The sequence below is a fragment of the Moschus berezovskii genome, chromosome X (genome assembly GCF_049115385.1).
Source record: "Moschus berezovskii isolate FMDL1 chromosome X, NW_MosBer_1.0, whole genome shotgun sequence".
Lineage (NCBI taxonomy): Eukaryota > Metazoa > Chordata > Mammalia > Artiodactyla > Moschidae > Moschus > Moschus berezovskii.
The window spans coordinates 144,758,055-144,819,002 of NC_142488.1; the positions used below are offsets into that span (position 1 = coordinate 144,758,055).

General features: G+C 44.3%; 2 protein-coding genes and 1 pseudogene across 3 annotated transcripts; 1 reads left to right on the forward strand and 2 right to left on the reverse strand.

The window, feature by feature from the left end:
- Positions 1–23,602: 23,602 nt before the first annotated feature.
- On the reverse strand, positions 23,603–27,788 carry CETN2 (centrin 2). Of its 2 annotated transcripts, none has more exons than XM_055438425.2 (5): positions 27,690–27,788; positions 26,628–26,786; positions 26,240–26,368; positions 24,637–24,774; positions 23,603–24,218 (listed from the first exon to the last, which is right to left on the reverse strand). In XM_055438425.2, exons 1-5 carry the CDS (start codon positions 27,786–27,788, stop codon positions 24,129–24,131), a joined length of 615 nt encoding a protein of 204 aa, XP_055294400.1. In that variant the 3' UTR covers positions 23,603–24,128. The 2 variants fall into 2 exon arrangements, with proteins under 2 accessions (XP_055294400.1, XP_055294401.1); XM_055438426.2 differs by lacking the exon at positions 27,690–27,788 and adding an exon at positions 27,571–27,593.
- Positions 27,789–27,937: 149 nt separating this feature from the next.
- Positions 27,938–56,835, forward strand: NSDHL (NAD(P) dependent 3-beta-hydroxysteroid dehydrogenase NSDHL). Its single transcript, XM_055438424.2, has 8 exons — positions 27,938–28,091; positions 34,747–34,846; positions 38,783–38,941; positions 48,173–48,319; positions 52,603–52,731; positions 54,202–54,344; positions 55,548–55,650; positions 56,417–56,835. Exons 2-8 carry the CDS (start codon positions 34,790–34,792, stop codon positions 56,747–56,749), a joined length of 1,071 nt encoding a protein of 356 aa, XP_055294399.2. The 5' UTR covers positions 27,938–28,091; positions 34,747–34,789; the 3' UTR covers positions 56,750–56,835.
- Positions 50,265–52,162, reverse strand: LOC148773523 (small ribosomal subunit protein eS1-like; annotated as a pseudogene).
- Positions 56,836–60,948: the final 4,113 nt, after the last annotated feature.

Consider the following 60,948-nt stretch of genomic DNA (forward strand, 5'->3'; position numbering starts at 1 on the left):
TACCTTCTGCTTCCGTTAGGTCCGTACCATTTCTGTCCTTTATCGAGCCCATCTTCACATGAAATGTTCCCTTGGAAACTCTTAATTTTCTTGAAGAGATCTCTTGTCTTTCCTATTCTGTTGTTTTCCTCTATTTCTTTGCATTGATCACTGAGAAAGGCTTTCTTTTCTCAGCATCACTCATTATTAGAGAAATGCAAATTAAAACCACAATGAGGTATCATCTCACATCGGTCAGAATCAGTTCAGTTCAGTCACTCAACCGTGTCCAACTCTTTGCATCCCCATGAACCGCAGCACACCAGGCCTTCCTGTCTATCACCAACTCCCGGAGTCCACCCAAACCCATGTCCATTGAGTCAGTGATGCCATCCAACCATCTCATCCTCTGTCGTCCCCTTCTCCTCCTGCCCTCAATCTTGCCCAGCATCAGGGTCTTTTCCAATGAGTCAGTTCTTCTCATCAGGTGGCCCAAGTATTGGAGTTTCAGCTTCAACATCACTCCTTCCAATGAACACCCAGGACTGATCTCCTTTAGGATGGACTGGTTGGATCTCCTTGCAGTCCAAGGGACTCTCAAGAGTCTTCTCCAACACCACAGTTCAAAAGCATCAATTCTTCAGTGCTCAGCTTTCTTTATAGTCTAACTCTCACATCCATACATGACCACGGGAAAAACCATAGCCTTGACTAGATGGACCTATGTTGGCAAAGTAATATCTCTGCTTTTTAATATGCTGTCTAGGTTGCTCATAACTTTCCTTCCAAGGAGTAAGCATCTTTTAATTTCAAGGCTGCAGTCATCATTCACAGTGATTTTGGAGCCCCAAAAAAATAAAGTCTGCCACTGTTTCCCCATCTATTTCCCATGAAGTGATGGGACCAGATGCCATGATCTTTGTTTTCTGAATGTTGAGCTTTAAGCCAACTTTTTCACTCTCCTCTTTCACTTTCATCAAGAGGCTTTTGAATTCCTCTTCACTTTCTGCCATAAGGGTGGTGTAATATGCATATCTGAGGTTATTGATATTTCTCCCAGCAATCTTGATTCCAGCTTGTGCTTCATCCAGCCCAGTGTTTCTCATGATGTACTCTGCATATAAGTTAAATAAGCAGGGTGACAATATACAGCCTTGATGTACTCCTTTTCCTATTTGGAACCAGTCTGTTGTTCCATGTCCAGTTCTAACTGTTGCTTCCTGATCTGCATAAATATTTCTCAAGAAGCAGGTCAGGTGGTCTGGTATTCTTATCTCTTTAAGAATTTTCCACGGTTTATTGTGATTCACACAGTCAAAGGCCTTGGCATAATCAATAAAGTAGAAGTACATGTTTTTCTGGAACTCTCTTGCTTTTTCAATAATTCACCGGATGTTGGCAATTTGATCTCTGGTTCCTCTGCCTTTTCTAAAACTCATAATAAGCCTCACTTCATAATAAGCCTCAAAATCAGATAGTGTAATTTCATCCATATTTCTTCCCTCTTTTACAGTTTTTTTAGCTATGGAGGTTCTATCCATTTCCATATGAAAGTTAGAATCAAACTGCCAATTTATACTTATAAGTTTTTTGGGTTTTAGTTGGGAATTGCATTAAGGTAGCAACGAATTTGGAAAGAATTTATATATTAACAATATTGAGTATTCTAATCCTTGTACAAGACATCTACCTGGGCTTCCCTGGTGGCCCAGTTGTTAAGACTCCACACTTCTACTGCAGTGGGTGTTGGTGGGATTCCTGGTTCAGACCAAAAAAAAAAAAAAGAGGATATTTAGTTTATTAGTTTAAGTTGTATATTAGTTTAATTAACTTATGTCTGCAATGTCTGCAACTTTTTGTAGTATTCAGGGTATAGATTTACATATTTTTTTGGATTTATCTCTAAACATTTCATACTTTCTAATGCTATTTTAAATTACATTGTTACTTATTTCATTTTCCAAATATTTAGAATAAACCACTAAAAAAATAGAATGTCTAGCTTTCAAACTAGTAGGAGGGGGGAGGAATTAAAATTTTTTAGAAAAGAACTTAGAATAGATGACAGGAAAGAAGGACAAAGTTGCATAGAAAGAGCAAGCCCAAAATATATAGGATGGTAGAAATAAATCCAGATATACCAATAATTACAATAAATGGAAACAGAAGAAAGGCAGAGAGCAGCTTTTTCTCCTTCAGCAAAAGGTGTACCACCCCAGCCCCGGTCTGTCATTCTGTAGTGTGCTAAGTCTTAAATCTATGTCCCTGGACTCTGTTGCATACTTTGCAGGTGCCTGTGATAGATCTATGAAGGCCAGGCTGTGGGACCTGATCCCTGAAACTTGTTTCATACCTTATTCTGACTCCTACCAGCAGAAGGGGTAGAAGAAAATCTCTCTTCCCTGCTCTGGGGTCAGCCTAATTGAGCCCATGATCTCCCAGGGTCCTGCCACCTGGGCAAGCCTGCTCACGAGAAGGCAGGTGAACTGGGTTATATAGGCCTGCTGGTATGCCTCATGGCTATCAGGACACCTTTCAAGAATTTAGAGAGCAGAAGGGACACAGGTTTAGTCATGGACTTTATACATTATTTGAAGACTGGTTCCTTACCTGTTCTTATGATTCTTCCTGTGTCAAGTAGCAAATTTTCAATAAATTTTAGTTAAACAAATGGATGAATGAATGTAACTTCAGCCTTCACTGTCTCTATTTTGCTAAATAAAGTGGAGAGTTTGCAGTCCTTTCTTCATTGGATAATTCTTTAGAATATGACAGTGATGGCCAGAAATCAAAATCACAAAACTTGGCAGATGTTATCCCTAGAAATGCATGATTTGCATTGTAAACTGAGCCCACAGTGCTGAGGTAGGAAGCAAAGTTTCTGCAGGAGAGCCCGGGAAAACACGTGAGGCCACCGTCTCGATAAGAGGGAGCCTCTTCCTGAAGGTAAGGCCACCTTAGGGAGAGAATTGGGAACATTTATATCTCCCCAGCACCTCCTCACTTTTAGTCAACTGATTGCCTCTGCCACTAAGGCACTTGCCTGCCAGCACCCCTGCCCTACAGCAGTCTGTCCAAGGGTGGACTCCTCTGCTTTCCCAACTGGCCCTCTCAGCTTCCCCTACTTGTCCAAGCACACCGGGAGCCCCCTGCCCTCCCTATGGTTACTAGTTTGCAACTGATGCCTGAACCCTGACTCCCACTTACAAATCAGGAGCACAAGCCCACCTGGAAGAAGACGGCAGGCTAGGACCTCTGCCCACTGTGTTTCAGCTGTTGCCAAGTAAGCCCATGGGGCCGGGGCCTCAGTTCTCTGAGCTGCCTCTAGTGGGGAGGGCTGTGCAAGAGCCTTACACCCACAACCTGTATCTTTTTTGCTCTCTATACGGTCATTAGACAGATCTTAACTAAAAAAATAAATTAGATAAAATTTCTCTCCTGCTTAAACCTTCCAGTGGCTCCCTGCTTTCCTCGGAGTAAGTTCCAAATCCCTTTCCCTGGCTCACAGGGTCCTGTACACCGAGGATGCTGGCCCCATAGCCAGCCTTGCATCTCACCACTCTCCCCACTTGTTTACAATCTGGGGCCAAGGGTCCCCCCACCCCTCAAGTAAGACTCTTACCTGCCATGCTGGGGGCCTCTAGGGACACAACTTTTGTGCCCTTGAGATTCTGTGGCTTGTGAGAGCAACCTGGTACAGGCACTCCACCCTTCTGATGACTCAGTTGTGGAATTTGGGGGCAATGCCTCCTGTAGCTTCACTTCCCCAGGTGTTTGGCTAAGAAGCAATAAGCCTGCGTGGGTCTCAGCACAGTACGCAGGACTTGAGGAGCTGAGAGTGAGAAGTGTGGAAGACCCGAGAGCTGCAAGCTATTGACAGATCCCTCAGGGCCCTCCAAAGACTTCCTTGTAGCAGGCTTCCTTCTCTGATGTCCCATGAGGCAGTTGTGTTGTACAGGTCGTCTGTCCCAAATACTGGCTCATTCATTATCAGGTTGCAGGACAATGAAGAGAGGCTGTTGATTTCCTGTTGGTCCCCTGCCAGGCTTCATGGGCACCTTTTTCCCTGACAAGGCATTCTCAAATCAAGAGACTGCCTCCTCCTTTCCAACTCCAATGTTTCCAATTGTGATAAAATACATATAAAATTTGCTATCATGACTGTTGTTAAGTGTCCAGTTTAGTGGCATTAAGCACATTCACATTGTTGTTAAACAATTACCACCATCCACTTCTAGAACTCTTTTCATCTTGCAAAATTGAAATTCTGTTCCCACTAAACACTAATTCCCCACCCTCTCCCCCAGCCCCTGCAAACACCATTCTACTTTTCTGTCTCAATGAACTTGACTACTGTAGGGACCTCATAGAAGTAAAATTATACTGCATCTGTCCTTTTGGGCTTGGCTTCTTTCAATGAGTATAATGTCCTCAAAGTTCATCCATGTTGTAGCAGATGTTAGAATTTCCTTCCCTTTAACACTGAGTACTATTTCATTGTATTTATATATCACACTTTGTTTATCCAGTTATCCATTGATAAACACTTGAGTTACTTTCACCTCTTGGTTAATTATGAATAGTTCTGCTAAGAACATGAGTGTACAAATATCTCTTTAAGACCCTGCTTCCAATTCTTTGGGATATGTACCCAAAGAGAAATTGCTGGATCAGTATGAAAGTTCTCCACATTCTTGCCAACACTTGTTATTTTCTGTTTTTTTTTTTAATAGTTGCCATCCTAATGGATATGAGGTGGTATCTCATTGTGGTTTTGATTTGCATTTCTTAAAGGAGATCAATCCTGGATGTTCATTGGAAGGACTGATGCTAAAGCTGAAACTCCAATACTTTGGCCACCTCATGCAACGAGTTGACTCACTGGAAAAGACTCTGATGCTGGGAGGGATTGGGGGCAGGAGGAGAAGGGGACGACAGAGAATGAGATGGCTGGATGGCATCACCGACTCGATGGACATGAGTTTGAGTGAACTCCGGGAGTTGGTGATGGACAGGGAGGCCTGGCGTGCTGTGATTCATGGGGTCGCAAAGAGTCGGACACGACTGAGCGACTGAACTGGACTGAACTGAATGACTAATGATGTTCAACATCTTTTCATGCATTTATTTGCCCTTTATATATCTTGTTGGAGAAATTTCTATTCAAGTCCTTTGCCTATTTTCAAATTGGGTTGTTTGTTTTGTTAATATTCAGTTGTAAACGTTCTTTATATATTCTGGAGAGTAACCCTGTACCACATATATGATTTGTAAGTATTTTCTCCCATTCCATGGGTTGCCTTTTCACTCTGTTGGTTGCTTCCTTTGTTGCACAGAAGTTTTAATTTTTTATGTAGTCCAATTTATCTACTTGTCCTTTTGTTGTCTGTGCTTTTAGTGTCATATCCAAAAAACCACTACCATATCTGATTTCATGAAGTTTCTTCTCTGTTTTCTAAGAGTTTTAGTTTTAGCACTTATGTTAGGGTTTTTTATCAATCTTGAGTTAATTTTTTATATGGTTAAGATGAGGATCCAACATTCTTTTGCATGTAGTTACCCCGTTGTTTTATTCCAAGCCATTTGTTGAAATTCCTTAGCTCTTAAAGGAAGCAGGTTATCTGAAGGTAAGTGGGTCATTGTGCTACTCACTTGCTCAAGGAACCTGGAAAATTTACTCAGCTCCTATTTTTTATCACCTGTTCATGCATTCATTCATACAGCATGCAGTGTCAAAAATTAGACCCCACAGCCTAGTAAAATTTAAGAATTTCTGTGGTATTAGATTGGGGAAAGAATATTCTTTATTTTCACTAGTGCAGGCAACCAACTACAGGAAGATTAGCAACTTTGTCACCAAGAGAAATACCTGGTATTTTCATATCATGTCTCCATGGCAGCAGCTCTCTCCAAACATTCTTTACACTTGTCACTACTTCCTAATTACAATAATTACTAGACCTATCATTCAATCATATTATTTAATGCATCAATGAAGATGCACTTATATTTTACAATATCACAATTGTGTTTTTAATATTTTGATAACTGTATTTCAATAAAATTGCTTTCCTTTGTAACCCTTCTTATTTTGTTTAATACATTCAGAAACATTATCCTGAGACAGGCGCTACAGGCTTCCCTAGATGAGCAAAGAGGTTAAGATGTCCTACCTTATGTAGGGCCCTGGGGACACAGTCTCAGTAAGATCCAACCACTGGGAGTGGGAGGGCACACAGATGTGCAGATGCAACATACTATGGTGGGATCCCGACAGACTACTTAACACCAAGTTGAGCACCATCTTTTGGAGGTCTGTGTAAAAAGAGAGATCAGCCATTTGTCAGTCTTAAGGAGTGATCCTGTCCCTGATGATGACGTTTTCGTTCCTCTTTGTGCAGGTAATGAGATTCAGAAGAACCAGCCCAGCCCTTCTTGGCAGCAGAACATCAGCTCTCCTTTCTCCTCTTCTGCTGACACCAAATATATTCAGCTATGGAAATGGAGATGCTCACTGAGCTCTCGGTAACTATGGAAATCCCAGGGCTTCCCTAGCAATAGCTCTGGTTCAGCCTTGTTGCTAGGGAACACTGGGATTTCCCAGGCTGCCACAAGAACAAGACTGCTCTAGCCTAAGGGCAGAGGCATGAGCACAGCTGTGAATCTGAGCCCCAGGAATGGATGATATGTACCCCTTCACTCTGATCCTTTCAGATTGAAGGACCTGGCCAATAGCCAAGTGAAAGGGGGCTGCATACTGGGCAAGAGGTCTTGAGAGGATGATGAGGAAGGAGTGCAGTAGAGTACACAAACTATTGAGAAAAGTCCAAAATGAGCCCCAAAGATACCAAGAACTAGATCATGCTGGGCTTCAGGAAGCTCTTCAATCTCAAAGCCTAGAACTTGGCAGTTTGTAAAGCAGTTTCCCCAAGGTGATCACGTAGTACACACCTGCTTGGGTTAAGGAGCAGGCCCAAGGTTGGAACTAAGCTAGTCTCATGGATGAGAGTGCACTATGTAGGTGGTCCCAAACGGCCCTTCGCTTAGAAGTGCTCTGCATGCTTGGTATAATGCTCTGTTCTCACCATTTTGAAATTCAATTTTTAAACAAGCAGCCCTGAATTTTTATTTTGCAATGTGTGTGTGCATGCTAAGTCACTTTAGTCATGTCCAACTCTGTGTGATCCCATGGACAGCAGCCCGCCAGGCTCCTCTGTCCATGCGATTCTCTGCACAAGAATATTAGAGTGGGTTGCCATTCCATCCTCCAGGGAATCTTCCCAACCCAGGGATCAAACCCACATCTCTTGCATCTCCTGCATCAGCAGGTAGGTTCATTACCACTAGCACCACCTGGGAAGCCCCTCACATACACACACATACATAAACACATTTTCAAAGTCTTTTAATCTATAGGTGTTCCCTCTATCTCTTTTATTCCCTTCCATAACTTGTTTGTCGAAGGAACCAAATCCTTGGCCCTGAGGAGTTTCCCTTAGCAGCATTCCATCAATTGCATACTCATGTCATAGTTTAACAGACCCAAGTATCCTCAACACGTGTTTCACATTGGCAGTTGGATTTAGAGGTATAATCAAACTCAAGTTTGATATTTTGTGGGGAAGACTACATTGTAGGTGGGACAGCATTCTTCATCAAGAGGCACATTGTATCTTGTATTCTGTTTTCATATTGTCAGTACCCACTGATTCTTAATGCTTAGATCTTTAATTTATTAGAGGTTGCAAATAGTAATAATCCAAGGCTATCTTACTCCTTCATTCCTTTGTTGGAATACTTCTATAAAGACACTCTTTCCCTCATCTACAGTATATTTAGACAAATTTTATCTATCTTAATCAATTACAGTTTCATTCTTACTGATCATGAAGTGGTCTCCTCTGTGACCAGTATGAGTCCCTTTCAGGTAGTTGGGATCCTAAGACTTTTGAACACCACCCTGCTAATCTTCATTTTGCAGTATGACAAGCTGTTTCATACTTATCTCTTATGTTCCTTGCCCCATACTTGGAACAAGCTATTTTCTCAAAGACCTCCATTTTTGTTTTTGCTGTTGTTTTAAGTGGGAAATGGAATTTCAAGAAGGCTCATTGCTGCTGGGCTGATTTCTAGATCACGTCAGTGTTTGGTGCTAGGAATTATATACATACAAAGGCTAAAAATAAAATATCTCATAGTTCATACTGATAATTTCCATTCATATTCAAGATTTCAGAGTAAGTTTATTTAACACTTTATGCACACACATACACACATTGAATATATATACTTACTTTTGTATATAACGTACTCATATATAGTACACATGTATATATAAGTATATATACATGTATACTTATATATGTTATACATGTATATGTATATACTTATATATGTTAAGTATGTTATACAATATATAATATACTTGCTCATTTCTTTTATCCTACACTATACATTTGAGCAAACTCAGGGAAATAGTGAAGGACAGGGAAGCCTGGCATGCTGCAGTCCATGGGGTTGTAAAGAGTTGGACATGAGTGAGCAACTGAACAACAACAACAAACTGTTTGCCAGACCCTGGGATGATATGTGCTCTAGGCTGAATTTCAGTCCCCTCAAAATTCCTATGTTGAAGTACCTCAGAATGTGACTGGATTTGCAGATAAGATCTTTAAAGGGGTTATTAAAGTTAAATGAGGTCATTAGGATGGGCCCTAACTCAATATGACTGGTGTCCTTATGAGAAGAAGAGATTAGGACACAGACAGGCAGAGGGAAGACCACATGAGGACACAGGGAAAAGATTGCCATCTACATGCCAAGGAGAGAGGCCTCAGAAGGAACAGCTGTACTGACCCCTTGATCTCAGACTTCCAACCTCCAGAAGTGGGAGACAATAGGTTTAAGCCCCTCAGTCATTGGTATTTCATTATGGCAGCCCCAACAGATAATAGGGGGCTTCCCTGGTGGCTCAGATAGTAAAGAATCTGCCTGCAATGCAGGAGACCCAGGTTTGATCCCTGGATCAGAAAGATCCCCCGGAGAAGGAAATGGCAACCCACTCCAGTATTCTTGCCTGGAGAATTCCATGGACAGAGGAGCCTGGCAGGCTCCAGTGCATGGGGTCACAACGAGTCAGACACGACTGAGTGACTAACACACACACAACAGACTAATGTGTCCTTCAGTGCTCCCACTTGTGTGAGGTACAGACCACAAATATCTCACAGAGCAGGTACCTGCAACTCTGAGGGATTAAGTACCTTGCTTGGGGTCATGCAAGCTACAAAGCAGCCCAAGCCAGGACTCGGATTCAGCTTAGTCTGACACTCAAGGCTGTGTTGATATCTCAGGCAGCCTGAGTGGGTTGCACTGCAGCTTATCCAATTCAGACCATCTGGATCTGTTTCTCTCTGCTGTCCTGAGGGCTAAGGGACGTCTGACATGACTCTCCTGCCCCAGAGCCCATGAGCAGCACATTTCTGCCCAAGATTCCAGTTTCTCAAAGCTTCCTGGTCGTTGGCACCTGTGCTCCAGGCTGAGATGATCACGCTGGATAGATCCTTTCACAGAAGGACACTGAGGCCATATTGACATTTTCTGTCCAGAATACCAAACAAAAGAGTGGACATGAAAGGCCTTTGAAAAGTGTCAGTAGCAAAGTAGCAGTTGCATGGGGTCCCTAAGCCCTTCAACACTAGAAGATACTTCAGTGTTAAAGTGACTATACCAGGAAAATGCAAATTCTGCTGGCTTCATGTGGGGGTGGGGGTGGAGTGAAATTCAGCTCTCTGTGACTCTCTTCTTTCATCCCCAAGGCAGCCAAGTATCTCCCTAAGCAAAGAACTACCTACCCAGAGAAAACCATGGCTCTCCCCTGGAAAGCAAAAGCAACTGCAGTTGGTTAAGAGGATGGATTTTTTTGTTAACAGTGCTTTATCAAGGTACAATGTACATACAAAACCATAGGGAAAAAAATTGCATAGATATGGCAGCCTGGATGGGAGGGGAGTTTGGGGGAGAACGGATACGTGTATATGCATGGCTGAGTCCATTCCTGTTTACCTGAAACTATCTGATACTGAAGCTGAAACTCCAATACTTTGGCCACTTCATGCGAAGAGTTGACTCACTGGAAAAGACTCTGATGCTGGGGGGGGACTGGGGGCAGGAGGAGAAGGGGACGACAGAGAATGAGATGGCTGGATGGTATCACCAACTCGATGGACATGAGTTTGAGTGAACTCCGGGAGTTGATGATAGACAGGGAGGCCTGGCGTGCTGTGATTCATGGGGTCGCAAAGAGTCGGACACAACTGAGCGACTGAACTGAACTGAACTGATCAGAACATTGGTAATCGCCTATACCCCAATATAAAATAAAAAGTTTTTAAAAATTAAGAAAACAAAAAAATTGCACAAATCAGAAGTGCAACACTTGAGAAATCTGTGATCATCATGCAGGTCAAAATGATAGTTGTGGTTGTTAAGTGGAAATCCCCACCTCTCTACAACAAAATTTCCATGCATAGTGTGACAACTCTGATTGTGCCAGGTATTGGGCCCCAAGGATGCAGAGTTGAAGGTCAGTGGAGTAGATGACCTTGCTAACCTAGTAGAACCAGAGCGATGACAGAGATCAGAGGCTAGGGAAACACAGAGAGGAGCATAGATCCAGATCAAGCCATCATGAAAGATTCCCTTTGAGTATGTGACAGGTAAGCTGGATCATGTAGGATAAGAATGAGTCTGCTGGGGAAGAGAAGAAATAAGTAGACACTGTAGACATAAGAGTGTGTGGAGGCTCAATGGTATCAAACAGTTTAGGAGAAAGCCTTCAGGGTAAATACAGCATCGGATGTTTCACTTGGGGTCAGAAACAAGATATAATTATAGAGAAATGAAAGCAAGGTTCTTGTGTGACTTAGAAGCTGTTTCTGAAGTCAGAACAGTTAGTGCCTAAAGTTCATGTCAGATTTTATTGTTGAGGTCAAAGGCTGTTACACAATACACAGGGCAAAGAGCACGATTCTCACAGCAACATTCAGAATAAATGTGAGTCTCTGCCTGACAAGTGATATTGCAGAGCAAGTTACATAAATGGAATTACTCACCTAATCGATCACAGCACAAATTGATCAAGGTATCTAAAATCGGCTCAGCACTGATGTTTAAAATGGTCAAAGATGTTTAAACTTAACAAACCTAAATGCATGTTTCACCTCATTGTCCCAACATATCATTTTCTCCTTCTTTAATCATTTGTTTTATTTTGTCACCAGAATGTATCTTTTCAAGTGTCCTTAAATCCTTTCTGAAAAAAAGAAAAACACCTAGATAGCCACATACATATGTACATCAAAAATAGTCCATCCTTTCCCAGCATCCCTGACATAAACCAAACTGTTATATACACTCAAGTCTGTTTCAAGACCATTTCTTCTGTTCCAATAATCAATTTTTTTCCTGGTCTTATACCACACTGGTTTTATTTACTATGGTTATTTCCCTTTAAACGTTCAAACATTCTCAACTCTCTCCTATTAAAAACAAAATAATAAAAGTTCATTCCCGTGACACTTCCACATGACCACTAGGTACTATCGTTCTCTTCTTATCCTTTTATAGTCATCTTTCTCAAAAATGTTCTACATACATTCCTTTACTTACCACATTTTACCCTAGGCCCCCACATTTTGGTTTCCACAGAAATCTTCTTGCTAAGGTCTGTCTCCTGACACACCCTCCCCTTGCTTTTATGACATTTAATTCCCTTAAATTTTCTGCAGTCACTTTCCTTATTTTCAGTCTCTTTACTTTGCCTCTCCTCCTCTTTCCATTTCTTAAACACTGAAGCTCCCAGGACTTTGGTCCTGGGCAGCCTTCTCTTAGTATGCACCCTACACAGTCACCCTAGGAGAGCTCCCCACATCTATATTATCTGTGACACAGGTGATTCTACATGTTCATCAAACACCATTTCCTTTTCCTACTTTACTTGTGGCTAGGATACATTTCCCAGAATCCCTTCTGATTCAGCGTAGACACGTGACTGACTTCTCACCAAATAAATGTAGGGGAAAGAGACTATGAAACTTGCAGGTCTGGCCACTCAAATCTCACACGTGGTCCTCCAAGATCTGTCTCTTTACTCATCTTCCAGCCATGTGCAAAGAAGTCAGTGGAGATTTTGAAGTGCTTAGGGGCCTCTGGAGCTACTGGACAGAACTAAGCTTGGTCCCTGATATCCTGTACGGAATCAAGCCTAGGCAGCACCCCAAGCCATCTCCACTGATTTGAACTATGACATGAGTGAAAAATAATCCTTTCTTGAGTTAGCTCACTGAGACACAGAGATTGTTTGATATAGCAGTTAACTCTCATTAACTGATATACCATCTTTATGCTGCTGCTGCTGCTGCTAAGTCACTTCAGTCGTGTCCGACTCCGTGGACCCCATAGATGGCAGCCCACCAGGCTCCCCTGTCCCTGGGATTCTCCAGGCAAGAACACTGGAGTGGGTTGCCATTTCCTTCTCCAATGCATGAAAGTGAAGTTGCTCAGTCGTGTCCGACTCTTAGCGACCCCATGGGCTGCAGCCCACCAGGTTCCTCTGTCCATGGGATTTTCCAGGTAAGAGTACTGGAGTGGGGTGCCATTGCCTTCTCCGATCTTTATGCTAACTACAACCAAATATATGAATTTCAGGCTTTTTTGATACTTCTTATTGTGCTTCAAATAACTGACAATTGTCAATGGTTGCCCAAATAAGAAGACACTTTTTTATTAGTCATTTATTTTTCATGCAACAAGTACCTAGTGTGTACCAGGCACTGTACTAGGCTCTACATTTGCAATGATGAACAAACACAGGTCCAGGTCTCGCTCTTAAGAACTGTTCAGGTTGCTTTATTGCAGTGAAATATACATAATATTTGTCCTTTTAACTGTTTATAAGTGTACAATTTCATGACATAAATAGTTACCATTGCAAGTATCTATACTCAAAAACTTCATCATCACAAGTGAAAACTCTGTCCCCATTAAATAATATCTGTCCCTCCTCTCCCCTCAGCCCCTGGTAACTTGTATTCTATTTTTTCATGCTTGTGCTCAGTCACATCAGTCATGTTTGACTCTTTGCAACCCTATGGACTCTAGTGTGGCAGCTTCCTCTGTACATGAGATTCTCCAGGCAAGAATACTAGAGTGGGTTGCCACGCCCTCCTCCAGGGAATCTTTCTGACACAGGGATCAAGGCTGCATCTCCTGTATTGCAGGTGGATTCTTTACCACTGAGCCACCAAGGAAGCCCATTCTACTTTCTATCTCTATGTATTTGTCTATTCTAGGTACATGATACAAGTGGACAAACACAGTATTTGTCTTTCTGTGTCTGACTTTTCTCCCTAAGCAAAATGTTTTCAGAGTCCATCCATATTATAGCATGTATCAAATTTTCATTCCTTTTTACAGCTGAATAATATTCCATTGTATTATATAAACCATGTTTTGTTTATCCATTCGTCTGTTGATGGACACTTGAGTTGCCACCTTTTGGCGATTGTAAATAATGTTGCTATGAACATGAATGTGCAAACTCTTTTTAGGGCTGTACTTTCAGTTCTTTTTGTGATACATTTAAGAGTGGAATTGTTGGGTCATATGGTAGTTTAATGTCTAATCTTCTGATAAATCACCAAACTATTTTCCAAAATATCTACACCATTTTATACTCCTACCAGCAATGAACCAGGGTTCCAATGTTTTCACATCCTCCCCAACACTTGTTATTTTCCATTTTTCCTGGCCATCCTAGTGCATGTGAAGTGTTATTTACTAATATTTTTAAATAGAAAAGTCATATAAGATTTATACAATCTTGTTTTAAGAAATTCAAGCCCACAGCACGTTAAAAGGAATAAGTCCATTTCACAATAGCCCCCTCCTTCTTCTCCCCAGAGAAAACCACTGTTAAAAGTTTGGTGTGCATCCTTTCAGAATTTGTTCTCTGTATTTATATTCTTATACAGGCATGATATGGCATCACTGACTCGATGGACATGAGTTTGAGTGAACTCCAGGAGTTGGTGATGGACAGGGAAGCCTGGCGTGCTGTGATTCATGGGGACGCAAAGAGTCGGACACGACTGAGCGACTGAACTGAACTGAACAGGCATGAATGTAAAATTATGCATAATGTATATACACATTATGTAATTAATATCAATTTCCATCCTTCTTTCCACCCCTTCCACTGTTCTTTCTGTTAGAGAAATTCCACCCCTGAAATCTTACCCTATAGCTTAACCATTGGTTATAATGTGGTCATTGATGTCCTGGAAGATTAAGCTGTGTTGACTAGTTTTATCACTAGCAGCAGAATTTTAGTATCTTTCTTATGGAAAAGGAAATGGCAACCCACTCCAGTATTCTTGCCTGGAGAATCCCATGGACGGAGAAGCCTGGTAGGCTACCGCCCATGGGGTCACAAAGAGTCAGACATGACTGAGTGACTTCACTTTCACTTTCACTCATGCAGAACATATCACCTAGGAAGTCTTGGGTCTGTTTTGGAATGACCTTTCCCTATCACATACACTAACAATTCTTTATGCTCCTTTTCCTCTTTGAAATTGCTTCCTTTGTCTGGGAAAAAAAAGAATTAGAAAGATTTTCTCCCTCTTAAAGAAAACAAATGTCCAACAGTTCCAAATGGGTAACAGCTAGTGTTTGAGAAGACATTGCCCTCTGCTGGCTGTATTAGTTGAGGTTCTCCAGAATAGAAGGTTTTATATATATATATAAATCATCTCTTTTTGGTTTTGTTTTACATATATATACATACATATATACGCATATACATATATATAGAGAGAGACAGAGAAAGAAAGAGAAAAAGACAGACAGGGACAGATTAGCTGGAAGGATTACAGAGGCTAACTTGTCTCAAGATCTGCAGGGTGAGTCAGGAGAGCTGATGGCATAACGTTCAGTCTGAGTGTGAAGATCTAGAAATGAGGACAGCCAGTGGTGTGGTTCCAGTCTGAAAGCTGGCAGACTCAAGACCCAGGAAGAGGCAGAGTCCCAGTTCAAAGAACAGATTTTTTCTCTGGGACCCAGTGGAACTGTCAGCCTTTTTTGCTCTACTCATACCTTCCACTGATTGAATGAGGCCCAACCATGTTAAGGAGAGCAATCTGCTTTTCTCAGTCCATAGATGTAAATGTTAATCTCATCCAAAATCATCATCATGGAAACACCCAAAATAACATTTGATACCCCATGATTCAGTCAAGTTGACACAAAAAATTAATAATTGGACTGGTCATATGAACACAGCAGGAAGCTGTGGTGTATTTAAGCAATTGTCTTGATAGGTGTTATAAGTAACCAAAATTCTAAGTAAGAAATTAAGAATAGAAAAACATGTTAATCAACCCAGAGAGAAAAAGAATAGGCTCAACCATCTAGTTTTCACTTAAAAGAATTTAAGCGAATTGAAACAAGGAGCACATTGTCTTAGACAGCAGAGTGTTAGAGTAGAAAGATCATGAACTCTAGAGCCAGAAACTCTGAGCTTGAGTCTTGGCTACTGTACTTAACCTTTCTGAGCCTCAGGTATTTTATCTGTAAAATGGGGTAATAATAATTCCTACCCAATGCTGATGATTCAAGGACCAAGATTGCCCCAATTCTTTATGGTTAAGAAAGGACTAAGAGTTTGGGAAATTGTGGGTCTGGGAGTTATGGACCACTGTCTGTAGAATGATTGATTAAACCTGACTATGGATGAGCAAATGACCAGAATTTGGGAGAAAAATAATAATGACATTTTGAGGTTTATAACAATGACAGTCAAGCTTGGGTGGACATCAAACATGAACTTAGATTAGAGGACCTGAGAAAGCAGACTCCAGGAATAAAAAGGCAGTAAGCAAAATAGCACACAACACAATTTGCAGCACTACTGCTAAAGACTCTAGAAGGGAAGATGACTCTGAAAAAGGAGAGTAAAAAAGGGAAATCTGCCTTCATTACTTCAAATTCCACAGCAAAAACTATCCCAGAAATTTCCCAGTCTCAGATAATCCAAATGAGACTTTTAAAAGTTAGCCATGTGGCAATGCAGGGAAATGAGCTCATATTACAAAAAGATAAATGCTTCCACCCTTGCTCCTATACACAATTCTCAACACAGCTACCAGTGTGATACTTTCCAGTACAGTGCAGGCTATCTTCCTGCTCAGTTCTCAGTGATGACAGTCTACCATCTGCAAAATATAACCCTTACTTATGGGGTTTATGAGGCCTTACCTTACCCAACCCCTGCCTTCTGCAATCTGACATTTTTTGCTTTGTTCACTTTGCTGCAGCCACATGGACCTCCTCACTGTTCCTCGGGCCTTTGTACTTGTCATTCTCTCAGGTCTTTGCTTGAATGTCACCCCCACAGTCAATCCTACAGGAAATCACCCTGAATATTCATCGGAGGGACTGATGCTGAAGCTCCAATACTTTTGGCCACCTGATGCAAGGAGCTGACTCATTGGAAAAGACCCTGATGCTGGGAAAGACTGAAGGCAGGAGGAGAAGGGGATGACGGAGGATGAGATGCTTGGATGGCATCACCCACTCGATGGACCTGAGTTTGAGCAAGCTCAGGGAGATGGTGAAGGACAGGGTAGCCTGATGTGCTGAAGTCCATGGGGTTGCAAAGAGTCAGACAAGATTGAGCAACTAAATAAAAACATCCCCACAGAGAGTCCTTCCCTGACCATCCTATCTAAAATAGCAACCCTCCATCCTTTTCTATCTTCCTTTCTCGCTTTATTTTATTGAGATCGTTTTACTGTCTCCTTCACCAGAATGTAAATCCCATGAGTCTGTATTTTGTTTACTTAAGGGCCTGAGTCAAAATAGATGCTCATTATTGCTGAATAAATGACATGCTGTGCTGTGCTGTGCTTAGTCGCTCAGTTGTGTCTGACTCTTTGCAACCCCCATGGACTAATGCCCACCAGGCTCCTCTGTCCATGGGGATTCTCCAGGCAAGAATACTGGAGTGGGTTGTCATGCCCTCCTCCAGGACCTTTCCAACCCAGAGATCGAAGCCAGGTCTCCCACACTGCATGCAGATTCTTTACTGACTGAGCAACCAGGAAAGCCCAAGAACACTGGAGTGGGTAGCCTATCCCTTCTTCAGCAGCTACCATGGAAGTGAATAAATGATAAATAAATTGAAAAGATAGAATGAAAGAAAAGAAATACTGCTTGATTTTTTTTTAATAAAAGCAATGGTATGAATCCCAAAACACCATTTCAGGAAGGCTAAACCTGAAAGTAGATTGAGGCGTTCAAAAATTGCTGAAGACAGATAAGTAAAAGGCCTTTTAATCAGTATAAGGTGGAGAAAGAAAAACTTCTTAAAGAAAATAAATTGAATTTTGTTAGTATTTTCCTTCAAGAATATTGACTTTCAAGCTAATAAAGCCTAAAAGGGTTGGGAGAGGAAGTCTAGACAGGGACAGAGACCGCATGGTAGAGATTCCCAGACCGCATGGTGGCAAGAAAGCATCACTCTCAGGCTCTGCATGGAAATGATGCTGGGGCTCACCCATGTAAATACCAGGGCAGAGCCAAGAAACAGGCAGATTTCAGGGAATACCTGTGTGGACAGAGGACCACAAACCAGTTTTCACATGCTAGGACTATTACTACTACTACACAATAAAGGATTAAATAATCCAATATATATATAAAGAGCTTAGAACAGTGTATGGATTCAAAAAACTTTTGGTGAATGAAGAAATTCAACACATTGTTACAGGTTTATGCCATTTCCCTCCACACACCAAATGGCAATGCCCAATTCTGAGGCAATGTGTCAGAATCTCTTTAGTTCCGATGAAAGTTGCCCATCTGCCTGTACCTACAAATCATGCATGTTATTTAAGAGGTTTAGGAACCTCCTTGGGGTAATTCATGGACCTCTGAAGCATAAGTGTCCCAGGTTAGGAATTCTTGTTCTAAGGTATCTCCCTAAATTGTACCACTGGGACAAATGGTGTAACTACCAAACCCTATAGTTGAGGATTGTAGCCAATTCTGAATTTCCTAGTTCACCAAATCTTTTTTGAATGCCTACCATGTGCTATGTATTGTTCTAAGCTCTTTAGATATATTGGATTATTTAATCCTTACAAGTGCCCTTGAGGTAGATTCTATTAATAAACCCTCTCTGAACCCTCCTACACTGTTGTTGGGGGTGTAAATTGGTGCAGCTACTATGGAGAATAGTATGGAGGTCCATTAAAGAACTAAAAATAGAACTACCATGTGATTCAGCAATCCCATTCCTGGGCATATATCTGGAGAAAAGTATAATTTGAAAAGGTACTTGTATCCCAATGTTCATGGCAGCACTATTTACAACAGCCAGGACGTGGATGCAACCTAAATGCCCATAAACAGAGGAATGAATAAAAAAGATGTGGTATACATATATGTAATATTACTCAGCCAATAAAAAGGAACAAAACTGTGTCATTTGTAGAGACATGGATGGAGCTAGAGTCTGTCATACAGACTGAAGTAAGTCAGAAAGAGAAAGGTAAACATATGATATCACTCACACAGGGATTCTAATTTTTTTAAATAATATAAATGAACTTATTCACCAATTAAAATTAAAAATAAATAAATATATATATATATAAAGCAAAAAAAAAAAAGAACAGAAACAGACTCACAGATTTTGAAAATAAACTTATGGTTACCAAAGGGGAAATATGGAGCAAAGGGTAAATCAGGAATTTGAGATTGACATATACATACTACTACATATAAAACAGATCACCAACAAGGACTTACTTTATAGCACAGGGAACTCGACTCAATATTCTGTCAGAATCTATGTAGGAAAAGAATCTGAAAAAGAATGAATACATGTATATGTATAACTGAATCACTTTGCTCTACACCTGAAACTGAAACACCTGAAACAACATTGTAAATCAACTATACTCCAATAAAATAAAAGAAAAACCTTTGACAGATGAAACCAATGAAGTACTGATGCTCTAGAAAACTTGCCAGAGGCCACATAATGGAATTTCACTTGTCCGACTCCAGAGACATTTCACCCCTGCTTCACAGTGTCCAACATGAGGTTTGTGTCTGTTCTCGAGAGAGCCAGATTCATCCTGAAAGCATTGCTCTTAAACAGTAGATAGCAGGTGAGAATCAACAACCCCAACAACATCTGAAATTCTGTTACACTGTCTCTGGTCACTCATTTTTCCAATGCTTTTCAGGCTCAGTTTGTAATCATTGGACCTATTTGTATGAGGGATTACACAAATATTCACCCACGTACATCTCCCAAAGGACTCCCATCCATGTACAAACTTACACTCTAAATTAAGTGGGGGGGAATTTCTGCAGGTGGGGGGCGAGGCTGCATACCTCCATGTCCAATTTCTGTTTCCTTGACATTACCATGTGCACTTCTGATAAAGACACTTGGAGGAATAAAGGAAGTTTTACAGTGAGAGAGACACACATGAGTTTGCTGGGACTGAAACTACAAAGTCCCACAGATTCAGGGCCTTAAACAACAGACATTTATTGTCTCCCAGTTCTGGAACCTAGAAGTGCAAAATCAAAGCGTTGGCAGAACTGGTTCTGTCTAAGGCTGTGAGGAAAGGATCTAGTCCAGGCTTCTCTCATTAGCTTACAGATAATTGTCTCTGTCTCCTCATTGGCTTCCCTCTATGCATGCCTGCATACAAATTTCCAAATTTCCCTTTTCTAGTCAGACTGGATGGGGGCCCACCTTAGTGAACTCATTATATCTCCAAATACAGTCACATTTTGAGGTCCTGAGGGCTAGGACTGCAACATATCTTTTAAGGAAAGACAATTCAGGCCATAAGAAGGCACGATGAACATAAAAGAGCCACAGAATGTTGGAATCCTCAATCAGTTAATAAACCCTTGCTACAGGATCAACAACACTGGCAAATAAGGAGGACTAATTGTGAATATAACATCTTACTGGGCACAAAGCATGGCTATGAAGCAGTCAAAAGCACATTTGCTCCCTTCCCTTGAGAAATGTTCAGTGTAGCTGGGAAATCTCAATAAGGCCATGTAGGAGATAAACAATTTTTCCCTGAAAACACTCAGAAATGCAAACATGTCATTTTATTCTCTTTTAATTACATTTACTCAAGTGTCCAACCAGACAAGTTATCATTCTGTCAGTGTTCACACCTGGTAGCTTTTCTGAGGGGTCCACAGCCCTGCCAGGATTCTAGACACTGTGGCATCCTCTCCATCACACTCCAAGGCTGGGTGGAACCACAGCCCTCTCAAGGTTGCTACTAAGTCATTTCAGTCATGTCCGACTCTGTGTGACCCCATAGACGGCAGCCCACCAGGCTCCCCCGTCCCTGGGATTCTCCAGGCAAGAACACTGGAGTGGGTTGCCATTTCCTTCTCCAATGTGTGAAAGTGAAAAGTGAAAGTGAAGTCACTCAGTCATGTCTGACTCGTAGCGACCCCACGGACTGCAGCCTACCAGGTCCTCCGTCCATGGGATTTTCCAGGCAGGAGTACTGGAGTGGCTTGCCATTGCCTTCTCCGCCTCTCAAGGCACCTGAGCTTAAATCACTGGGCTCCACATGATAACTTTCCTTGCAGCCTCTCTATCCTGGGACTCCACCTAGTGGCAAGGGGCATATATGCAAGGCTGTTGTCTAAGAATTTTATCTAGGAAGCAGCCCACAAGTCCTCCTCAGTTCAGTTCAGTTCAGTTCATTCGCTCAGTTGTGTCCGACTCTTTGCGACCCCATGGACTGCAGCACATCAGGCTTTCCTGTCCATCACCAACTCTCGGAGCTTGCTCTAACTCATGTCCATCGAGTCGTTGATGCCATCCAACCATCTCATCCTCTATTGCCCCCTTCTCCTGCCTTCAATCTTTCCCAGCATCAGGGTCTCTTCCAATGAGTCAGCTCTTTGCATTAGGTGGCCAAAGTATTGGAGCTTCAGCATCTGCCCTTCCAATGAATATTCAGGACTGATCTCCTTTAGGATAGACTGGTTGGATCTCCTTGCAGTCCAAGGGACTCTCAAGAGTCTTCTTGGGCACCACAGTTTGAAAGCACCAATGTAGGAACCCCTGCTCCCTCCTCTTCCCTTTCCCCCTCCCCGCAACTCTCATGCAGCTCTCTAGTCCATCCTCCTGTGAACTGGTCTCTGTCAAAATCTTGCATCATAAAAGTTCCACGCCCACTCTCCCACAGCTCTCTGGTCCAACATGAACTGAACTCTGTACCCTATCCCTCCCCATCACCTCTGATCGCACTCTAGTTCTCTCTTCCAGGTGAACATGATCTCATACCTTCCCCTCAGCACTCCCAAGCTCCTACAGCCCTGATCCATGTGCACAGGAACCAGCCCTTGCTTCCTCTCCCTCTCCTTTCCCCTCCCATCACTTTATCCTACTCACATGGATGGACCTCAGTCCCTTACTTCCCAGTCTCCGTGTAGTCCCCAATATCTTTCTGACCCATCCCCAGTTGATTTGACCTCTGCTGCCCACTCCCAGTCCACACTGTCCTACTGACCCTACATCTCCCTGATCCACTCACGGGACAGACCCCTGTTCCCTCTCCTTCTCTGCCCACCCCCAGCATCCCCCTCCAGCTCTGTAGACCATCCTCGGGAACTGAGATACCTTGTCTCTCCCTCCCTATCCACCCCCACACTGCCCAGTTTACCCAACCACTCCCTCTACACCTTCTGGGCCAGCTTCGCATGAACTAACCTCTACTCTCTTCTCTTTTCACTGGCCTCACCTACCATCCCCTCCAGCTAACTGACCCCAGCCTCCTCTCTGTCCACAGCTCCCTACCCCCTTGCAGCTCTCTTCTGCCATGAACTGGCCCCAGATCCTTCTCCATCCCCATCTTTCTGACCCTCCACTGAGCAACTGCACAGATTTGGTAAGAACATTACATGTGTCCTTATCCTTAGGGCTTCCCTGGTGGCTCAGAGGTAAAGTGTCTGCCTGCAATGCAGGAGACCTGGGTTTGATCCCTGGGTCAGGAAGATCCCCTGGAGAAGGAAATGGTAACCCATTCCAGTACTCTTGCCTGGAAAATTCTGTGGGCTACAATCCATGGGGTCGCAAAGAGTCAGACATGACTAAGCGACTTCACTTTCACTATCCTTTGGGATAACATGTTACTTGCCACTCTCCCTTCCTCCAAGAAATTCTGACTGTATTTCATTTAGGAGAACATTAGTCAGAAGGAGATAAGAATGTTTCCAGAGTGACAGTTAGCAGTGAAATGGCAAGTGGGGCCTACTATTTTCACTCCTTTCTAATACTGTATGTCTTTTATCAGATCATATGCCTCTTATTAAAAAACAGCAATATGATGAAGGTCAAATCCTCACAGGAAATGCTGTCAACTCAACTGTGGGGACAGTAATTATAAAAGCTTCACGGACCCACATTTAACAAAAAGCTTGTGACAAACACAACAAAGTAATGAGTGAGAATGAATCCTTCTGAAATGCCTCCTTCTCAGACACTATAAATCCAGGCCTTTGTTGTTAAGTTTTCACTGAACCGCCCAATGATTTTGAGTTAAGCAGAACTCTCCTCCCTACAGACAAGAAGCTTGGGGTGCCCAGAGAAGTAGCCTGCAGCAAACTACACAGCCAGGAAGAGGTGGAGCCCACGTGAGAACCCTGCTCCAAGGCTCCCCCCACATCTCAGTGTTTCTCAAGGAGCAGTCCCTCCAGGATGCTACTGTCCAGAGACAAGGCCTGGGGTCACTCCTCTTTAACACACAGCACACACAGGGTTGCTAGTTCAAATATAGGACACCCAGGTAAATTGATCTGAATTTCAGATCAATGATGAATAAACAACAAAATGGCCAAATGGGATATACTTATACTAGAAAAAATTTGATCAGAAATTCAAATTGACCTAGGTGTCCTCTTTTTATTGGCTAAATCGGGCAACCCTCTCCAGGATTAGAATGCCCTACCAGAAGTCTGAAACCCACATGAGGCTAAATGTTGGTCATTTTTCATTCCTCCTCATCCCTTCTTACTCCCCACCTTCAGTCTGGGGCAGAGACTTTAATGCCATCTGCCAGGATTTCTCTTGTAGTTCATCCCAATAGGGCCAAGAGGGAGCTGGACAAGGTCACTGGACCCAACCCACACTGAGATTCTGAGACACCACCCAGCAAATCAACTGACAAGAGGTTGGCTAAGCTCTACCTACTGTCATAATCAGCTGGCTCTCACCAATTTGTCCCAAGCACAAATTACCAGTAAGACCCCTTTCCAGCTGTACACTTTGCCAAAACTCTTCTTAGGGCATCGTTTAGGCTGATGCAAAATGATCAACTAATTTCACAAACTGACAGGTTCCCAAGGCAAAAACCAATTCATGTCAGTAGGAAAGGGTTATTTTGTTTTCTGTTCTCGGGCTGGCAAGGAGTTTGGGATCTACCAGCCTGCCTTCAACAAAATGATTTAGAAGCTGAACTTATAGTCAAGGCTAAAGAACTCATCCTTAGAGAAAAAGAGCTCAAATAAGAAAGGCTTTATTTGAAGATAAAACAAATAGCCCATACATACACACACACACATCCAAATACAAGCAATAGTTCACTGGGTTTTATAAAAGAGAAAGCTGCACTCAGGTGTCAATTAAAATTGGAACCATTGAAGAGATGCTCCCTGCTTGTGGTGACATGGGTACGTGTGCTTGAGAAGAAGTTGTTTGGCGGTGGCATAAATGTGGGAATGCAGGACAAGAGTTAAGCGATACAAGGAAGAATGGCAGGTGGGTGAAAGCTCAAAGACCCTTTTCTCCATTCTAACATGCTTTTGTTCTGCCTTGGGGAATTAAAGCAGTCACCCGGGCACCTCACAAAGAACCTCAATTTCAAAGAACATTTTCAAAAGTTGAAAATAGATTTAGAGTTGTTACTAAAGTTATACCGAGACATCAGTGGGGAAAAATAATTTACATTTTCAAAAACCAGGCTTCACACAACGGCAGGCACTAAACCGAGTTCCCTGTGCTCATGGTAGAAAAGCTGAGACTGATCTTAATAAAGGCTCGTCTTCTTCATGATGCGCAGGAACTCCTGCTCATTGACTTCTCCGTCTCCATCTCGATCAGCTTCATCAATCATTTCCTGCAGGACAGGAAGGATTCCACTTACAGCAATTCATAAATGGAATGAAAGTGTGACTAAGTAATCAGCTTTCATAATGATGCACGAATAGACAATGTGGTCTACCTGCTGCAAATGGGCTGACTTTTATAATAAGTTTGGTTCCTTAAAAGTCATTTGAAAACCAAGTCATACTTTGCCACATGTGCATCGCCTAGAAAGCAGCTCAAAAGCCGCCCTGACTAGGGAGATTCCTAAAACCTAAAACTATCCACGGGTATATTTTTCTAGGAGCAACGTCCATAGGTTTGTACCACTAGAAAAAGAGAAATTAAGTAGTCAGCAGAGTGACAAGAGAACACTCGTTTTTCTTCAAATGTAACCAGAGCAAATGGAACTCAAAAAAGTCACACGGGGTTCCAGGCTGAGCATCACAAACCTGCAGCTCCTCGTCAGAGAGGTTCTCACCCAACTCCTTGGCCACACGTTTGAGGTTTTTGAACGATATCTTCCCAGTCTCATCATCATCAAAGAGCTTGAAGGCTTTCAGGATTTCTTCTTTGGTATCCTTCTCAGACTTAACAAGCAGAACATAAAACACATGACAACAGGGAGACACTCCTGATTCATATTGACTTGATTCATATTGACCCCACCACTGCCCATCCCCTCTGCCCTGCCCGGATGTCACATGGATCTTGGTGACAGCCTCCATGACTACAGGTGCTGGGTCACAGAAGATCACACAGCAACCAGGGCAGAAAAAGAAGATAAACAATGAAATTATTACAAACCCAGAGGCTAAAAAGGAAATATAAAGGTTTGCATTTAGAACATTTTCTGTACAAACCAAAGAGAAATTAGATTTGTTTTTAAATTATGGGAACGGAAGGTGGAGTTAGACTTAGGGGAAATATACTGTTTAAGCTGCTAGAAGAGGGATCTTCTTGGTGGGGATGGAGGGGAAGGAAGGAAAAAAAAGGCTATTTCATTTGTTATGAGATCACAAAGTGTTACTGGGATCCCCAGTGCTCTAACAGAGGAAAAGAGTAAAATCTCCAAGAGCTCCAACTTCAAATATTCCTGAAAGTTAGCTAAAGATAGTGAGAGCTCCTAATAAGAGCAATCTGGGAACCAACTCTGAATGCACGACAGCTTTACTAGGTTATTACAGAATGTTAAGCTTCCTGAACTCTTAAATCAGTCCCTGAAGAAAAACATAGATGTGATCAGATGATTTCAAAGCAACAGGATTATTAGAGGAACAGGCCTCTGCATTGGGAGGCTCACCTGACACACTGATGGAGCTACTTTTCCACAGGCCAGTAGAATGTAGATGAGCCAAACGAAGGAGGAGCCAGGAGGCCAAAGAGAAATGGACCAAAGGGAACACCTTTCCTATGTGGGACACTCAGGGGACTGAGGGTGACAGGTGAGGTGACATCTCAGCATCTCTCTGGACCATTTGGAGACCAGAGAATGGGTGAGTTCAACCTTGGAAGTGGTGAAAGATCAAATCCTCACTGCGGTAAAAAAAAAAAAAAACAACACAGCCTCAGGCTGAGGCTATCCAGAATACTAACAAATGGGAGAGGAAAGAATTTCAAGCTTTAAAGTACAGGGACTTTGCCTTGTCAAAATGCGAGACACTGCAATATTACTAGTACTATTAAAGGTTTTACTGCTTGTGCTTATCACACTGACATACTGGTTGGAGAAAGCAAAAAAAGTGACAGCCCGTCCCCTCTGCCCTGCCTGGATGTCACATGGTCTTGGTGACAGCCTCCATGACAACAGGTACTGGGTCACAGAAGATCACACTTTTACTTCTTTGCAGACAGTAAAATGATTTTGACTTTGTGGCCTTGAAAAAAGCCAAGTAGAACCTAAACATCCTAGTTCTCAGTCACAGATACTCTCTTTTATCAGCTGAACTCTCCAGTCTGCATTAACTTTTTTTCAGTGAAGACATTTTCATATCTAGATTCAAATTTGTCCACCATTATTGGTGGAAAATATGCTGATCATCTTAGCTAACTTACCATTTTCTGAGTCATCACAGTCAAAAAGTCACTAAAGTTCATTTTTCCTGTCCCTTCCTTATCAATTTCGCTTATCATTTTCTTGATCTCTTCTTTCTTCGGTTCAAAGCCCAGCGCCCTCATTGCCACCTACAATGAAAATAGGATCATCTTAACACGCACATCTAAACCCAGGAGCAGAACCAATGACAGTGCTGACAGCATTAAGCCAGCCTTTGCTACAATCCTGTTAAAATGAATAGGAATCACTATAACATTAACCAAATTGATTTGTGCACTTAATATTATTTAATAATTCTTGAGGTAAAAAAAGACAGGAAAACACAGCACAGAAGACAAAGAGGCAGAGGAAGTTCGAGGCAGCAGAGCAGGAATATACAGAGCTTGCCTTAAGTTCCTTAACGTCAATTGTCCCAGTTCCATCAGCATCAAAGAGATCAAAGGCTTCTCGAATTTCCTGTTTCTGCTCTTCGGTAAGCTCGGGTTTAGGACTCGTCCTTTTTCGCTGGGTAGTTGATGCCATGTTTGCCTTCTTAAAGTTAGAGGCCTTTATAAGTTTTACAAACACAGAAGCAAAATATTATGTAATAAAGTCCACATTTTACAAAAAAAACCAGTTACAACCATATCTAATTAAAACAGTTTATACCAACGGATTCAAAACTGCTTAACAGGAGAGATATCAGGGTTTGCTGGAAAGAGCAATAAATCTTTCTATGCACGGTCTGTCCCTCCTTCTCTACTATTGTTTGTACAAGCAAGGAGATCCCTTCTTCTTTTGGACCTCTCTTATTGAAAATCATTCCCAAAGAGAGTTAGCGAAGGAGCTGACTGTGGACAACTGTACGGATAATCAGTTCTCCCAATTTGGGGATCCTTAATTTTAAAAAGGTCCTAGAACGCTGCTCCACTTTGCTCGAATTTCTCCGATTTTCTGATTACTTCTAGGTTTGGCCAAATATTACTAAGGTAAGATGTATATTCTGTCAATATAGAATAATAAAATTCAATTCTCTTAGTACACCTGAGCCTTCTCCAAGAAGCTCAAAGCGTTTCCCTAAGTCCCTATATTTAACAATTACACATTAACAACCAAACAATAAACTCCTCCCCATCTCCGTGCAGAAACTTTTGGTAGAGGCGGCCAGGAGGCCACAGTCTGAGACTGGTCGCGGCCTCCGGAGAATCCGAGTCTTTTTTGCCCAGGGACGGTCTCCGAAGGGGCTGGAGAAGGCCAGGGGAACCCGAAGTGGGGGCGGGGACGGCTGTGGCTGAAGGGGAGGCAGTGGCGAATCACAGGCCCAGCAGGACGGCAGCCATCCCTACCCTACCCTTCGGCGAAAGCTCTCAGAGAAGCCAAGAACCGCGTAGGAGAGGCGGCGGGGCCCTGCAAGGCCTGAGAAGGGCTCAGCCTCTGAATGAGGGGCTCGAAACCAAGGCAAGCACTCACCATCCCGGACGGACTCCACTTCCCGTTGTTACGGCAACCGACGTACACACCGACTAGGCACCGTTCCCTCCGCCCTGAGCGCGTGACCTCGCTCCCCATTGGCGGACCGCTAGCCGCCGCTCCCCATTGGCCCAGGGCTGGGGTGGGTGGGGCTAACCCCGATGAACACCCGGCACAGGGCGGGGGTGGTACTCTCGCGGCCCAGCCTCATTGGGCAGGATCACGCCGCGAGCGCAGATTAGCGGAGCCAGCGCCGAACTGAGCCAATCCGCTTGGTGGAGGAGCCTCGGCAGATCCTCGGCTCACACGGGCGGGGAGAAAGAGGTGGCTACTGGCAGCTCGAGCTCTAAGGGTGCAGGCTGTGGACACGCTGGGGCCAACCAGCGGGGCGCCTACGGACCGGTAAGGGTTGCGACCTCACCCTTGTGTAGGTGACAGGACTAGAAGGCAAGGGATTGGGTGGGACGATCCGGGACGGGGACTTCCTGGTCTGACCTGAGACTTGAGTTAGGGTCCGAGGGGCCAGAGAAGACCTAAGCTTTCGTGTTGGAGCAGACGCTGTACCCACGGGGCATCTGAGATCCAAAAAAGGGAAGGGACGTGCCGAGCCTTGTCGCAGAGGTTCGAACGTCTGGGACTTAGACGCCTAATCAAGCCGAGGCTCTTTCTTTGAGCGTGTGCGTTCAAGAGCACTCCCCACCCCCGAAGTCGATTCCAAGACAGGATCACTTTAGTTCTTACCTGACTAAAAGCAGCCTGGGAAGGTGACCTCGGGGCCTGAGAACGGACTTTGAAGGGAGTGAAGGAAGCATGAGTGCACGGGAGGGGGCAGATCTCTCATCACTTACCTGCTTCCCCTCTGGGCGTTGGCACAATATTTAGGGAGACAGCGAACCAGAGCAGACATTTCTCAGGCTGAAAAAAAGCCTGAGGTTTATTGACATTTATTAAACGAAAATGTTCTCTGACCTTCTGCCCTTTACCCTCTTCGAGCATAAACCAGTTTCACAACCTTTCGGTCATATTTGACTCTTTTCCTGCCCCTTTCCCATTTACCAGCCTTCAAGTTCTATTCATTTTTCCACCTCTGCTGCTCCTCTCCCACTTAAGGCCTTCAGCAGCAACCACCCTATGAGTGCAGGGCAGAGTTCTGACCGTGATCTGCAAGGCCCTTCCTGATGGGCTTCCTCTTCCCTGGCTCCGTTCAGCCCCTGAATGGATTCAAATGTGCAGACTCACTCCTGCCTTCGAACTTCTGCTCCAGCTGCCCCTTCTGCATGCTTCCTCCACTTTTCCTCCTGTAGGTCTTTGTTCTACTATCACCTTTCTCAGTGAACCCCCACTGAGCACCCTCTTTAGCACTGCAGCTGCCAGGACACCCAAACTCCTCACCCTGCTCTCCTTTATCCTGAAAAATGAAATATTTCCTGCCATATCAATAAACAAAGGATGTCATGGGTTGGTGAACCCTGAGGGAATTTAGGAAAGAAAGAATACCTGCCATCTAGCAGCCATCAGACTGCAGCCACCCTATGGTGAGCCTTGAGGAAACAGGAAACCAGCCCCAGATATGCTGAGATGCAAATCAAAAGAATGATTTCGGTGAGCCCAGACTCTTTCATATCTTGCATATTCCCATACACAGAAAAGCGCTAAATTCCTTAACTTGAGATGTCTAGTTTTCTTTAACTATAATGTTTTTTTTTTTCAAGAGGAGACTTATGTTTACTTATGGCTGATTTACATTGTTGTATGGCAGAAGCCAACATAATATTGTAAAGCAATTATCCTCAAATTTAAAAAAAAGATAAATGAATACTAGGAATACAATGTACAGCACAATACATGTAATTAACACTGTTGTATGTTATATATTCAAATTGTTAAAGAGTAAATTCTAAGGGTTCTTACCACAATGAAAAAGTTTTTCTTTTTTTTCAAAAATTTTGTATCTATGTGAGATGATGGGTCCACTAAACTTATTGTAATAATCATTTCATGATGTATATAAGTCAAGACATTCTGTTGCGCATCTTAAATTTATACAGTGTTGTTTGTCAATTATATTTTATTTATTTATTTATTTTAATTGGAGGCTAATTACTTTACAATATTGTATTGGTTTTGCCATACATTGACATGAATCCACCCCAGGTGTACATGTGTTCCCCATCTTGAACCCCCCTCCCTCCTCCCTCCCCATCCCATCCCTCTGGTTCATCCCAGTACACCAGCCCCGAGCATCCTGCCCCATGCATTGAACCTGGACTGGCGATTTGTTTCACATATGATAATACACATGTTTCAATGACATTCTCCCAAATCATCCCACCCTCGCCCTCTCCCACAGAGTCCCAAAGACTGTTCTATACATCTGTGTCTCTTTTGCTGTCTCGTATACAGGGTTATCGTTATCATCTTTCTAAATTCCATATATATGCGTTAGTATACTGTATTGGTGTTTTTCTTTCTGGCTTACTTCACTCTGTATAATAGGCTCTAGTTTCGTCCACCTCATTAGAACTGATTCAAATGCATTCTTTTTAATGGCTGAGTAATACTCCATTGTGTATATGCACCAAAGCTTTCTTATCCATTCGTCTGCAGATGGACACCTAGGTTGCTTCCATGTCCTGGCTATTATAAACAGTGCTGCGATGAACTTTGGGGTACATGTGTTTCTTTCAATTCTGGTTTCCTTGGTGTGTATGCCCAGGAGTGCGATTGCTGGGTCATCCGTTATATCTCAATAAATCTGGTAATGGCTTCAGATTCCATGGGTCCAGGTCTCAATCCTGCAAGACCGCTCTCCCTCCTACTTTAGACATCAGTCACAAGCCCAGGTTATCACCGTGGTTCTGACCAACCAGCTTTAAGTCCGTTCAGTTCAGTTCGGTTTTGTCACTCAGTCATGTCTGACTCCATGGACTGCATCACACCAGGCCTCCCTATCCATCACCAACTCCTGGAGTTTACTCAAACTCATGTCCATTGAATCGGTGATGCCATCCAGCCATCTCATCCTCTGTCGTCCCCTTCTCCTCCCACCTTCAATCTTTCCCAGCATCGGGGTCTTTTCCAATGAGTCAGTTCTTCACATCAGGTGGCCAAAGTACTGGTACAGCTTCAGCATCAGTCCTTCCAATGATTATTCAGTACTGATTTCCTGTAGGATGGACTGGTTGGGTCTCCTTGCAGTCCAAGGGACTCTCAAGAGTTAAGTCTTCTCCACGCTGTAGCCAGAGTGATATGACACTCACCCTTGGTTTCAACTTCCAAAGCCTCCCGCATCTCCCATAGGGTGATTCCTTAGCGTGACACACAGCACCTGCACGTTCTGAACTTTGCTGTCAATCTGACTTCAATCTCACTTTGTCACAACTTGTCGCAGAACAGGCTGGCCGTGCCAACGCCTCATGCTTCCCACCCCTTGCCTTGGAATATCTCTCAGGTCACCCACCTCTTCTTTGACTCATGCCTCCAGGGATTTAGAACCTGACTCAGGGATCGCCTCCCTGCCTGGGCTTACTCTCATCAGAACTCACAGGCACTTCTGCAATGTTCTGCTAAGCCTGTGTCCCACCCCAGATGCTGGGCTCCCTGAAGGTTGATGCTGTGCCTTCTGCAGGTTCTATTTGGCAGTGGCCTTGTAAAGGTGGAGGAATGAGCTGGCACCAGAGTGCTTTTCTACACCTTTTTTTAAAAGTTGCAGCTCCCTTTTTATCCTTGGGGCTTGTACTTACAGCCACTGAGGTCAGCAGAAAGATTCCTGCTCTATGGTTGAGGCCTCTCAGACCAGCTGCTGCAGCACAGTTCAACCCATACTGTATTCTGGACTCCTTGCTGGCCCTCCAGGGGCTCACCCCCAGCAAGCCAAGATGGACAAGCCAAGATGAGCGGGGGCTGGGGGGAGTGGGGAGCCTAAAGCTGTGTACAGTGTTAGAATGAAAACAGAAACCAGTGCTGAGGTGCTGAGGAAGCTGCTAGTCTTGCCTGGAGAGGGGGAGGACGTTTCTCAGAGGTGACAGATGAGTGAGGCCTTGAAGGCTGCAGAGCTGCTCACCATGAAAAGAACAGGGAGCAGCACCTCCAGGTGGAGGGAACAGCATAAGCTGAAGCTCTCAGACAGGCTGCTGATTTTGTCAGCAGATTCAAAGCCAGGGCCTTTCTGTCCTAAAAGTCAACAGACTAGTGGAGAGATGAATGAGTGGCAGAAACGACAAGATGGAGCTGATTGAGTCCTTTGGAGAAGTAGGGGGAAGCCTTCGATCCTGTTGGCCTTTTTCTTGTGCAAACAGGCGTCTTCTTGCCACAGAGGAGGGTATCGAGCTTGTGGCGGCCACATTGGAGCCTCCTGCACTGACCAAGCACAGGAGCAGGCCAGACCCTGACTACCTCAGCACACTCCTCTGAGCTGCTCTGGGTTTCCCCTTTACAAAGAGCCTCATCTCTCATGTTTGTGAAGGAGAGAGCACTTGTCTCTCTCTTCCTGGTTGGAAATGGACAGACTCTTCTGTCCTTTTGTCTCCAGGACTCGGTGGCTGGGGACTGGTCCCAGCAGGAAGGCAGCCATGGGCTCACTCCCTTCTCTCTGTATTTAATCCCAGTAGAGCCAGGTGCTTGAGTTTCACTCTTAAAAGCTGAGTCTCTTTTCCTAGATGCCTTTTAGCCTAAGACCTTGTCCCAGTGTGTCCAGAGGAATAAAGGCATACATACTGGTTTTAATTCTGAGATCTGCAATTTTAAAGGATGGTTTTAATTCAGAGACCTGCAGTTTTAAAGGGAAAAGACTTGAGGCTTCTGCTGTGTGATCTGTAACAATCCCAGCTCCTAGAATGTTGCTCTTTAGGGTCTTATTTTCCCATTCACAGAATTCTTATGAATATATTTATAATAAAATAGAACTGAAAATTTCCCATTTTAAACATTTTTGAGTATACAGTTCAGTGGCATTAAGTGGGTTCACATTGTCCTGCAACCATCCCAGCCATTCTTCTCCAGACCTCTTTCATCTTGTAGAACTGAAACACTATACCGACTTAGCATCACTCCCCAATTCCCTGCCTCCTTCCAGGCCCTGGCACCCACCACTGTATTTTCTGTGTCTAAGAATTTGACTACTCTAGGGACATCATACAAGTACACTCCTTCCTTTTGTGTCTGGCTTCTTTCACTTAGTATAATGTGTCCAAAGTTCTTATTTCACTTAGCATAAGTTCATCCATGTTGTAGGGTATATCAGAATGTCTCTTTTTTAATTGTTATTTTATTGTTGCAAGAACAGGGCTTCCTTGATGGTTCAGTTGGTAAAGAATCTGCCTGCAAAGCAGGAGACCCTGGTTTGATTCTTGGGTCGGGAAGATCCACTGGAGAAGGGATAGGCTACCCACTCCAGTATTCTTGGGCTTTCCTTGTGGCTTAGCTGGTAAAAAATCTGCCTCCAATGCAGAAGACGTGGGTTTGATCCCTGGGTTAGGAAGACCCCCTGGAGAAGGAAAAGGCTACCCACTCCAGTTTTCTGACCTGGAGAATTCCATGGACTGTATAGTCCATGGGGTCGCAAAGACTCAGACACAACTGAGTGACTTTCACTTCCAAGGACAGGGAAGATGAGATCCACCGTATTAACAAATGTTTGAATGTACAATAGATTGTTGATTGTAGGTACAATGTACAGCAGACTAGAGCTTACTCATATTGCTTAACTGAAACTTTCTACCCACTGATCAGTACTTGCCCCTCTTCCCCTCTGCCAGCCAGCCCCTGGCAACCACAATTCAGCTCTTTGACTCTGTGAATTTGACTACTTGAGATACTTCATATGAGTGGAATCACACAGTATTTGTCTTTCTATGATGGCTTATTTCACTTGATATAATGTTCTCAAAGTTCATCTGCATCTCATATTGTGGAATTTCCTCCTTTGTTAAGGCTTCATAGTGTTCTGTTGTATTTATATACCACATTTTCATTATCCATTCATCCATCAATGAACACTTAGATTGTTTCCATCTTGGCTATTGTAAATAGTGCTGCAAAGAGTTTAAGAGTACTCATATCTCTTCAAGATTCTAGCTTCGGTTCTTTTGAATATATACCCAGAATTGGAGTTGCTTAGATCATATGTACTTCAGTGGTTCTATTTTAATTTTTGAAGGAACCTCCATACTGTTTTTCACAGCAGCTGCATTGTTTTTGCATTTAGTGTACAGAAGTTCCAATTTCTCCATATCCATGCCAACGCTTATCTTTCAACTTTTTGATAATAGCCATCCTGATAGTGGTGAAGTGGTATCTCATTGTAGTTTTGATTTACATTTCCCTGATAATTAATGCCATGGAGCATTTTTTTCATTTATCTGTTGGCCATCTATGTGTCTTCTTTGGAGAGGTGTCTATTCAAGTCCTTTTGTAACTGGAGGGTCACCACCATACTCTGACCACTTCCCAGGGGGTTTCTAATGGGCCAAGACACTCTGAGTTCTATGCATGGTCAGGATGGCTTTAATTCCACCAAGGAGGAGAGCTCCATCTCTTCTTATTCTTCTTCCTCCCAGCATCCCATGCCCTGGTATCATGGGGATGAGCAGTGAGTCTGTTTTATTGAGCTGCAGCAAAGATAAATGGCTTGAGCAGATTGATACACTTTCTGGCAGTGCCGGGACTGGAATCTGGGCCTCCATTTTGTGCATTTCTCTACTGATTGACACTAGAGAAATAGAGAGTGATTAAAGCGCATGAGTGCTGTGGGAAAAGCTGTGATGCCAGAGATTGTCTTTTCATTGTAACTGATGAATGGGGTTATTTCAGTGGCTTCCCATTCTGCCTCTAGTCCAAGTATATGGTAGTGATTTATGGGCCCACCCAGGCCCATATCAGAGGACAGTCTGCATCCCAGGAATGTTCCCTGAGTGCTTCTTCCAGCAGCTTCAGCTACAGTTGAGCACTCTGAAAACTCAGAGGTGGGGAGGGGGATGTTATCCACACAACACACTAACAGCTAAAAGATGTTTCAGTTTATATAACATAAATGTCTGCCTCTAAATATGTTTTTAAGGAGACAAACGTTGATTGCAGACAGGGCCACATTTGGAGTGAAAATGGAACAAGCAGCTGGTGAGCCAACAAGAACGTGTTTGACAGAAGACATTCCAAAAGTGAGTACTGACACAAAAAAGGTTAACCAAAACCAGATAAGGGAAAAGTCTAGCACGTACATAACAGCATGCCATTGAAACATAGCTGTGGGTTACCCATATTAAATTAATTAGTGTTGAGTAAGTGTTTCTTTATAGAAGATATGTCGTTATTTAAGGCATCAATTACTGCTCTGTAACAAACCCTATCAGAACTTAGCAGTTTAAAACAACACCCATTTCTTTGTTCTCAGTTCTGCAGGTTGGGCTGGGCCCAGCTTGTGGTGAGGAGTGGGGGTTCCTTCACTGGTCTGCCCTGGGCTCGCACACACAGTTGCAGTCATGGGGTCCCTGAGGTATATGTTCCAGGCAGCCTCACTCACACAAGTGGCAGTAACTACTGCCTGTCACCTCAGTGCCCTCATGTGGCCTCCAGCAGGTTAGACTGTGCTTCTGGGTATAATCACAGAAGCGTTCCCAGGGCCAGCAAGGGCACTAGCAAGGCCTCCTAAACGCTAACCTCGCCAGTGTCAGAAGGGCCTTGAAGGAATTGTCAGGCCTCCTGGAGACACTTTACAAAGATCTATGAAGGGAGGGTTCATTACACTTTCAGTGAACTAACACTTCAGACATGAAATCACACCGGGGTAAAATGTGTTCATATCAGATGTTACTTAATCAGAGCTTCTCACGAGGTTGCCACAGATCACATTGGTTTTAGTGTACAGCTCAGAGTAAGGCCTTCTCTGTAATTGAGGATTAATCTGAAATTCTAGTGCTCAGACAAACCACCAGAGGTCCGTGCCATCTGTAGTTCATTTGTGTGCATCAGTTGCTGATACTCAGCAACTAAAAACAGTCTGGATTAGGATGGTGGTTTTTTTCTCATCAATTGACTTTATAGGAAGTAAAAGTTAACACATTTAAACTACTATAATAAAAAGAACAGTTTCATCCTAACTTACACATGCATTCTGTGTAAGACTTCTCTGAGAAAAGAGCCCACGGCTAATGACAAGGGAAAACAGAAAAGATTGGAAGAAACCTAGGGACCTACAACATTCTGTTATCTCCAGATCATTTTTCAATGAAGTAGTTTTTCTAGATGGCTTTCTTCCCTATTCTTAAAACAGTCTCCAAGGTGTTGATTGTTTAACTCCCCGCAATAACCCATTCTTGGGTCTCACTGCCTGTTTCCAATCTGGAATTTCATTCTTATTTATTAGTACATATTCCTTCTTGTCTGTGGGACCCACTTGAACCGCATCATCTTTCATGGCCATGAAAAGTAAGTGATGATTTAACATAATTCCTGTAACCGAGGACCATGGCCCATCACAATCTGACTTCTCTGGGGTAAATGCCAGCTGTGTTCTCATTGTTATAAAACTCTCTCTGGCATAGCCGCTGACCCATGCTTTCCAGGCAATATGGGTGCAACATTTCAATATAAGAATCCACATCACTCTGTCAAAGAGAGAATTACTTTAAAATCATGAAATGAAATTGTACTGGACAAACAGCATTGTAAGTCAACTGTACTCCAATAAATGTTTTTAAAAAACAAATCAATAAAAAAGAAATTGTACTAGATATGATAGCAAGGTTATTTGATTTTTCTTAAATTAGACTGTCAACCTTTTGAAGCAATTTGTAACTTTTGACTCCAAATACTGTAAACAAGAGACTCTGAACTCTTTTGGAGTTATTCTAAAAAGCTGCCTTTGCCTGTGCAGCTGACTTGGGGAGAGCAGGAAGAGAAGGAACTGCCAAAAGGGAGATCGAGTGGGATTTGTGGATTTCATTTGCCTATGCGCTGGGCGTGCGTTAGAAATTTTAGTAAGGGTGTAAGTAATGTAGTATGCTGTGATACATGGCTCTTGAGAGTTCCTTGAACTTCTAGGAGATCCAACCAGTCCATTCTAAGGGAGATCAGTCCTGGGTGTTCACTGGAAGGACAGATGCTGAAGCTCAAACTCCAATACTTTGGCCACCTCATGCGACGAGTTGACTCACTGGAAAAGACTCTGATGCTGGGAGGGATCGGGGGCAGGAGGAGAAGGGGACGACAGAGAATGAGATGGCTGGATGGCATCACCAACTCGATGGATGTGAGTTTGAGTGAACTCCGGGAGTTGGTGATGGACAGGGAGGCCTGGCATGCTGCAATTCATGGGGTCGCAAAGAGTCGGACACGACTGAGTGACTGAACGGAACTGATGATATATGGCAGTCATCGAAGCATAGACAACAGTGGGCTTGAAAGATACTTTGGTGGGGAGGGCAGCATAGTGAGGCTGACTCTGTCAGGAGATTATGAATGCCTGAACAAATGATATGACACTTCAGAGCCATCTCCATTGCAGGTGGGATGCCAGGTTGAGGGGGGCAGCTCTATAGAAGAGGCTCTGGCTCCCCTATAGTCTCCTGCATGTCTCACTTACATAGGTATTTAAGGAATACATAGCAGGTTGGTTGGTTGATTTTTTAATCAGCAGAATTTCTTTAAAATTTCTACTTTCTATCCCCAACTTTGATTTACTATATATAAGTTCAGAGAAAAATGGGGCTTTGTCATCTTAAGGAACCCCAGATATGGTTTTAGAAAGACCCCAAGGAGGAAAGGTATAACAAGTCCTCCTCCGGGGCCCCTTGTAGCCAGCTTCATCAGCGTGCACCAGCTACAGGTTTGCATCAACTCCCTGGAGTCAGAATATTTAAGTCCTGCATGTGGTGCTCTGTCCTTCCATTATCCCCAGTTAACAGAGTTGGAATTTAGCCACAAGAGTATATGGGTTGTTGTTCAGTCGCTCAGTCATGCCTGACTCTTTGTGACCCCATGGACTGCAGCACGCTAGGCTTCCCTGTCCTTCACTATCACGCAGAGTTTCCTCAAACTCATGTGCACTGATGCCATCCAGCCATCTCATCCTCTGTCGTCCCCTTCTCCTCCCACCTTCAATTTTTCCCAGCATCGGGGTCTTTTCCAGTGAGTCAGTTCTTCACATCAGGTGGCCAAAGTATTGGAGTTTCAGCTTCAGCATCAGTCCTTCCAATGAATATTCAGGACTGATTTCCTTTCGGATGGACTGGTTGGATCTCCTTGCAGTACAAGGGACTCTCAAGAGTCTTCTCCAGCAGCACAGTCTGAAGGCATTTTGCATGATGTATCTGTGTTGCAGAGCTGAAATGCAAGCATCATAGCTTTCACCTAATATGTCAACTTCCTCAGAGCTCAGAGAAGGGAAAGCAAAGCCCTGGGCCTGGCCAATGAACAGCTCACTGATCCTCCCTGCATCCCCACCAGGAGATCCCATCAGGCAACAGCAGTCTTAGATGGATGTGCTAAGGGGAGAAGGGTTTAGGTAATGAACCCAAAGCCACAGAGCCCAGCCCTGTAGTGGTTGGAGAGCAAAGGGGCCTTACTTTTCCCTGCAAGTATGGAAACTCTACTTTCTTTTTTCTGATGTTCTAAGTGCACACTGTCAATTGAGCGGATGGCATGTTTGGATATTTTTTGGTGTGTGTGTGTGTGTGATTTGTTTTTTGCTTTAAAAGAGCAAGAAGATATCACTTTGGTGGGGGTGGGGGGTGGGCACACAATGCGGCTTGTAAAATCCTAGTTCCCTGATCAGGGATTGAACTCAGGCCACCACAGCGAAAGTGTCAAGTCCTAACCTCTGGACAGCCAGGGAACTTTCCTCAGGTCATCCAGTGTGACCAAAGTCTGCCTCAGTATCATTTGCTATCTCTTTCCTCCTTACTAATCCCAGGAGAGAAGGTTGCCATGGGCGATAAAACACCAGAATTATTTAAAACTTCAAACTTGATTCAAGAAAAGTTTCAAACTAAGAGATGGACCTGCTATTTCAGCAGCTCATGGTGTGTGAATCCAGGGTCTTAGGGCTTCCAGTTGTCAGCACACCCTTACCCTCTGCCATCTCTCTCTTTCTACAGGACAAGAGGTGCACAGTGATTGGAGGCTGTGGGTTCCTGGGTCAGCACATGGTGGAGCAGTTGCTAACAAGAGGCTATGCTGTCAATGTATTTGACATTCGGCAAGGGTTTGACAACCCTCGCGTGCAGTTTTTCCTGGGTGACCTTTGCAGCCAACAGGTAACAGACCATTTAGCCTTGCCCAGGCCCCTTGAAGGGAGACCACCAGACTTCCCCTGCTCAGAGGCCAGTCAAGTTGTTGTTTCCAAAACAGAATTTTTTTTTAATTGTGAAGTTATATGAAAGAATTTAACACATACATCTATTGTTACTAGTGAGAATCAGTAACTGTTATTTCTGTCACTATTACTGCACTCTGCACAGGTAGTTCAAAAGCAACCATGGCCAATACATAAGTGAGTGGTGGCAGCTGCGTACCAATAAAACTTTATTGACAAAATGTCCACAGGCTGTAGTGTGCCGACTGCTACTCCAGAGTATATATCCAAAAGTGAAATTGCTGGGTTTTGTGTTTCTTTTTTTTTTTAAATAATTTGTATTTGTTTGTGTGGTTATTTATTTATGGCTGTGCTGGGTCTTCACTGCTGCTCGGGCTTTTCTCTGGTTTTGGTGAGCGGGAGTTGCTCCTTATTGTGGTGCACATGCTTCTCATTGCACTGGCTTGTGGAACAGGAGCTCTGGAGTACAGGCTTCAGTAGTTACTGTTCCGGGGCTCTAGAGCGCAGGCTCAGTAGTTGAGGCCCACGGGCTTAGTTGCTCCACAGTCATGTGGGATATTCCCCCAACCAGGGATTGAACCTGTGTCTCCTACATCGGCAGGTGGATTCTTTGCCATTGAGGCACCAGGTACTCCCTGGGCTTTGTCTTTCTGCATAACACTTGGCATAGTTGATATATTCTGTGTCAACTTAGGTATCTGTCCCCCCAGCCAGAGAACATGCGCTCCATGAAGGCAGCTCCCCTTCAAACCACTCCCCCCAACTCCCATGCTATCGTTGCTATTTCCCCCTCACTCAGAAATGCTAGTTTTGCTGCAGGTTGCATTCTAGGATTACAATCCTCCTCCCCCACCTCCTCCCCTATTGCTCAATCTGAGCATTTTATTTTTTTGGTTGCTCTGCAAGGGTCACAGAATCCTCGTTCTCAGACCAGGGATTGAACCCAGGCTCCCTGCACTGGAAACACAGAGTCCCAACCACTGGACCAGCAGGGAATTGCCTCTTTTTACTTTTTTAATGTGGGTACTACAAACTTAAAAGTCATGTCTATGCTTTGTATCATATGTCTAGTGGAATAAAGGGATAAAGGCTGGATCTGATTCTGGTTTGGTTTTTTTCCTTTGGGGCATCATGGATTGATACCCCAATAGCAATAAGCATTTGTAGTACTCAGATTTTACTTTCTATACACCATTGCCCATAAAATGAATCAGGGGTCTTTGGGAAAATATCCTATTCAGGAATTGGGAGCAGAGGTAGGTAGTACAAGGTGAGCCTGGGACATTTTTCTTAGGACGAAACTAACAAAGTACTCAAAAATTAATTTAGAACATGTTAAAAGGATACAGGAACAAATTTGAAGAGCCTCTACTGGCCAAATTTGGGACATTTTGAGCCTCATGAAAGATAATAGTAGTGGATTGTATGAATTGAACAATAATCCCTGCATCCATAGAATTACTGAAAAAAAGATTACAGAGGAATGCCAAGTAGAGAAGTAAAAATGAAAGCTAAAATTAAAAGTTCACCATTTTTGTTTAGTCACTCAGCTGTGTCCAACTCTTTTGCAACCCCAAGAATTGTAGCCTGCTGCGGGTTGGGGTTGGGGGAAGGCTTAAAAGAGAGGATATATATATATGTATAAAATTATGGCTGATTCACATTGTTGTATGACAGAAACCAACACAACATTGTAAAGCAATTTATTCCAATTAAAAAATAAAATTTAAAAACATTTTACCAATTTGCAAGTAGCATGTTAATAAGTTGTTCCAAGTGAGGATCACCACTGAATGCTGAAATCAATTGGTGGAAGGTTGCTGAGGAGTAAGATATTCACAGGATCTCTAATGATCACCCCATAGATTACTTTTTGATTGCTCAGAGAGAAAGATACTTTTTTGATGGCCCAAATCTGGCAGCCATCACCTTAACCAAATGATTGGATCAACATTACCAACAATGTGACAAACTGCCATCTTGATCCTACTAGGGTGATGCCCTGAGAAGGCATGATGTCACTGGTGTGATGTTCTTGCCAAAAGTATTAAGACTTAATCTAATCATGAAGAAGATTACCAATTCTTAGAACAGACCTGGGGTAGACTTGAAAGGCAGAGTGGCATACTATGTGCAGCTTACTCTCAAATGGTTTCAAAGAAAAAATCATGTCTACATAGAGAAAGTTGTGGCAAAATGCTAGTAATCAGTGTATCTAGGGACATAATTCATGGTTTTCTTTTGGCAATGTTAGTATCTATTGATCATTCCTAGATTTTATTATTAATACTTAGTTAAGATTTCACAAAATCGTAGTAGTAGTGTTAGTCTCTCAGTTGTATCCAACTCTTTGAAACCCATGGACTGTAACCCACCAGTTCCTCTGTCCGTGGAATTCTCCAGGAAAGAATAATGGAGTGGATTGTCATTCCCTTCTCCAGTGGATCTTCCTGACCCAGGGATCAAACCCAGGTCTCCTGCATTGCACACAGATTCTTTACTATCTGAGCTACAGGAAAGCTTCACAAAATGTCAAAAAATGGTAACATGCTACTATTCTCTCTCTATGCCTTAGCCTAAGTCTCTGTACCTTTTTTCAGTTCAGTTCAGGCTCTCAGTCATGTCTGACTCTTTACGACCCCATGGACTGCAGCATGCCAGGTCTTCCTGTCCATCACCAACTCCCGAACTCATGTCCATTGAGTTGGTGATGCCATCGAACCATCTCATCCTCTGTCGTCCCCTTCTCCTCCAGCCTTCAATGTTGCCCAGCATCAGGGTCTTTTCCAGGCAGTCAGTTCTTTGCATCAGGTGGCCAAAGTATTGGAGCTTCAGCTTCATGATCAGTCCTTCCAATGAATATTCAGGACTGATTTCCTTTTGGATGAAGTGGTTGGATCTCCTTGATATACAAAGGACTCTCAAGAGTCTTCTCCAGCACCACAGTTCAAAAGCATCAATTCTTTGGTGCTCAGCTTTCTTTATACCCCAACTCTGACATACATACATGACTACTGGAAAAACCATAGCCTTGACTAGATGGACATTTGTTGGCAAAGTAATGTCTCTGCTTTTTAATATGCTTTCTAAGTTGGTCATAGCTTTTCTTTCAAGGAACAAGCATCTTTCCATTTCGTGGCTGCAGTCACCATCTGCAGTGAATTTGGAGCCCCCCAAAATAAAGTCTGACACTGTTCCCACTGTTTCCCCATCTGTTTGCCATGAAGTGATGGGACCAGATGACATCATCTTACTTTTCTGAATGTAGAGTTTTAAGCCAACTTTTTCACTCTCCTCTTTCACTTTCATCAAGAGGCATTTTAGTTCTTCGCTTTCTGCCGTAAAGGTGGTGTCATATGCATATTTGAGGTTATTGATATTTCTCCCGACAGACTTAATTCCAGCTTGTGCTTCATCCAGCCCAGCATTTCTCATGATGTTCTATGCATATAAGTTAAATAAGGAGGGTGACAATATACAACCTTGACATACTCCTTTTCCTATTTGGAACCAGTCTGTCGTTCCATGTCCAGTTCTAACTGTTTCTTCCTGACATACAGGTTTCTCAAGAGGCAGGTCAGGTGGTCTCGTATTCCCATCTCTTTCAGAATTTTCCACAGTTTATTGTGATCCACACAGTCAAAGGCTTTGGCATAGTCAATGAAGCAGAAATAGATGTTTTTCTGGAACTCTCTTGCTTTCTCCATGGTCAAGCGGATGTTGGCAATTTGATCCCTGGTTCCTCTGCCTTTTCTAAAACCAGCTTGAACATCTGAAGTTCATGGTTCATGTATTGCTGAAGCCTGGCTTGGAGAATTTTGAGCATGACTTTACTAGCGTGTGAGATGAGTGCAATTGTGCGGTAGTTTGAGCATTCTTTGTCATTACCTTCTTTGGGATTGGAATGAAGACTGACCTCTTCCAGTCCTGTGGCCACTGCTGAGTTTTCCAAACTTGCTTGCATATTGAGTGCAGCACTTTCACAGTATCATCTTTCAGGATTTGAAATAGTTCAACTGGAATTCCATCACCTCCACTAGCTTTGTTCGTAGTGATGCTTTCTAAGGCCCACTTGACTTCACATTCCAAGATGTCTGGCTCTAGGTCAGTGATCACACCATCGTGATTATCTTGGTTGTGATTATCTTTTTTGTACAATTCTTCTGTGTATTCTTGCCACCTCTTCTTAATATCTTCTGCTTCTGTTAGGTCCATACCATTTCTGTCCTTTATCGAGCCCATCTTTGCATGAAATGTTCCCTTGGAATCTCTAGTTTTCTTGAACAGCTCTCTAGTCTTTCCCATTCTGTTGTTTTCCTCTATTTCTTTGCATTGATCACTGAGGAAGGCTTTCTTATCTCTCCTTGCTATTCTTTGGAACTCTGCATTCAGATGCTTATATCTTTCCTTTTCTCCTTTGCTTTTCACTTCTCTTATTTTCACAGCTATTTGTAAGGCCTCCTCAGACAGCCATTTTGCTTTTTTGTATTTCTTTTCCATGGGGATGGTCTTAATCCCTGTCTCCTGTACAATGTCATGAACCTCGGTCCAGGGTTCATCATGCACTCTATCTATCAGATCTAGTTCCTTAAATCTATTTCTCACTTTCACTGTATAATCATAAGGGATTTGATTTAGATCATATCTGAATGGCCTAGTGGTTTTCCCTACTTTCTTCAGTTTAAGTCTGAATTTGGCAATAAGGAGTTCATGATCTGAGCCACAGTCAGCTCCTGGTCTTGTTTTTCCTAACTGTATAGAGCTTCTCCATCTTTGGCTGCAAAGAATATAATCAATCTGATTTTGGTGTTGACCATCCCTGGGGCCAAACTATGGTGTACAGACTTGGAGTACAGAATGAAGCAGGGCAAAGGCTAATAGAGTTCTGCCAAGAGAACACACTGGTCATAGCAAACACCCTCTTCCAACAACACAAGATAAGACTCTACACATGGATATCACCAGATGATCAACACCGAAATCAGATTGATTATATTCTTTGCAGCCAAAGATGGAGAAGCTCTATACAGTCAGCAAAAACAAGACCGGGAGCTGACTGTGGCTCAGATCATGAATTCCTTATTGGCAAATTCAGACTTAAATTGAAGAAAGTAGGCAAAACCACTAGACCATTCAGGTATGACCTAAATCAAACCCCTTATGACTATACAGTGGAAGTGACAAATAGATTTAAGGGATTAGATCTGATACCATGCCTGATGAACTAGGGGTGGAGGTTCGTGACATTGTACACGAGACAGGAATCACGACCATCCCCATGGAAAAGAAATGCGAAAAAGCAAAATGGCTATCTGAGGAGGACTTCCAAATAGCTGAGAAAAGAAGAGAAGTGAGAAGCAAAGGAGAACAGGAAAGATATGCCCACTTGAATGCAGAGTTCCAAAGAATAGCAAGGAGAGATAAGAAAGCCTTCCTCAGCAATTGATGCAAAGAGATAGAGGAAAACAATAGAATGGGAAAAACTAGAGATCTCTTCAAGAAAATTAGAGATACCAAGGGAACATTTCATGCAAAGATGGGCTCAATAAAGGATAGAAATGTTATGGACCTAACAGAAGCAGAGGATATTAAGAAGAGGTGGCAAGAATACACAGAAAAACTGTACAAAAAAGATCTTCAAGACCCAGATAATCACGATGGTGTGATCACTGACCTAGAGCCAGACATTCTGGAATGTGAAGTCAAGTGGGCCTTAGGAAACATCACTATGAACAAAGCTAGTGAAGGTGATGGAATTCCAGTTGAGTTATTTCAAATCCTGAAAGAAGATGCTGTGAAAGTGCTGCACTCAATATGTCAGCAAATCTGGAAAACTCAACAGTGGCCACAGGACTGGAAAAAGTTAGTTTTCATTCCAATCCCAAAGAAAGGGAATGCCAAAGAATGCTCAAACTACCGCAAAATTGCACTCATCTCACACGCTAGTAAATTCATGCTCAAAATTCTCCAAGCCAGGCTTCAGCAATATGTGAACTGTGAACTTCCAGATGTTCAAGCTGGTTTTAGAAAAGGCAGAGGCACCAGAGATCAAATTACTAACATCCGTTGGATCATCAAAAAAGCAAGAGAGTTCCAGAACAACATCTACTTCTGCTTTATTGACTACACTAAAGCCTTTGACTGTGTGGATCACAGGAAACTCTGGAAAATTCTTCAAGAAATGGGAACACCAGACCACCTGACCTGCCTCGTGAGAAACCTGTATGCAGGTCAGGAAGCAACAGTTAGAACTGGACATGGAACAACAGACTGGTTCCAAATAGGAAAAGGCGTACGTCAAGGTTGTATATTGTCACCCTGCTTATTTAACTTATATGCAGAGTACATCATATGAAACGCTGGGCTGGAGGAAGCACAAGCTGGAATCAAGATTGCTGGGAGAAATATCAATAACCTCAAATATGCAGATGACACCACCCTTATGGCAGAAAGTAAAGAACTAAAATGCCTCTTGATGAAAGTGAAAGAGGAGAGTGAAAAAGTTGGCTTAAAGCTCAACATTCAGAAAACTAAGATAATGGCATCTGGTCCCATCACTTCATGTCAAATAGATGGGGAAACAGTGGGAACAGTGGCTGACTTTATTTTTTTGCGCTCCAAAATCACTGCAGATGGTGATTGCAGCCATGAAATTCAAAGACACTTACTCCTTTGAAAGAAAGTTAAGACCAACCTAGACAGCATATTAAAAAGCAGAGACATTACTTTGCAACCAAGGTCCATCTCGTCAATGCTATGGTTTTTCCAATAGTGACGTATGGATGTGAGTGTTGGACTATAAAGAAAACTGATCACCGAAGAATTGATGCTTTTGAACTGTGGTGCTGGAGAAGACTCTTGAGAGTCCCTTGGACTGCAAGGAGATCCAACCAGTTCATCCTAAAGGAGATCAGTCCTGGTTGTTCATTGGATGGACTGATGTTGAAGCTGAAACTCCAATACTTTGGCCACCTGATGCAAAGAGATGACTCACTGGAGAAGACCCTGATGCTTGGCAAGACTGAGGGCAGGAGGAGAAGGGGACGACAGAGGATGAGATGGTTGGATGGCATCACTGACTCGATGGACATGAGTTTGAGTGAACTCCGGGAGTTGGTGATGCACAGGGTGGCCTGGTGTGCTCGGTCCATGGGGTCACAAGAAGTTGGACACGCCTGAGTGACTTCACTGAATTGAAACTATGGTGGAGGTCATGAAGATAATGGCGACCTCCTTCAAAAGGTCCCGTGCAAGCACTGCTACACTCAGTGCCCCCAACCCTGCAGCAGGCTGCCGCTAACCCCTGCCTCTGCCATAGACTCCTGGACACTCATGGGCAAGACTGGGTCAGTCTCTTGTGGGGTCACTGCTCCTTTCTCCTGGGTCCTGGTGCACAAGGTTCTGTTTGTACGCTCCCAGAGTCTGTTTCCCCAGCCCTGTGTTAGTTCTGGCAGCTCTACGGTGGGTTAATGGTAACCTCCTCCAAGAGGGCCATACCCAAGTCTGCTGCACCCAGAACCCCTGTTCTGTGGCAGGCCACCGCTGACCCGTTCCTCCACAGGAGACGTTCAAACACAGTTCTGTCTCAGCTTCTGTGAGGTCTGTGGTCCTGGTGTGCACAAGGTTTGTTTGAGCCCTCTGAGTGTCTCTGGCGGGTATGGTGTTTGATTCTAAATGCCATTTCACCCCTCCTACCATTTTGCTAGGGCTTTTCCTTTGCCCTTGGATGTGGGTTATCACCTCACAGCCACTCCAACACTGTGCAGCCGCCACTCCAGAGCCTTTTTTCAATGCTAGACTCTATATGCCACTTTGCAAAAGGAATTCTTATTCTTCAGTTCAGTCGCTCAGTCATGTGTGACTCTTTGCAACCCCATGGACAGCAGCATGCCAGGCCTCCTTGTCTATCACCAATTCCTGGAGTTTAATCAAACTCATGTCCATTGTTGCCTGGAAAATCCCATGGACGGAGGAGCCTGGTAGGCTGCAGTCCATGGGGTCATGAAATTTCGGACACAACTGAGCGACTTCATTTTCACTTTCAGGCATTGGAGAAGGAAATGGCAACCCACTCCAGTGTTCTTGCCTGGAGAATCCCAGAATGGCAGAGTCTGGTGGGCTGCCGTCTATGGGGTCGCACAGAGTCAGACACGACTGAAGCGACTTAGCAGCAGCATGTCCATTGATGGGTGATGTCATCCAACTATCTCATCCTCTGTCATCCCCTTCTCCTCCCACCTTCAGTCTTACCCAGCATCAGGGTCTTTTCAAATGAGTCAGATCAGGTGGCCAAAGTATTAGAGTTTCAGCTTCAGCATCAGTCCTTCCAATGAATGTTCAGGACTGATCTCCTTTAGGATGGACTCGTTGGATCTCCTAGAAGTCCAGGGGATCCTCGAAAGTCTTCTCCAACACCACAGTTCAAAAGCATCAATTCTTCAGTGCTCAGCTTTCTTTATACTCCAACTCTCACATCCGTCCATGACTACTGCTGATCAAATTGTCCCGTCTTTCTTTTGTCAGTGGGGTTGTCTTCAAATTGGCTCTGGATTCCTTTTCATAGGACTTACTTTTTGGTGTGATAGGGTGTTCTTGGCTTATCTTGTCTGTTTCCGGCCCCAGATCTGCAATCAACCATTTCTCTCAGGAGCTCTGCTTCCCTGTAGCAATCCACCTCCAGTTACTCAGTTGTATGTCTAGTTTTACAGAAAGGATTCCTCCTGTGTATAGGATATTTACACTGTCTGTTGAAGTATGGGACTTTCATATGATGCATAATCTGTATCTATGGGCTCATCTTCCACAAGAGTTTTAACTCCAGGTGCCCTGGATTTTCCCACCCACCCGGCACCCACCATCCACCACCCATGAGGCACAAAGGCACAGATGTTGACTTTTTCTGGATCCCACAGGCTTCTCGTGCCCCAAACCAGTTTTTATTGGGGCCAAGGTAGTGGGGAGGGAGGTGGTTAAAGGGACAGTATGGTTTCTACCTCATATACTTCTGTGTCTTTGAATCTTTTACAGTGAGAATGTATTTCTATGTTGATTGGAGATTTATAAAAGGGCAAGACACCTTCATGCCCCAGATTGGAGACTGGGAATGTGAGGAGGCTGTTTACTTGTATAAAGGAGGAGTGATTTTTTTTTTTGGTCTTTGTTTGCTTTCCAGGACCTGTACCCAGCTCTGAAAGGTGTAAGCACAGTTTTCCACTGCGCATCGCCCCCACCATCCAGTAACAACAAGGAACTCTTTTATAGAGTGAATTACATTGGCACCAAGAATGTCATTGAAACTTGCAAAGAGGCTGGGGTTCAGGTAAGGGGAAGGCTGGAATGAGTGCTATCAAGAACGTATGATGGCTTTTCCCAAGTGCACTGAGGGCCAGGGCTTTTGTTCACTTCCTGGGCTAGCCAAGCCTGCTTCCTAAAGTGTTGCAAAGAACCTAAAATTTCAGCCCTAGGAGCAGCTGAGCAAACCATATGAAAACCCTAAGCCTTATTAGTCTTTGGTTAAAGAGTGACAAAATTTAGAAATTGCTTGTGTTTTTTGTTGTGCTTTAAAAAACATGTTTTTAATATAAATACTATATATATAAAACATAAAATTTACCATTTTAACCATTTTTAAGTGTACAGTTCAGTGGCATTAAGCACATTCGCATTGCTGTCAACCACCACCATCACCCATCTCCAGAACTTTTTCGTCTTCCTAAGGAGGCCGAAATCTCTACCAGTTAAACACTAACTCCCCGTCTCCCTGCCCCTGGCCCCCATCAGCCTGCTCTCTGTCTCTGTGGATTTGGCTACCCTCAGGACCCCACACAAGTGCAGTCATACCACACGCACCCTTTTGTGTCTGACTTACTTTACTTGGCATAACACCTTCCAGGTTCATCCATGCTGTAATGGGATCAACATTTCCTTCTTTTTTAAGGCTGAATAACAGCCTATTGGAGGGCTATGCTGCATTTTGTTTCTTCATTCATCCCTTGGTGGATTCCTGGGCTGTTTTGACTGTTGTGAATCATGCTGCTATGAACATGGGTATGCAAGTAATCTGCTCCACTTTCTGCCTTCACTTCTTTGGGGTAAATATCCAGGAGTGAAATTCCTGGATCATATAGTAATTCTGTGTTTAAGCTTTTATTTTTTTAATTAATTTATTTATTTTAATTGGAGGATAGTTATTTTACAATATCGTGATGGTTTTTGCCATACATCAACATGAATCAGCCACAGGTGCACATGTGTCCCCCATCCTGAATCCCCCTCCCAGCTCCCTCCCCACCCCATCCCTCTGAGTTGTCCCAGAGCAGCAGCTTTGAATGCGCTGCTTCATGCATCGAACTTATATTGGTCATTTATGTTACTTATGGTAATATACATGTTTCAATGCTATTCTCTCAAATCATCCCCCTCACCTTTTCCCACAGAGTCCAAAAGTCTGTTCTTTACATCTGTTTCTCTTTTGCTGTCTTGCATATAGCATCATCATTACTGTCTTAAGGAACTGTCATATATTTTTCCAGATGTTGCCTGTTCTTGTGCCAACTGGTGACACCAGAGGCTGGTCAACAGCTCTCTTCTCTCGTTCACAAAGCATCTGTGGCACATGTCACTGTCACTGCCCCAAGCATCAGGGGCTTGGCTGATGGGGTACTGTTTTGGTAGTGGCTGGTACCCCATTATGGTGATCCAGAGAACCAGGGTTTGTAACAATGCAGCAAGCTACATTGTGGTGGAAATTGTAAATTGTACCTTCTCAGGTCTGACTTACTAGCAGAGAGGCATCACTTAGTTCTGTAAATCTGGTTCCTCACCTATTAAGCAACATGAGTAGCCCCTGGTTGCTTGTGGAGGAGCAATCAAGTGACAGTTGTAAATCTCACGCTCCTTACTACTTTCTACTGTGCCTATATTAACTGGAGTTCTGTGAATTACACTCTGCTGTTTTTTCACTCGACCATCCCAGGCATGCAGAAAAGATCTGAGAATAATATAGCACCCATACGCTCACCACAGCACTGCGGTGACAGTATTACTAGTGATGCTGCGGTCCTGCCCTTACCCATCCTCAGTGTCACCGCTGTCCTTCTGCATGCTATGTGGCACAGCCAAAACAGAAATTCTAAAACTTTGTAAAAATAATACACTGAATATATCTTCCTGCAACTTGCTTTTTTCCCCCGCAACATTATGTTGTTGTTTTTTTTTTACCACAAATTAGATCTTTTTATTTGTCACCATTAAAAGTCTGCATTTTAAACAGATTCTTGAACTGGTGGCTCGTATCCATCAGGTCGTTCACTTTAGCACCTGTCTTGTCCCCAGTAGCTTTTCCAGAACTATTGCCTTTACCATGTAGCTCCATGAGTTTTCCCAATTCAAATTTGTCTTCAGCATTTTTACTTTTCTAACAAAGACATCATGGAGCAGATAAATAGATTGGCAAGCCTTTTCTATGTCTTTTCCAATGCTATCTGGAATCAATTTATTGACCACCTCTTTCAAGTTATTTGTTTGCACCTCTCAGGTCATGATTTCTATCATCTTCTTGCGGATGGAGTAATAGCAAACAGATGGGGGGAAGCTGGTGCTCAGGCCATGCAGGGAGACTCAGGCCAATTCAGTGTTAAGCTTTGCTTCCATATGTACTGGCTAGGAAAGGAAACCTCAGTGTGTGTGGTCCACTACCAACACCTGGGAGAGTCACTCACAGCTGCCCAGCTAAGGTAAGCACCCTGCTGGTACTGGGCTTAAGAGGTCTTCTGAATCTCATTGTTGCGTTTTTTTAGTAGAACCCACACAGAACAGACGAAGCAAGTAACCATCAGTAGTCTTGACATCAACATGAGCTTCAGTCATGGTCTGCCATTTTTTGACCATGGAGCATGTTTTGTCACGAGTAAGATCCATAGCATGGAAATTAGGCAGTTTTTGCCCTTAACATCCTCAGTAATTAGCTTGAATTTTTCAAATGCTACTTTGTCATTCTGCAGATCAGCAAGACTCGCTTCAAAAACACGACCTTTGAAGCCATCAGCTGCAGTTTTGGTTCCTTGAGTCCTCATGACCAGTGTTTTCGCAATATTCCTTACATTGAACATGGCTGGTGCTTTTACATCACACCAGTCTTTTTTAGAAAATGGGTCAACCACTTTCTTCTTGGTTCCTTTTTTGCCTCCTTTCATAAGGTGCTTGTCCTTGCCACAGCATTATGTTTTTGAGATTTCTTTGTCTTCAAATACAGTACAGTCTGGTATAGTCACTGAAGTGGCAGGCGAGCTAAGTGGGTAGCAGTGCAGGAAGTGGGGGTTTTCTGTGGTATTCAGGGAATCTGTCTCAACAGAGATGAAACGATCGTTGACTGCTTTTCTTCTCAAAGGCTTAAAGTGTTACTTCCCACATTTACATCTCTAATCCACTAGGAATTTCTGTCTGTGTATATTCTGAGGTAAGCAGAGGATGTTTGGGTGCCCAGCAGCATGGACTGTACCATCATCCCTTCCCTGCTGTTTAGTGCCCTATGCAGCGTGTCTCTGCAGGCCTGTTCCCGGCTCTCGTGCTTCGTGGCCCTGTCTGTGCCCAGGCCCCTGTGCCCTGCCCTAGGATGAACCTCAGTGTCTAGTGTAGGACAAGTCACTCCCCAACTCTGTTCTGCTTGACTATTCCTAGCGCTTTGCTCATTTATACACATTTTAGAATCAGCTTGTCAAGTTCTTGATAAAGCCTATTGGAGATGTTAGTGTAATTTCATCACACCTAAATCTAATTTGGGAGAGAATGGACATCTTTTCCAATATGGAGTCTTGCTATGTATTTCTCTCTCTCTTTAATGCCTTTCAGTAGACCTTTTACTTTACTTCATAAAGGTTCTGTACATCTTTTGTTAAATTTATTCCATATATCTCACTTCTGATGATTGAAATATCTTTCATTTTCCACTGCTACTGCATAGAAACACAGTTAATTTTTGTGTATCCATTTTGTACTCTGCAATTTGCTGAAGTCTAACATTTTCTATATGTTTGTAGTGTTTTGTATATAGACATTTCCAACACTTGCAAATGGTGATAGTTTTGTTTCTTTTCAAATCATTATATTTAATATTTTGTTGTTTGCCTTATCCTACCATGCTGGCTAGGACTTGCAGGACCATGTTGAATAAAAGTGATAGAGATGTGATTTGAGCTAATGGTGTTCGGTTTAGGATGGGCTGCCCTTAACCAGATAGCTGAAAGCTGGGGACCCTCATAAGAAAACACCTTCCTGTCAAATAGCATTTCACCATGCCTGTGCGTGTATACTGATGTGCCAAGGTTGGGAGCAGAAGTGTCTTCCATCCCTCAGTTGTGATAAGACAAGGGAAAATGTAAAATCCACTGTTTTAGAATGTCATACCATAGTGTGTCTCAAATCCTTATACCTGCAAAAGATAGTGATCTTTGCATTGTTTTAAGAAGGCCTGAAAAGGGAAGGCATCATAGTAAAGAAAGTGAACACGTGCCGTTTGATTTCCTTTCCTACGTGACCTTCATGGTGTTTATATAGTGATCATTCCTGACTCATTTTTTTACATCTAACTTTCTCCTCTGCCAGAAACTAATTTTAACCAGCAGTGCCAGTGTCATCTTTGAGGGTGTTGACATCAAGAATGGAACTGAAGACCTCCCTTATGCCATGAAACCCATTGACTACTACACGGAGACAAAGATCTTACAAGAGAGAGTACGTAACTGACAACTGGTTGAGTCAGTGACAAACGAGTTCCATGAACATCTGCAGGGTTTAGATTCTTAAGAAGAATGTTTATGAACATAGAATGTTAGTATTCTGAAGCCTAACTACACAACTTGTGAAATAAAATTTGTGGATGAAATTCAGTTCTAAAGATGATAACAGGAAAAATAGTAACAGAATAGCCTAATGTGGCCAGACACTACTCTGTGTGTTTTATGGGGAATTGCTTCATTTAAGCTTCATAATGACCCCTTAAGGCAGGTACTAGGATCTTCACCAGGTTACAGAAGACAGTTGAGGACAGCTGATACACAGAGATTCAGAAGCTTCTGAGGCCATGCAGCTCTAGAGCCTGCACTCAACTTCTGCTCCAGAAATCAGACAATTTATGATAATCCAAAGTGGCAGGCAAAATTCAGCTAAACACTCAAGTGTGTTTTCATTTGAATACACCTTCCTAGTACTCTTGCACCCCCTCCTCTTTTAAAGAAAAAGCAAACAATGGAAGGATCTTGCTTTATTTTAAGGGAAAGTGGTTTTCCACTTGGCAAGTCAGCTTCATTAGGGAGCTCCTGGTTTTAGCAGTGGTCTGGGCCACATAACGGGGACTCTGACAGTCACCAGCTGCAGGACTAATGTCCAGGAGAATATTATCAGGAGGACACGCTACACTGTGGACCATGGGTGTTCATCAGCCACGGGCAGCTTACCTTAGCTGGGCAGCTGTGAGTGACTCTCCCAGGTGTTGGTAGTGGACCACACACACTGAGGTTTCCTTTCCCAGCCAGTACATATGGAAGCAAAGCTTAACACTGAATTGGCCTGAGTCTCCCTGCATGGCCTGAGCACCAGCTGCCCCCAATCTGGTTGCTATTACTCCAACTTGGAACATCCCAGAAGAGCTCATCTGCTGGGAAACCCAAGGGCCTTGCAGTGCAGAGGTGGAGGCCTCGCCATTTGCAAGCTCCAGTCCTGGGTCTGTCCCCTTGCTCCTTGGAGCACAGAGAGCCTCCCAGAGGCATTTACAGGCTTACCTTATTTCCAGCAGAGTACCCAACAAGTCAACACAAGTGACCCCTTTGGGTAACTCTGACCATTGTGAACAGTCAACAAGTAACTTGAACTCGCTCGGACCAAAACATGAGCAAGGATTTTGCCACCGTAGAGTAGAAATCCTTGGTGAGGCGGTAGAATGAGTTGACATGGGCCATCTCGTTTCATCATGATCTCCATTTTTAGCAACAACCTAACAGATCTTTTGGAAGTTTTGTTCCTTTTGAGACAAACCCTGTTTCTCTGTACTTTAAGGCCAGTCTTTTCTATTGGATCTTACTGGCTTTGACCCAGCTCTCTGTCCTGTGTCTTCAGATGTGGGTGTTGGGGTGGAGAAAGGGACAAAGAAGTAGTCTAGAATTCTTCAGTGTCTGCAACCCACACACTCCCTTCGCTGTCCTGCAGGCAGTCCTGGGTGCCCATGATCCCGAGAAGAATTTCCTGACCACAGCCATCCGCCCTCATGGCATTTTTGGCCCAAGGGACCCCCAGTTGGTCCCCATTCTCATCGAAGCAGCCAAGAAAGGCAAGATGAAGTTCGTGATCGGGTAAGTTGGCCCCTGACTGCTCCACTCCATGCCCACCGCCCCCTGAAACAAGGGTCAGTCACCATCGGCCCTTTTCTCCTGTGGCCTTGTCTTCTGCCTGTTGTCCGTTTCCTGTGGCTGCCACAAGAAATGAGGCCAAGAATAACAAAAATTGGTTCACTCCCTGTACTGGAGTCCAGGACTCCAAAATCCAGGTGTTGGTGGGGTTGGCTCCCTGTGGAGGCTCTGAGGGGGTCTGTTCCAGGCCTTGCTCCCAGCCTCACATGGCTGCCAGCAACCCTTGGCTCATAGACATGTCACTTCAATCTCAGCCTCCATCTTCACAAGACATGCTTTTCTCTGTGTGTCTTTTCCAAAGGATTCCTCCTCTTATAAGGACACCAGTCATTAGGTTTAAGGCCCACCCTACTCTAGTGCAACCTCTTCTTAACTAATTATATATTCAAAGACCTCATCTCCAGATAAGGTCATAGTCACAGGTTCCAGGGAGACATGGATTTCTGCCCCCATGAACCCTCTCAGGAAGTCTGGAAAAATGTGTCCGTGTTTGGAAACTCAGGAGACTGACTCAGAGGGGAAACAATTGTCCCAGGGTCAAGGACCAGGCCCTCCACTTTCCTTGCATCTAGGAAGGCAAGGGGAGGTGTTAACATTCCTCCTCTGGGCCTCTGCAGGTGATGAGAGTGGTTCTGTGTCCCCAGTACATCTTTCCTTCCCTCCTTCCTTCTATTCATCCATCCATCCGTCCTTCCTTCATTCTCTTTTCTTCCTTTCTTTCCCCCCTTATTCCTGCACTTTGCCACCTTGCCTCCCTGCCTCTTGCTCAGCCTCCCTGCCGCAGAACTAGAAAGAGATAGTAGAGAACTCTTGAGGCGAGAGCAACTCATTAGCCCACAGTGCCCTGGAGGGAGTTGAGAACTGCTGTCCAAACTGGAGCCCAGAGAAGACACCACTAGAATAGGCCATGCGAGGATAGGGCAGGCAGGGCTAGGGACTTTCAAATTCATGGGTTGGCCCCTAAATATCCCTCTGGCCCTGAAGGCTTAGGAGCTCTGGCCTCCAGCACATCTTCATGGATGCCCAGGTGTACCTGGGCTGGCATTGCCAAGGTGGGTCACGGCCCTGGGTCCATGCCTAGGGGCTCTGCCAGGTGTGCAGCTGAGTGCTCCAGGCACAGGGGACTCATTCCTTGTGCACCTGCAGGAACGGGAAGAACTTGGTAGACTTTACCTTTGTGGAGAACGTGGCCCACGGACACATCCTGGCTGCAGAGCACCTCTCCCGGGACACCGCCTTGGGTGGGAAGGTAATGCACCTGCTTCCACCTGCTCAACAGTGGCTGGCCCTCCTGCCCCTGTGTGTCCCTGTGATGCCATCTGCTGGCACACTGTTTCTCTGACCCTGCTTCCTGACAGACCTACCTTAGGATCCCACTGGGCCGTGGTCAAGCCCTCTGACAAGGGAAGGTCAGCTCTTACACAGAGATGGGAACGCACACTCCTAGGTCCCCCTTCCTTGTTTCTCACTCCCACTTTTGGAATCCCCTCCCCATTGGGGTCTCATTTTTCTCTCATGGATTTCAGCCCTTTTCCGACTCAGAACTCTCAACGTGGCGAGGGGAGGGAGCACTTTTGAGATAGGTCATACGACCCATTCATAGCATCTGAAAATAAGATCCTTTACCATGATTAACACAGTTATTAAAATAACCAACGTACCTTCCCAAGTACAGTCTAAGCTTCACTTGAAATCCTGGCCCACAGCTAAACTTTCATTACCTTCCCCACTACACTGGAAAGTTGCCTGTCGCTGCAAACCCAAAAGGCCTGTCACTCACTGGCTGACATTTGCAGACTTGAGGACCACGAGAAATGCTGCACTCTATGTGGGCTTAATGTCCACCTTACTTTTGAGCTGCCCTGTGAAGGAACTGGGGTGGGCAGGCAGGGAGCAGCCCCTGGCTTCTCAAAATATTGGTCTCGGCTGAGCCAGCAGGCTGTGGCTGAGCTCCAAGCATAGCCTGCTCCCCACGCTGCTGTGAAGCAGTTCCTAGTTTCTGGTTCTCTCTACAGGCTTTTCACATCACCAACGACGAGCCCATCCCCTTCTGGACTTTCCTGTCCCGAATCCTGACAGGCCTCAATTACGAGGCCCCCAAGTACCACATTCCCTACTGGCTGGCCTACTATCTAGCCCTCCTGGTGTCCCTCCTAGTGATGGCGATCAGTCCTGTCATCCAGCTTCAGCCCACTTTCACACCCATGCGGGTCGCACTGGCTGGCACATTCCACTACTACAGCTGCGAGAAAGCCAAAAAGCTCATGGGCTACCGGCCACTGGTCACCATGGATGATGCTGTGGACAAGACTGTGCGGAGCTTTCACCACCTGCGCAAGGTCATGTGAGGCGCCCCCAGCCCTGGCTCTTCAATGCATTCCCTAGCTGATAATGCTCTGCCCTGGAGACCAATAAACTAACCACCTTCCAGTGATTGTCTTCTTAGCTTAGGTCTCCCCCAGCCAGTTTGACGACAGCACATCCACCCTTCCATGACCAAGAGGACAGTTAAATTAGCAGACACATCTTCTTCGTGGGACTGGATGTCGATTTCTTAAAACAGGGCAGCAGCTTCCTATTCTAAGTGTTTTGTGTTCTCTCCGCCCCTGGGTTCCTTAATCATTCCAGTGTCCCCGGTGCACAACCAAAGAAGCTGTAGGGAAGAAACAGCCATTTGCTGATTGAGGAGGGAGTCCTAGATTTATTTCCATGCAGACTATTCAAGGAGCCACAGATGACAAATACTCTAGAGAAAAGCAGAAGTTATATGAGGCATCAAATGTACATTTCAAATAGACACAGAGTTGAGAGAAGAAGCTTGAACAACTGTAAACCCCCAATCCCCACGGGGTAAAGACTGCTGGTTGTTCACCTCCTTGCCATGCTCCCGAGTTCTCTCTCAGGTACAGCTGCTGTGCCTGCCTGCGTTATTTTTCATAAAGCATTCTTTCATGTACACCTTTCTTATCCACAGGGCCCTCTTGTCCTTTTAATGGCAAGGTGGGACACTGGGCAGGTGGACAGCAAGCCATGGGAAAGGTCAGAGAGAAGAGCCCCTCCTTTATCTGCTTGGAGATGATACAGAAAGGGCTATTTCCTCACAGCTCATGCTCACAGAACCCTTTAGGGCAGTTCCCAAAAATCAGCACATATAGTGAATTGGCATTCTTTATTTTCTGTTGTTCTTACAGAACCTGGTTTCTTCTCAGACTCATTGAAATGTAATCTTAAAGACGTCTGTTTTTTTTTCCCCCTCTACCTCTGTCCAAGGGTGGGGAGGCACCTGGTGAGATTGGAATAAACTGAAGGTATTGTACATGCCATGCAGTGTGTGTGATACACACTTCATCCCAACCTAGGGGGACACTGAAGAGCTAGGGTGAGGGAACACAGACAGAAATAAGACTGGATCTTTGGCCTAAGGCACTTAGAATAGAGGAGTTAAGATACATTCAGAAGGCCCTGTAATACAAGGCAGGAAATAAGACCAGGTGGTGTAAGTTCCGAGGAGGGATACATGGCTTCCAGCCAAGACCGTATAGGTTGAAGAGTCACTGGGCACAGGCCCCTGGGTGGTGTTTCAAGGTAAAAGGTCAGGTTCACAGGCATAGTTTGTCATAGTTTCGTTAGCAGCGTGTTGTGTCTCTGAAGTATGGAAGCATCCTGTGACTTGGAGGAACATGGAGCAGTAGGAGTTTGAAAGTGAAAGTCGCTCAGTCGTGTCTGACTCTTTGCAACCTCATGGACTATAGAGTCCATGGAATTCTCCAGGCCAGAATACTGGAGTGGGTAGCCTTTCCCTTCTCCAGGGGATCTTCCCAACCCAGGGATCGAACCCAGGTCTCCTGCATTGCAGGCAGATTCTTTACCAGCTGAGCCACCAGGGAAGTCCAAGAATACTGGAATGGGTAGCCTATCCTTTCTCCAGCAGATCTTCCCGACCTGGGAATCGAACTGTGGTCCCTGCATTGTAGGCAGATTCTTTACCAACTGAGCTATCAGGGAAGCCCTAGTAGGAGTTTGGTCAAGCTAAAGAGGTTGGGTGAGCTGTATCTTCTCTGCCTGGGAAATCATTGACAGTTCAAGCAATGGGGCAAAAATCCACCAACATTCTAGCCACCCTAAAAAGAGCCTTGGAGCCCAGATAGGAAGTAACACTTCAAGCAGTGATGCAGCCATCCATGGAACTAGAAATGGAGTCTTGGTGGAAGGCCCTGAAAAGGAGTCAGCTTGCTGTAGGATTCCTCTGCTGGGTAAGAGGGAGGAGAAGGCCAGGGCACAGAATGGAAGACTCCATTTTTGGAGCCACTGGAAGGAAGGTCTCAGGCCGGGAAGACTGAAGGTGGTGGACCTCACTGAGGAGCACCGAGGACGAAAATGCTCTGGGCCCCCACCTGTCTGGGGAAAGTGTGACCACCAGGGAACCACAGGCTCCACACACCCCTGGGGACTTGTTAGAAAGTGGGGGCCCACCAAAGAACTGATTCTGTTTCACAAGCCCCGCCTTTGGTTCTGAAACACTGAAGTGGTCTCCCAGCTGGTCAGTGAGTCCAGCTAGAACTTCACCTCAGCCCCTGTAAGGCTGAACATGCCCACCTCACCATCCTGGTTTCTTTGCTGCCACCATAGCCTTGGAGCACACATCCCCAAAATGGCCCCTGGGTAACTGACCCAGTCTGTGCCTCTCCCCCGTGGCACCTCTGTTTGCAGAATTAGGCCTGAGGGAAGGCCCTTGTTTCCAAGCTTGGGAACAGCTACAGACCCAGTGCTGCACGTCCATTGGGGAGCTCTCTCATTTCAGGCCCTCTCCCCTCCCCAACCGGGCTGACCTAGTTCCACCCCTGGTCCGTCCACACCTAGGTCAGATATACTGGGACGCCTGAGCTGATTTGTCTGCCCGCTCTGGTACAGACTCTACACCCATCCAGGTGTCCTCCCCTAAAACAGATCTACACCCTGCCTCTCTTCTGCCAAAAACACTTTAGTGTGGCCAGTTTTCTCCTGAATCCATTCTGCAGCCTGTCCATAACAGCCTATGCCCAGCCCACCTTGCCAGTTTCTCCCCCTGGCTTGACACCTTCCATGCTCCAGCCAACCTTCTCTGCCCCTGTCATGCATGCTACCCTGATTCTCCTGACTGGAATTGTCTTTGCTCTGGTCTCCCCACCCGGGCCGGGAGCTCCTTGCAGGCCGAGCCAACCAGTGTCCCCACAGCAGAGAGTGGAGCTCAGGAAACAGAGGTCACCAGCTGCCTGGCCTGGCATCCTAGAATAACAGCTGCAAGCAAAGGAAGCAGCCCAAGGAACAGGGGACAAGACAGCCAGCAGGCCTAGTTGGAGCAGAGGTTCCAGGCCTGGCATTCTTATGTGGATTCGGGAGGTCTTGTGAACCCCATAAATTGGACGCAGCCTTTGGGGCATCTGTGAGTGTGTGTCTTTTGGCAGGTGAGGCACATAGCCGTCATCAGCTTTTCAAACATGACTGTGGCCCAATACAGAATTCAAGCCAGTGGGATGGGGGCCAGTAGCTGCAGAGAAGCCTGATTTGGATGGAGGGTCCAAAGGGGACAAGCCAAGGGGGCAGAGGCCAGAGTGTGCCTGGGATGGGGGCTGCCCATGGCCAGCTCCTCTGTCTGTGGGGTCCCTGACTCCAAACCGGGGAAGGACCGGAATCAAGGCAGAGGCTGGCTCAGCAGACAGCGCAGGAATAGTTCAGACCTTTGGCCACAACCCTCCAAACTGTGGTGTGCATTTCTACCCGCTGACAGGAGCTCTTGGCCTCCTCTCTGCTTGCTGGGTGAGACAGCCTGGTGTTAGAGGCTCTCCCTTCTACTGAACTGAAATGGCTCTTTCTGTGACCTCCCTCACCTTCTGTCCCTCCACCAACCCCAGCAAGTTAGGCTCCTTGTGTTCCTGAGCAGCACTTTCCCCTGCACAACTGGGCCTGGAGCCTCCGCTTTCAATTCTCACCTCCAACATCATTTTCTCCCCCATGAAGATGTCTCTCTTCTGGCTTCCCACAGAGCCTGCCCTACATGCCATCTAAGCCCTTCCTCAATCATACAGTACTCATGGTCTTAGCCACCCATTCTCTTCTGAGCCAGGGGCCAGGGGCTTTTGATGCATTTCTCTGTCCCTGAAGTCCTGGGTGGTGCTTACTCCTGAGAAAAGTGAAAGTCGCTCAGTCGCATCCGACTCTGTATAGTCCATGGAATACTCCAGGCCAGAATACTGGAGTACGTAGCCTATCCCTTCTCCAGGGAATCTTCCGGGGTCTCCTGCGCTGCAGGCAGATTCTTTACTATGAGGGAAGTATAGCTGAGAAGGTGATCAGTAATTGTCACTAGACTCATGGGCATTGAGGAGAAAGGAGGTAATACCCACATTGACCACCTGGAGGAGCCTCAGGCAAGGGCACTGAGCACTGCTCCCAGTTCCTCAGGCCAGTGCACCCAACGTTACACTGTAGATTCAAGGGACACAGGTTCTCATCTCAGACTTTCCAAAGTGAAGGGCCCAGTGAACACAAATAGATGTTTAGGAATGGA

Coding starts and splice junctions, on each gene's coding strand:
- CETN2 (XM_055438425.2), bottom strand. CDS start 27,788: ATGGGGAGCGAGGTCACGCGCTCAGGGCGGAGGGAACGGTGCCTAGTC. Junction 26,369..26,627: donor TTGACGTTAAGGAACTTAAG/GCAAGCTCTGTA, acceptor TTTTCATTGTAG/GTGGCAATGAGGGCGCTGGG. Junction 24,775..26,239: donor CTGTGATGACTCAGAAAATG/GTAAGTTAGCTA, acceptor CTGCTTGTTAAG/TCTGAGAAGGATACCAAAGA.
- NSDHL (XM_055438424.2), top strand. CDS start 34,790: ATGGAACAAGCAGCTGGTGAGCCAACAAGAACGTGTTTGACAGAAGAC. Junction 54,345..55,547: donor AAGATGAAGTTCGTGATCGG/GTAAGTTGGCCC, acceptor GTGCACCTGCAG/GAACGGGAAGAACTTGGTAG. Junction 55,651..56,416: donor ACACCGCCTTGGGTGGGAAG/GTAATGCACCTG, acceptor TTCTCTCTACAG/GCTTTTCACATCACCAACGA.